We start from the raw sequence: 72,089 nt of genomic DNA on the forward strand, positions 1-72,089 counted from the left end.
AGAATGCCGTCGATGTAGTAGAGTATGAAGGCCAACCAACTGGGCATTGCTTCACTTTAAACACCACAGAGGCTGACCTATCCGCTATGCACACGGATACAAACAGAGACACGCAGGTACACACAGAGACGAATAAAGACACGGAAAGGCACACAGTAATGAATACAGATACACAGTCACACACACAGAAAAATTGATGCAGTCACACAGGTACTAATACAGACATACAGAGACACATACTGATACGCTGATGCACATGCACACACAGATACACTGTAATCAATACATACATACTATACACACACTGACACACTGATGTTTATACAGACATGGAGAATCTGCCAGTATTTTTTTTCGTGTGGTGACATTCTCAATATTTCATTTGCTCTGTGTGCTGTGTGTCAATATTTCTATTTCGCTGCAGGAAATCCTCTGCACCATCTCTATAGCTTCCACACCTTTTCTATGACAAAACGACCTGAACTAAACACAATGTTCCACGTGTAGTGTTACATCATGGTGATGAACCCTTCCACTAATTAAACCAAACAGCCAGGAAATCTCAAGTCGCCTCGTAAACTGTGAAAGTACGAGTGACAAATCCCAAATTTCACATTTTAAGGATAAATTATATCAATTTATTCCTTAACTTTAAAAGTGAACATTGAACAACTATTCACAACTCTAGGCCCCTCTTTCTCTGAACCGATTGGTATCTCCCTCCAATTTTATAACAACATCATGTTCCAACAAGAAAAGCCCATATTAAAATTGCATCTACTTAATTTCAAAACCACACAGCATCTGTCATCTCCACTGTTCTCCTTCTTTCAACTGAAGATCTTCCTGGGTTGTCTTCTGAATTTTAGTGCAAGGATGTTTCATACAAAAACAGTATCTTTGACAGAGAGAGTTTTGCATGGCAGTTTCTCGCTAGATGGCAGTTACTCTCAGCCTAACTCGCGAACTGCCTGTTTCTATTATGCCCCTCAATATTACATCATCTCTTTGGTTGGATGTTGGCAAAATAATAAATTCAAAATTGATGGAATTCAGTATACTGCGGCATAATTTAAACTGATTGGTTAAATTCGAATTGTTGTCAAAACAGGAACCACAACTCGAGGTATCTGTTCCACAGTCAAACATTGCATGTTTTATCTTTTCCAGTGTACTCTGGGACTGCTAGCTAGTCATAAAACAGGTGCTTGCAAGCTCTCAGTGGAGAACAACATTCACTCTCTCTTAAAAGGTACTACACACAGCTTCAACTTAATAAAAGTGGTTTAATCCGTGCTTTATAGAGCTGTAGCACAACCTCACAACTCTGAAACTCAGTTCCCTAGCTTGTGAAAGCCAAGACAATATACACTGAATGGGCCTACTGTGGGTACGTTTATCAAAAGTCTTGCTAAAATCCATATACACCACATCCATTGAACTACCTTCATAAATGTGCTTTGTCGTATCCTCAAATAATTCAAAAGGATTCGTGAGGCATGACCTGCCCCTCACAAAGTCATACTGACTATCTCAATCAAACGATTTTTTTTTCACGTAAGCATAAATCATGTCTCTCAGAATCCTCTCCAATTCTTTGCCCGCCACTGTCGTAAGACTGATTGGTCTATAATTCCCGAGATTATCCATATTCCATTTCTTGAACAAGGGAATAACATTTGCCAATCTCTTTTCATTTGGCCTAACTCCAGTGCATAGCGAGGATGCAAAGATCATTGCCAAATGCGCAGCAATCTCTTCTCTCATTTCCTGTAGCATCCTTGCTTATATTCTGTTTGGCCAAGAAGAATTACCTATCCTTGTGTTTCTCAAATTTTTCATGACATCCTCCTGTTCTAGCATATCAGCCTGTTTCACGCTCTCCCCATAAACTTCAGAACGTCTTCGCTTTTACCTTAATCCTACCCACCAAGGATTTTTCATGCCTGCTTCTTGCTTTCCTGAGTTCATTCTTCAGTTCCTTCCTGGCTAACTTATAACCCTCTGGAGTCCTGTCTGATCCTTGCCTCCTCAACCTTAAGTAAACTTCCTCCTTCCTTTTGACTTAGTTGTTCTACATCACTTTGCACAATGGAAGTATGAAGGTGTAAATGGATGGGAGCTGCATATCCTGTCACTTCCAGCATGGGCTGCAAGTTTCCCCACGCTGGGAAGTGATCTAACACAATGTTACTGAACAATGTACGAGGGTGATGGACACAGCTCTACATGCTGGGAGGGTAACTGTTCCAGGTTTACAGATCAATTCACTGGGGTGATGTACACAGCTCTACATGCTGGAAGGGTAACTGCTCCAGCTTTACAGAGCAATTCACTGTTATACACTGCACAGCGCCCCATGGACTGGTGTGGTCTGCACTGTCTGTGCAGAGTACTGGGTTGTATTGAGCAGTACACTAGCCTGGTCATCTCTGTGCTCCATGCTAAACAAATATCTCATCTGGATTATGGTGCTTGATTCTGTGCGGCAGATTAGACATCTCATATAACTGACCATTTGAGCTTATCGCTCAGCATATTTATTTTATGTTCTCATTCTTGTTACTGGACCCCGCCCCCAAAATCTGATATCTCCAGCTAGTCCTATTTCTCTGAGAAAAGCCACGCTTATTCGTTTTGTCAGTGAAGTAATCATCCAATTATAACATGAATATCCGTACTTCTGCACCTTAACCTAGCAGTTGATGATCATATCCCTGGATTCCCAAGGACATCATTATCAAGCTCAGAAACAATATGCAAGATGTATGCGTGAACTCTCCTGCATGTTCCGGCTGTTCCGGATCGCACTTGACTCGTTAGTGTATCGAGAGTTGGCATTGTGAAGCCGTGTTTGTTGAGAATGTTTCCTCCTATGGGGCATCTAGAACACCAGACACAATGCTTATGGTTACAAAAAGGCCCTGAACAAAATAGCCAATAAGTCCGTGCCTACATGTTTTAAAAAGGGCCGCCACGTCCTATCAAAAAGTTCAATTTTCTGGTGCCAGATAATTGTAAGGAAGACCAGGGGAATGTGCTCCATAACTAATTTACACCACCCCAAGAATCCTGGTGGATGTTCAGGCACCCACCTCATCAGAATGTTCTTCCTCGCACAAAATGAAAGGATACTAAACAATCTCTTCCCAAAGACAGGTGATTCGGCGAACCCAAGATCTATCTTGACCTCGGTTCCCAAGACGCCTTCCAAAACACTCTCTATAGCGCCCCAAAATCTACGATGTTTGTGCCGTGGCCACAAGCAATGAGTAAGAGTACCAACATCTGTTTTACATTTGGGCACATTGGGGACGTTCCTGTCTTAAATTTGGCAAGCCAGTCCGATGCCAAATAAATCCTGTGGAGTACCTTCAGTTGCGTCCTATTGCAAATCGAAATCTTCCAGACATTCTTCCAAATATTTGCTCACTCCTCTTGTGAAGATATCCACCCCCAGTTCCTGAACCCAAAATCCACACAGCTGTTCGATGTCCTTTGAGACCCTACCTCCTATCAAATGCCAGAATGTACTGATCGAGAGACTGCCCGTGGACTGAAGAACTCTCACCTCCATATTCGAATTATGGGGACTAACCATTAATGTAGTCCTTTTCTGTATAAAAACCCCTAATCTCCTCGATAGCTCATATTTCTGGCTCAGCGGCTGGAAAGATGTCATGCCCTCCCCGTCAAATAAGTCTCCCAAACAGGAAAATCCTCTGGACTCCCAAAGCCAAAAGCCAGCATCCAACAATCCTACAATTGGAGTAAAAGGGTAAGTTTTTCTTTGTAGATTGCCCTCACTTTGTTGCATCATTCTCCATGCTTTAACTGTGTTAAGAACAGTTGGATTTCTGCAATGGTCCATAACAGTCCTCATCTTGTCCATGAACAACAGATTAATGTGGGGACATTTTGCCTGGGAGGCGTCGATGTCCAACCACATTGACCACGGGTATTGGCAAGTCCAATCAGCCACATAGGCGAGGAAGGAACTCAATTGGTATTTCTTAAACTGTGTAAAATACACATCCCTCAGACCGGCGGAAGCTGAAATAGGGTGAGCTCCATAAGAGGCTGCCCATTATGCCAAATAAAAGATCAAAGCCGACTGTAAACCTCCGTGTAGGCTACCTGGCCATCATCAAAGGTGCATTTGCATGGGATATAATGAACGAGGAAGAACATTAATTTTGACCAGAGCAATTCTACCCAACTATGGTATCAAAAGATCCTCCCAACACTGGCGGTCCTGCCTGTATTCTCAAGCAACTGCAGGAAGTTAGCTTTACCTCATTGATTGAAGGCTGGGGTGATAAAAATGCCGAAATACAGGAAACCTCCCTCTGACCATCTGAAAGGGAATCGGATTCAACTTTCAAGATCAGGTACTCTAATATGATCCGAGACAGGTATGGCCTCTGATTTCATATAATTGATTTTATACCCCGGGAAAGATCCAAATAAATTAATCACTTGTATTAAATGGGGCATAGATATCATCGAGCTCGTTAGAAAGAGAAGAACGTCATCTGTGTAAAGGGTGATCTTATGTCATCCTGATCCTACCTCCAGCGCAATTATATTGTGGTCAGTCCGGACGGCCTCTGCCAACGGGTCAATCTCCAGTGTAAATCGTAAAAGTGTAACGGGAAACCGTTGACGGCTGCCTCAGCCATTGGTAAAATTCTCAGACCTTACACCATAAGTGAAATCCACTGCTTTAGGGTCCCAATATAACACTGCCACCTACCTGACAAAGACCCCTCCAAGGCCAAATCTTTCCAGGACACAAAAGAGGTACGGCCACTCCACTCATTCAAGTACTTTCTCTGCATCCACTACCATTCCTGGAATCGACTCTTGCTGGCACACCTGAACATGTTAGCACTCTCCGAATATTATTAGACGACTGTAACCACTAACAAAAATTGTTTGGTGTAATTTCACAATGAAGGGCAAGAAATTCTCCAGCTTCAACGTCAGCATTTTCACCAAAATATTATAGTCCACGTTTAAGAAGGATATAGGCCTACATGAAGTGCAATCCTCTGGAGAATAAGATAAATATTTCTTTCTCTCAGAGAGGATGGGAGGCAGTCCTGACTGTACGAATAATTGTACATATCCAACATTGGACCAGCCATCAAGTCTATGAACTCTTTTTAAATCTAACTCTAAAATACATCTGGGCCCAGTGTTTTACCACTCTGGAGCTGCCTCACCGCCTCCTGTATCTCCTGGATTGTCAGAGGGGCATTCAAACTAGTGCCTGCTCTGAAGTTACACCTGGGAGTTCCAGGTTCCAGACAAAGAGCTCCATCGTCGCCAATCTGTCCTCACAGCCCTCTGAATGGAACATCCCAGAAAATAACTTCCTGAATGCTGCATTAATCTTTCTGGGATCGCAGGTGATAGTAACAGAGCACTCACGAATGAATATGATAGACTGGGAACACTATTCTTTCTGGCCAAGTATGCCAGATATCTACCCGATAATCAAATAACCTCTGTTTCGCAAATGAAATCGCTCTCTTCGCTGTCTGGGTGAGGGCAGCGTTCAGAGCAGCCCGGAACATTGTAATCTGCTGCAACTTATTTACAGCCGGTCTTCAAAATATGCTCTGTCAGCTGCTGATGTCCCTTCCTTGTCGCCGAGTAAGAAATACTCAAACCACTTGCATAAGTCTTGGCCGTCTCCCAGAGCACAGTCGTATTGCTGGCTGTCCGAATTAATGTAGAAAAAGATTAAATCCCATGAAAAATATTCAATGCTCCAGCTATTGTTCAGGAGGAAAGTATCCATGCACCAGTGTAGCGAGCCTGTCCCGTCGCCACCATCCTTAACCTCCATGTAAACTGCCACATGATCAGAAATGGTTAGGTTCTCAATTCTACAAAGCAGCACTGAATTCAAAAAGGCCAATCGGGCAAAAACATGTCAATACTAGTTAGGCACTTATGTGGCTTAGATAAAAAGATGAAGTACCGACCCCTAGAGTGAACGATCTCCACACATCCACCAGGCACAATTCCCTGTTTAGATGATCCGTCCCATCCATACCCAAGGCAGTCCTGGTGAAAAGGAATGCAACCCTCCCCCCCAGCAAACGCTATTCCCATTCCGTACTAAGAGAGAGTAACAAAAAGAAAATTATAGAAACATCAAAGGTTAATGGGAGGGGAGGAAGTAAGGAGAAAAGAGAGAAAGAGAAATGAATGGGACCCCGCATATTAAAAAAAACAAACCCAGGTAAATGAGGCAAACGACAGAAGAAACAAAGAGAACATGATTGTCCATATTATTTGAGGCAGTCAATCTATTTAAAGGTGTCCTGGATGTCCTTTGTATTTTCTAGTGAGTGAAAATTCAACACGGACCCTCCGTGGTTGAAACTAATATTGTCGGGTATCTTACAGTATACTGAATATTCAATTCCCTCAGCCCCCTTTTTACCCTATCAAAGGCCTGCCTCTTGTGGACCATGGCCATAGAAAGGTCCTGGAAAAACATAATTCGTGATCCTTTGTATATAAGAACCTGTGGATCCTTCCCCAGTGCTGGAGACCCATTTGTTACTCTCCATAGTGCTGGATTGTACAAGGACGGGGCGGGGGTGCTGGTCTGACCCGGGCTTGTGCACTGCGACCTGGTGGGCCTGCACGACCTGCAACCAGCCCGCTTCGAATTCCAGCTTCAATAATTACCGGAGCCATTGCTCCAAAAACTGACGGGCTGATCTTCTTCTTCCCGTCCCTCCAGACAGAGATTCTTATGGTGTCCTCGATTTTCAAAGTCGACGTGCTCCTTTAGGCCCGTACCCGCTATCCCAAGGCCTGGACCCGACCGGATGAGGATTCCACTGCAGTTTTAGAGGACACAGTCCGCTGCTCCACCTCTATGGCATGTGTCTGAGACGCTGCATCTACTAGTCATGCTTCTGCAGCATGGCCGAGATCGGTTCCAGCCTGGTCTGGGTCTCCTCATCTCTGAATCAATCTTCTCTCGGAGCTTTACGTACTCCATGACCAAGCTCTGCTCTAATAGTAAGTCCCCTGGCGGGTTCGCAGAGGCAGACAGCATGGCCACGGGTGTGTCCGTGGCTCAGGGCAGTGCCTGCTAGTAGCGATCCACGTGATCCTTTACAGTTAGTCATTTTCCTTACTCATTTCAACTGACTTACAGCAATACAGGGGGTCAGTATTTTTACACAATGGGTCAGAAAGAGAAAGTGAATGCACCACCTTGTCTGGGTTCTGGTGTAGAGCTGAGTAGGACAAACCTACTGGGTCGCCAATATCTTGGATCTCCCCCGAAAATAAATCACCTTTAGTGCCTTTATTAAAAAAATTTTGAAGCTGTTTCTTGTAGACAGAGACAGTGGAAAACCAGTAGATGTGTTGTAGTTAGATATTCAGGTTTAAGAGCTCAGACAGTAAGTAGGAACTAATATTAAACCAAAGCGGTTCCGGAAAAGCAGTTCCATTTGGAAATGGAAAGGTAAAAGTGAAGTTGGCCTTCATTTAAAGGGAACGGGAACATAGAGTTAAGGACATTCTGCACAGGCTGCATGGAGTGCGGATGAGATTATACCTGTATTCTGTTCTGTTTCAAAGAATAAGACGTGATTTCAGGGAAACTTAGAAAATTCACACACAGGAGACTGACTAACACAGGCACTTGAAGAAGTGCAGCAGGCAAGGTTAGGAAAAATCCCAAGATATTCTACAAAAAAAAGTAGAACAGAATAACCAGGGAACAATCAAAGCCAATTAGAAATTAAGGGGTCAATCAGCATATGAAGCTGGAGAACATTGATGGATTATTTCATGAGAGCTTCGTATCTGTATTACCTGGGAGACGGAGGATGCAGTTACAGAATTCGAGAAGATGCATTGTGAGCTCTCAAATAAGATGCAAGTTGGGATGATGTAAAGTCAAGATGAGTTGTATCACTGGATAATGTTTCAGCCAAGAGACGAAATGATCTGACCCAAATGTTCATGACAAGGGAGGTTCCAGAGGACTGGAGAGCAGCTAATGTGGTCCCACATTGCAAAAAAAAAGTGGTGGAGATAGACCAGTGTCTTTTGGGAGTAGTGCAGTGTATCTTATTTTTTGTGGTATTCATAAATGATGTAGATTTGAATGTGGAGGGATGGTGAGAGGGGAGAATTGTTTAGTGTGATCGGTAAGTTTGTGTTTGACACAAAGGTTCGCCAGGTGGTTGGCAGTTAGGAGTAACGCCTTATTTTACAGGAAGATATCAGATGGAATGGTCAGATGTGAAGATCAATGGCAGATGGAAAATAACACTGATAAATATGAGGTGTGGCACTTTAGAAGAAGGAACCAGACAGGGTTCAATGGTGGAGTCAATGAATGGCAGCACACTGGGAAACTCAGAGGGTACGTCTTCACAGATCTCTGAATGTAATTGGACAGGGTAATAAGCTAGTTAAGAAAGCACATGGGACTGTAGGCATTTTGTTTATTCATCGAGGCGTACGTAATATGATCAAAACACACCATGAGTTAGGCCATAGATAGAATGCTGTGTGCAGTTCTGGGAGCGACATTACAGGAAGAATATGATTGCACTGGAGGGGGTACAGAGGAGATTCACCGGGATGTTCCCTGGGATGGAGCTTTATCAGGGATGAAGAGACATTGGATAAGCTCGGGTTGTTTACTTTGGAGCAGATAGGGCTGAGTGGGACGTGATTCAGAAGGATAAGATTACAAGGGACATGGACATGGTGGACAGACAGCAGCTGTTTGTTTATGTTAAAGGGCCAAGAACAAGGAATAAGACGTTTAAACTGCAGCCTTTGAGGTTTAGAGAGGATTGAAAACATGTTTTTCACCCAGAGTGTGTTGCGGTCTGGAATGTACTCTCTGAGAGGGGATTTGTCGTGGGTCACCTCACAACCGTTAAGAAGTATATTGACGAGCATCAAACTCTCATAACATTCCCGGCTACAGGCTACATGTAGGAAAGTGGGAATAGTGTAGATAGTGATGCATTTCTGATGGTGTAGAATATCTCCTTCTCTGATTGTATGATTGTGAAAACGTCGTTATTGAGCAGCCTAAGGCACAAATTGCAGGGTTTCTGAAAACACGTATTAATAAAGATTATGCGACTCAACTGCAATAGCTTCCAAAAGTATGCTATTGTGAAAGTAAACGAAAATTAGCAGCTTATTACAATCTGAAACCAGAGAATGGAGACTGGAAAACAGGGAAATGGCAGAACTGTGAAGCAAATACTTCAATTCTGTCTTCACAGAACAAAAAAAAATCAACAAAACAAAAAAAGACCAGGAAACCCAAGTCAGGTGAAAAAAAAGGAATAGAATGAAATTAGTAAATACATGGTTTTGTAGAAAATATTGGGACTGAAAGTAATTAACATCGACAACGTCAGCATAAATTTATGAATGGGAATCAAATTTGAGATACTGGTGGTAGATTAATTATGGTGAAGCAATGGATGTAATCTATTTGAATTTTTGGAATGTTTTTCGGTAAAGTCCCAAAACTAGTGTGCAGCATCACATCTTATGGAACTGGGGCTAACATATGGACATAGCCTGACCACGGCATAGCTGGCAGGAAACAATGAGTGGAATATTTTGATATAAATTTTGAGTTTACTCTCATGTGTATTTTACAGCATAAATACAAGAAATGTCTGCCTCAAACTGGCACCGTTATAAATAATTTGAATATTGCATCTTGAAAAAAAGGTGTCGCTGGAAGAAAGTTCATGGGTCCTGAGTCAGAACTTACTATCGGTGACACCTGCATCCCCCATCACTGGATGCCAGCTTCATCACCATCGACAGCAGAGGCCACCAACATCGAAGTTGCTGATCCTCAGGTGACATCTTTTCAGCTGGGCCAATACTCTTCCATCACGGCCTCGTCGCCCTCAGTGCCAGACCCACCAATGTCAGAGACATGTCTCTTACAGTTGTGCCCATCTCATCGATGATTCCATGATGCCTTTCCATCATCTACTTCAGCAGCACCAGCTCAGCACCCAACCAACAGCGAATTCCCGATCCTGCGGCATCACCTTTTGGTACTGGGCCTACCTCACACACATTGCCTCTGCTGATGTAGCAGTCGCCAATTCAAGGTCCAGCGCTTGCTCCGGAAAAGTAAGCAGGAACACACTCTCCTCTGCACTGTGCACAGCTCAAGGTTCTTACACTGCTCCGCTTGAGACCTCTCTAGGGCCATGCCCTGAGTCCACTCAAAGTCTGCATGTTTGGGCTCTAGTTACTGCTGATACTGTCCAAGTTACAAGGTCAGTAAGTTACAGAGAGAAAAGGGAGGGAGAGAAAATAAGGGGAACAAGTAAGTTAGAGTGTACAAGCTCCAGAAAAGGAGCCATTGGACCAGAAACACTGGAATAAAATGACTCTTATATTGTGGACGAAGGTTCATGGTGTATCACAGGGATCGGGGATTGGGCCCCAGCTATTCCAAACATACATCAAACATTTGGTTGAGGGAACCAAATGCAATATGTCACAACCTGCTGACAGCACTAAACCATGTTGGATTGTCAGTGGGTGAGGAGGCTGTAGAAAAGCTCTAAATTGATTGAGACAAGTGGAGTGAATAGGTAAGTATTTGGCAGATGCAGATCAATATGGGTAGATGTGATGTTGTGCACTTCATTGAATATATACAACAGCAGCCGGCCATTTGAAAAGGGATTTGTTCTAAAATGTTGATCTATAAAGGAATATATGCCCCTTTATTTGTTTCCTTCTGCGCAGCCGTCCGGGGTCCATGCAGGGCAGTGAGTTCTGACCCCAGAAGTCAATACTGGGAATGGTATTGACACACTGACCAGGGTATATAGACCGAGTAAGTGGGGAGTTGAAACATTGAAAAGGATCTGGATCTCTCTTTACACCAGTCACTGAAAGCAATATTGCAGGAACAGAAAGTAATTATTAAGATAAATAATATGTTGACCTTCATTTCAGGGGGATTTGAGTCCAGGAGTAAGGGTGTTTTACTGCAGCTGTACGGGACATTCGTGAGACCCCATCTCAAACATTGTGCAGTATTGTGTGCTGTTTTGGTCTCCTTACCTAATAAAAGACAAACCTAACATTGAGGGAGAGCAGTGAAGGATAGTCAGACAGATCTCTGGGATGACAGGCTTGTTGTGGGAGCAGAGTTTGAATCGAGTGGGCCTGTATTCCATGGTGTTTAGGAATGTGCCTGGAGATCTCAGTGAAATATATAAAACTCTGACAGGGTGAGACAGATTGGAAGCACAGATGATAATTACCCTGGCTGGGATGCCTAAAATCACGGGCTAGAGTGTTAGGTGCAGTCTGACCCTTCTGCATTGAGATAAGAATAAATGTCTGCACTCAGAAACTGGCGAACCGAGGGAATTCTCCCCCAGATCAGGCTGCGGAAACCAAGGCATAAAAGGGTTACAATAACAGACTTGTGGTGTGGAGATAAAGGACCAGCTGTCTTTGTAATGAATGGGGTAGAAAACTCTACGACTGCAATTCCTATTTTATATTTTTCCGATGGTTAATCACGTTACGGGATATGTATATTGTACGGGAAAACTGAATTGAGGCGATTTCCTCCATGAGCTAGAATGGGGAAAGGGTCAGTATGATGAATGGCCTATTCCTTTCCCGATGTTTCTGAGCAGTTTCTGGGAAAGCTCGGTAAATGTTGACAGAAGCTCTCAGATGTTAGTAAGGAGGCCTCTACAGGGTCATCAAGACTGTGGGTCCCATTCCCTTTTCTGATACTGACACTGGTGCCGGGTGTTGTGTCCAGCTTTATCGTTTAAGACCTCGGAGCAATTTGATGCTATTGAGCATCTTCCTTGGCCAATTTAGGGACCATTGAATAGTGTATCACATATCTATTTGTTGGGGTTACTTTTAGGTCAGATCAGGAAAGCAGGGGAGATTCACTTCTTCAAAGTACATTGGGGAAGGAAATTGGTGTTTACAAATTGGCTTCAAGGTCACTACTACTGACCAGATTTTACAACACGATATTATATTAATTGTCTTTAACTTCCACCAGCTGCCAGACCATTGGCCTGGTCTGGATTAGTAATCCAATGACATTGCCACAACAGCACCATCTCCACATGGGGACCGAACAGAAACCACACTGAGCAGGGTATGTCTGTGCTATTTGATAGCTCTGTCGGAAATGGCTCCTACTCGCATCGTGATGGGACAGTTGGGGTGGTAATTGGTCAGATTGCAATTATTCCCCTCTTAGGGGACTGGTCATACCTGAGTAATTTTATGCATTGCAAGGGAAATGTCATAATTAGAGCTGGAATGAAACAGCTTCCCCAGGGACATGGCTTGTTGTGCAGCACAAGTCTTCAGTCCTCTTGCAGGAATGGGGTCAGGGACCATTGCCTTTGTCGTAACTTCTGTGTTCAGCTGTTTCTTCATGTCACGCGAAGCGAATCGAATTGCTTGAAGACTGTCATCTGAGATTCTGAGGTCATCGTGGCGAGGATGAGGTGGATCATCAACTCTACACTTCTGGCTGCGGACGGTGTAGAAACTACATCCTTGTTTCTTTTTACACGGATGTACCGGGCTGTTCTGTTATTTAGGATAGAGGTATTTCAGGAGTCCTCTCCACCAGTAAGTTGTTTAATGTTCCATAGACCTTGATCCCTGGATGTAGCAGTACAGCAGATTTTAGATATGATCTGTTTGAATTGGGATCAATTCTCCCTCTCTATCAGATGTGAGTTCTGTTGTTAGGAGTGTAACCAGTGAAGTGCGGCAGCTTTAACGAGGTATCATCAAGTTTAGGTACACATAGTTCTGCCTTTGGCATGTTCACACACACTCATCATTTAACCATGGATTGTCTTGTTGGTAATAGTAGACTGAGGGATTATCCTCAGGAAAAGGTTTCAGACTATGATTGAGTAAAATTCTGCTTCTGCCGCTGCTGTTGTTTACAGCATCACGTGATAACCCAGTTATATCTGCAATATCTTTGATTTAATTCTCCCAGTCTGTCCAGCAATGTTTGCATTTTTAGGTCCAGTATCCATAATTATTTGTCTAATTGAACATTTGTGCTGTTCCTATTCATTTCTGGAGAAGTTCTGCTGGTTTGGCAGCATCTGCAGAGACATAAAAACAGAATTAGAATTTCAAGTCCAGTATGATGCTTCTTCTGAACTGAAAATGATTGGAAAATGGGCTTGTAATCCCTTGCCAGAGGTGGGGGATGGATGACAGTGAAGAGAGGATGTGGCAACAGATAAACGGACGTTTAGCAGTGGTGAAAGAGAAGATGATATAAAACGTGTTTAAATTAAGATATGAATGGGGGAAAGGGGTTCCTTCTCTTGAGTGCAAGAGAAGGAGACATAACCAGACAAGGTCATAGGGAGGTCAGGAGGGAGAATGTTAACTATGTGCTATTATGTAGATCTGGCCAGAAGTAAGTTTTCACTGTCAAGGTCATCACCCCCTTCGCAAAAAGGAATTCAGGTGTTTGACTACTTATTGACACGAGTAAAAGTTTCATGCTGCCTCAGTACTGTAACATAGAGAAAAGCAAATCACAATATGAAGTTTGGACTGTGTGTTGTTTACCAGTCACTTTTAGTATTTTTTTCAAATTTGCGATGTTTATTTTTAAATACTTGATCTTGAAGTTAGTATCAGATGGAGTGAAGGAGGTTGCTGGGTAACATTATAGAAATCAGAACATCATAGGAGGCATGGATAGGGTGAATAGCCATAGTCTTTTCAACTGGTTGGGGAGTTCAATCATAGAAAGCATAGGTTTAGGGTAAAAGGGGGAAGATTTAAAAGGGATGAAGGAACAATACTTTTAAACAGAGGGTGGTGTAGGTATGGAATGAGCTGCCAGAGGAAGAGTGGTAGATGCATGTACAACTGTAACATTTAAAAGACATTTAGACAAACATATGAATGGGAAACATTTAGAGGCATACGGGCCAAATGCAAGCAGATGGGATTAATTTATTTTGGAAAAACCTGACCAGCATGGACATTTAGAAAAGCTTCACTCAGATTCAGTGTCATTTTGTGAATTAGAAATTATATTTTGCCCTTTAATGTCATGCAATATATTTCTGGAAATCCCTGACAACGTAACAAGCGGACTTGATAAAGGGGAACTGGTGGACACGATGCTTTCCAGAGATTTTCCACAAGGTATCACAAAATAAAGTTTCTCACACAAGACGGAAGATGGATAACATATGAGCATGGGATGACGATTGGTTAACACATAGAAATCGGAGAATCAGGATTAATGGATGGTTATGATAAAAGTGCTGGAGTACCACAGATATCAGTCCGATGGCATCAGTTATTTACAATCTATACTAATAGTTAAAAAATGTGGTGCTGGAAAACACAGCAGGCCAGGCAACATCCGAGGAGCAGGAGAATCGACGTTTTGGGCATAAGCCCTTCTTCAGGCTTATGCCCGAAATGTCAATTCTCCTGCTCCTCGGATGCTGCCTGGCCTGCTATGTTTTTCCAGCATCACATTTTTCAACTCTGACACTCCAGCCTCTGCAGTCCTCACTTTCTCCTAGTTAATCTATACTGATAGCCTGAAGGAGAGCGCTGAGTGCAATATACATCCGAGATGGAGGATGACACTGAGAATCAAAAGGCAGGCTGCTATTCAATGGAGAGGACTTCCAGAAAAGGAACAGTACAAAGGGATTGGAGTGTTCCTGTATATGAAACATAACGTCAGCATGCTGATACAGCAAGTAACTAGGTTGGTACTTTAGGTGGGTTCTTGGGGTGAAAGGGTTGTGTTATTGAGAACCTCTAAAATGGGGAGGAAATTACTCATTGTGGTTGAAATGATTGAGGAGCAATACTGCTGAGGAATACAAGATACCGAGGGGACTTGACAAGTTAGATGTTGAGAACGTGTTTCCACTGCTGGGTGTGGTATTGTACTCAGGGATGTTGATACCGAATATGGAATCGCGATTTCAAACTGAGATGCAGAATAATGTCTTCACTCAGAAGGTAGTGAATGTCTGGAATTCTCAAACCCAGAGAGTTGTGCATGGGTGCAAGCAGTCGGTAAGAAAGCAGAGTTGAGCTGTGGAGTAGGTCAGCTATGTTCGTATTAAATGACAGGGCGTGTGCGGCTGAATGGCCTTCTCCTGTTCCTATTTCTTATGTTCTCATGTTATGCTTTTGGAAAGTTACTGGATATTTTGATGGAAGTCATGAAATACAATGTTGTATTCAGGAGGAGAAGAGGATTTGTTTGAGTTAGGCCTGGGTGAAGTAGGAGGCTTTCTTCACAGTGAATTTGGGTCTGTAACAAAACCCACATCTGCAGCAGACGTTACAGAGAGGGGAAGCCTGTGGGTCGCGTGTCACTTCCTGACCAATCCTGGATTTTCCAAGTACATTTCTAAAACTACACTTAACCATCGGAGTGACTTCGATATGCTCCTGTGTAACAGGTCTGATGGTCTGAATGGAACATCGGAACAGAGGGCTGAGGAACACGAGTGAGCCATTCGGCCCTTTGACTCTACTCCACCAGGAAATAAGATCTTGGCGCATCTTATTGTGGTCCGAACTGCACTTTTCCCTCCATGCACCATTATTCCTGATTGTCTATGGACAATCAGACAAAGTCAACCTCGATATAATATAAAGATTCAGCCATCCCAAACTTCTGGGAAAGAGAAGTACCACTGGAATAAAATCCCATTTTGTGATTTTCTCCTCATTCATGTTCTGACTGAGGTTGGAGGGTGTCACTGTTTGCTTTTCTAGTTCCACTCCTCCACTGCTCACAACAAATGTTAATATAAACAGGTTGGTGATATAGCCAATGATAAAGGTCTCAGATTGGGTCAGGTTCAGTGATAGGAACAAGTCAGACTGATTTCTTTAATGAGCCAAAAGTAACTAATAGAACTAACGGAGGAGCATGTTGAATCAGTGAGTACCACTGCTGCCTCACATCACCACAGAGCTGAGTTCAATACCAAACTCGGGCGACCCCCGATGTGTAGTTTGAATATTCTCTCCATGTCTGTGTTGCTTTCCTGTCAGAGCTCCAGTTTCACTCAAAGTCCTACAATGTGCTGCTGAGAGTGGGTTGGACATGCTCGGTTGCCTATAGTGCCCATATATGTGTGGGTTTGACCTGGGGAACGCAGGATTACATGCATAGGGTTGGGGACAGGGCTTTGTGGGATGCTGTTCGGTGGGTCAGTGTGGACCCGATGGGCAGAATGTTCTTCTTCCACTCTGGAGAGGTTCTATGACAATGACAAGTTTAGATTATACAAACACCCATTGTTTGTATAATACCTGATCTTGTATGTTTCAACAAGAACATCTCTCATTACACGAATAATCTGTAAAAGCCTCCATAATATACGCCTTTCATTCCTGGAATACATGGTGAAACATCTTTGAACTGTTTCCAAAGGAATTATATAATTTCTCAGGTAAGGAGCCAAAAATACCTCACAACTCTGATGAGAGTAATTTTTTTTTCTCGAATTGTTTTGAGTCTTTGGAACTCTCTTCTCCGCAGAGCATTGGAGGCAGAAATATTGAAATATTGAATGCTTTTGAAGCACAGACAGAAGATTTGTAAATACAACAGAGTCAAGGATTATCGTGAAATGGGCAGGAATGTGCAGTGTGGTGGAAATGCAGACATCGGTACAAATGAAATGGCAGCAGAACATCCAGGAATATAATGCAAAACGATATTATACCATAGATGACATTTTAATATGTTAACAGTAATAGATTACTGTTCCAGATGACCATGGGGCTGCTCTGTCATGAGAGAGAGACCGCTCGTGGTGGTTTGCCCTAAGGGTTACCACACCTCGGGTGATGGGTTGAGGGTGAGAGTGCGTCCCCTTCATGGTAACCTCTGTCGGGGGGTGGGGTGGGGACTTGAACCTGCGCTGTTGGCATCCCTCTGCATCACAATCCAGACGTCCAGACAACTGAGTGGAAGACTGTGTCACTTCAATAGACCGAAACAGTGACAGACAATGCGTAAGAAAAACTTTCATAACAAGGAAAGAAGACGCAATTCAGATATCGGTCAAGATAAAGGTTGAGGACAAAAATGTTCTCTGCCAGAAATTGTATTTTATAAGGAGACATAGAAACATAGAAACATACAGCGCAGTACAGGCCCTTTGGCCCTCGATGTTGCGCCGATACAATCCCACCTAACTTACACTAGCCCACTATCCTCCATATGCCTATCCAATGCCCGTTTAATTGCCCATGAAGAGGGAAAGTCCACCACTGCTACTGTCAGGGCATTCCATGAACTCACAACCCGCTGAGTAAAGAATCTACCCCGAACATCTGTCCTATACCTACCACCCCTTAATTTAAAGCTATGCCCCCTCGTAATATCTGAATCCATACGTGGAAAAAGGTTCTCATGGTCAACCCTATCTAAACCCCGAATCATCTTGTACACCTCTATCAAGTCACCACTAAACCTTCTTCTCTCCAATGAGAACAGCCCCAAGTGCCTCAGCCTTTCCTCATACGATCTTCCTACCATACCAGGCAACATCCTGGTAAACCTCCTCTGCACCAGTTCCAGGGCCTCCACATTCTTCCTATAGTGTGGCGACCAAAACTGCTCACAATACTCCAGATGCGGCCGCACCAGATGTATGCAGATGTTGCATACATCTGCAACATGACCTCAGGACTCCGGAACTCAATTCCTCTAACAATAAAAGCGTGTACGCCATATGCCTTCTTCATCGCACTATTTACCTGGGTGGCAACTTTCAGAGATCTGTGTACATGGACACCAAGATCCCTCTGCTTATCCACACCACCAAGTATCCGACTATTAGCCCAGTACCCCATCATTTTATTACTCTTACCAAATTGAATCACCTCACACTTACCTACATTGAACTCCATTTGCCACCTTTCTGCCCAGCTCTGCAGCTTATCTCTATCCCGCTGTAACCTGACACATCCTTCCTCACTGTCAACAACTCCACCGACTATCTTATCATCCCCAAACTTGCTCACCTAACCTTCTAGACCTTCCTCCAGGTCATTTATAAAATGACAAACAGCAATGGTCCCAAAACAGATCCTTGCAGAACACCGCTCGTAACTGCACTTAAAGATGAATCTTTACCCTCAACTACTACTCTCTGTCTTCTTCCAGCCAGCCAATTCCTAATCCAAACCTCCAACTCACCCACAATGTCATACCTCCGTATTTTGTGCAGTAGCCTACCATGGGGAACCTTATCAAACGCCTTACTAAAGTCCATATACACCACATCTACCACTTTACCCTCGTCTACCTCCTTAGTCACCTTCTCAAAGAATTCAATAAGGTTTGTGAGGCACGACCTGCCCTTCACAAAACCATGCTGACTATTCTTGATCACATTATTTCCCTCCAGATGTTCATAAATCCTATCCCTTACAATTCTCTCTAAGACTTTGCCCACAACAGAAGTGAGACTCACCGGCCTATAGTTACTAGGGTTATTCCTACTCCCCTTCTTGAACAAGGGAACCACATTTGCTATCCTCCAGTCTTCTGGCACTATTGCTGTAGACAACGAGGACATAAAAATCAAGGCCAGTGCCTCTGCAATCTCCTCCCTTTCTTCCCAGAGAATCCTAGGATAAATTCCATCAGGCCCAGGGGACTTAACTATTTTCACCCTTTCCAGACTTTCCAACACTTCTACCTCAAAGCAGTCGATTCTAATTAATTGTTATTCAGTATTCAAATCGTCAACAATGTCCTGTTCCTGAGTGAATACTGACGAAAAGTATTCATTCAGTGTCTCCCCAATCTCTTCAACCTCCACACGCAACTTCCCACTGCTATCCTTGACTGGACCTATTCCTACCCTAGTCATTCTTTTATTCCTGACATACCTATAGAAAGCCTTAAGGTTTTCCCTAATCGTACCAAATCAGGACTTTTCATGTCCCCTCCTTGCTGCTCTTAGCTCTCTCTTCAGATCATTCCTGGCTACCTTATAACTCTCAATCACCCCAATTGAACCTTCACGCCTCATCTTTACATTGGCCACCCTCTTCCATTTAACAAGGGATTCCAATTCCTTATTAAACCACGGCTCCCTCACACGACCCTTTACTCCCTGCCTGACAGGTACATACTTATCAAGGACACTCAATAGTTGTTCCTTGAACAAGCTCCACATGTCAATTGTGCCCGTGCCTTGAAGCCTACATTTCCAATCCACACATCCTAAGTCGTGCCTCACAGCATCATAATTTCCCTGCCCCGAGCTATTACTCTTGCACTGCAGTGCACACTTATCCCTCTCCATCACTAGAGTAAAAGTCACTGAATTGTGGTCACTGTCCCCAAAGTGCTCACCTACCTCCAATTCTAACACCTGACCTGGTTCGTTACCCAGAACAAAATCCAGTATGGCCTTACCTCTTGTTGGCCTGTCTACATATTATGTCAGGAAATCCTCCTGCACACATTGGACAAACACCGACCCATCTGATGAACTAAAGTTATAATTTTCCCAGTCAATATCTGGAAAGTTAAAGTCCTCCATAACAACCACCCTATTACTTTCACTCTTCTCCCGAATCATGCTCGCAATCCTTTCTTCTACGTCTCTAGGACTATTAGGAGTCCGTAGAAAACTCCTAACAGGGTGACCTCAACTTTCCGATTCCTAACCTCAGTCCAAACTACCTCAGATGGCGAGTCTTCACCCATCGTCCTTTCCACCGCTGTAATACTAAATGATTTAAAACTGTCTTTGGCTGAATATAATGCGGTGAGAGAAGTGAAGTAACCAGAGTGACTAATTGTGATTGGATATCAACAATAATTAAATAAGAACATATTTTTGATGGGTCTGTTTAAAATGTGCTTGCCATTATGGAGAAATATAGAGTTGATGGAATACATTGTTCGGAGAGTCTGTTCCCGTGGGAAAGGCCCTCGAACAGGCACTTGAAGAAAACCGGGGTAGAAGTGCCTGCGTGTCGTCTCGTTACTGACAGGAACCCAGAGGGTTGAATGGCTGAACGTTCCTGTAACATGGAGCTGAGAAAACTATCAAATCAGCCACGACCTTATTAAATGCAAGAGCACGTTTGAAGGGCTGAATAGTCTCATGATGGATTTGAATTATATGCGATTTGAAAAACGTACATTTCTAATCCTTCGCTTTATGCATTACATACAGGAACATCGACATTTTTTTCTGAAAATGGGAATTGTTTGGAACAGTATCTGAACATTCTATAATCAGCATGATCCAGAATATTCTACCACCTTGTGGGGGTGTTGCAAAGATGAGAAAGAGAGAGAGACAGACAGAGTGAGACAGACAGTGAAGAAGGGAAGGTGCTGCATGCAGTAGTGAGAGTGGTAGGTGCTATAACAGTGAGTGTGAGGGAACAAGAGAATACGACGATCCTTATCCTGACAGAGTGGGCAAGTTTATTAATGCTTGTCCTGTATTGCTGCGCATTTCTTCATACTGCAGATACTGCACTGATCTGGGTTGGTGAACTCAGACCATGTTTGGTGGATCTGCTGGTGTAGCCCAATATGGGAAGAGAATGGTCCCTGTCTGTAGTCGCCAATCACTCTGCCTCTGTCGACAAAACATGGTGAAATTGCCCCTTATCTGCTATGCAGGGCAGATCCAAACTGAGAAAGCTCAAACATGAGCTCGTTGGTCGTTAAAGATAGCAGCCGTACAAGGATCACAGAATATCCAGTGACATCCATGCGATGGCGAGTACCTCCAGCCATGATGGGTAGAAGAATCGGGCTGGTATTGAATGATACGGACGTCATGGAGTGGAGTGGGCAGTTAATGAAGTGAGTTCGATAAGATATCACCAGGAAACTAGCTCAGCCTCGCGCACACAATCCCTCTGTCACACTCAAAGAAAATGTCACTGAGACAAATTATTGCCAGATTCAGCCCAATAAGTCGAAGACTCTGCTGAGGCCACTCCAGTTATAAAGCTGCAAAACAAATGCTCATTAAAATCTCCAACATCAGAACTCACACTGATATTCCATTCACCCATCATTCCTGAGCATATTGGCTCATATTGCAGGATGTTGCCGAAATATCCTTATTTCAGCATTCTGAAACCTCTGATTTTCCATGAATTTGTCTCTCAATCTCGTTTTCTCTTTTTCCCAAAATCCTTTTGCTTATTGGTATTTAACGTTGTCTCCCCACAACCCTCCCCTACCATCTTTCTGTGGCAGTGATGCTTGTACCCACAGCACCGGTTGTCATGGCACAATGGAGATATGGAGCTGGAAATCTTCATATTGAAGGGACAGCTTGTGGACTGGTGAAACTTGCACAGTATTCCATCCTGGACAGTTTGCTGGTTTATACTGATTCTGGTCTGTAGGGTATTCCATAGTGGGCTTATACGTGTCTGGGCTAGGTCTGTGAGGTGGATTAAGTATCCGGTCCATTTCCTAGTAGAGCTAACACTCGTCCAGCAAGGCACATATTGCTATCAAACCCCATATTTCTGCAACATGTTGTCTATTAAGTAATTACCCATGTAAAACGTAAATATCTATCCCTCTTATTATGGACCCGAGCAGATCCCCTCAATGTACATGGAAAAGGTAGTCTCGACCTGAACACTTTCTTATTTTAAAGGTAAATGCGACGTGATTTATTTCAGATGCAATTCACTTGGTCGAAATATTCAACTTTAAGCAAAACACAATCTGTTCAAACACAGTCGATAAGATACAGCAACAACAAGAGGAACTTGGAATAACTATTGGAAAACCTAACAAAATAACAGTTTATTTAACTGCTAAACAGTTACTGTTCCAATATGGTAACATCCCATAAAGACACACTTGCCAAAAGCACATTCAGGAAACAGATTGTCTCACAAGCAGTTCTCCAATAGAGGAGGAAAGCAGATCAAAAGACAATTCTGAGAGAAATCTCAGAGAGAATGTGTCGCATCCTGCAGCGATTTATTACCTTCCAACCCTGCTGAGACCCCAGCAATAACTGGCGAAAGGTAAAACTTAGAATCCTGGCTCTGTGAGAGTTTGACCATCGCTCCACAGGACTCGGCCGCGGCTGCAAGGACCACAAGGAATAGATTGTATCTACACTGTCTATGGCACTGTAGGAGCCTCTCAAAAATGCCTAGCCTTGCCTAAGCCATTAAGTGATGGCCAGATAAATGTCGAAGTAAAACATAAATAAATGAAACGAAAGGATGCAGCAGTCCTCGTGATCAGACACAGACGGCCTCGGAGCCCAGCAATTCCAACTCTGCCAAAACACAGTAGAACCATCGAGCTTGTGAAGAGAAGGCATCGGCTCTCTGCCTCACCCCTAACTTTGCAATTGGAGATGTGCCATTCACCCAATCATCAGAGATGTCCACATCCCACCCAGACCAAGTATTATTGTGGCATATGAGGGTTATAGTGAATGGAGGTTAACTGGAGCTGTTTGTTCAGTGCCTGTGATTGATGTCAGTCTCCATGGAACCTAATTGCGTCACTGGAGGGTTTCCTCTTCTATTAATGCGGGGCGTCCCTCAACCTGTTATCCCATTGTATAAGCAATAGCGTCATCCTCAAGATGATTTGGATCTGCAGGACAAAAAGAGAGAGAGAAAGAGAATCTTACAACAATAGACTGGAATATTCCAACGATGGATCAGAATCTGAGAACATTAGACTGGAATGTTCTGATAATGGACAGGAGATTATCCTTGTGTCTTTACTATCTTGTTCGAGATTGGCCATGGTTAGAGTTGCTGATACAAGCCGTACTGATGATTATTCAGGTAGATTACTACCCCATCCAAACTGTTGTTGGTGATGCTGGTGAGCCTATACCTCTCAATTCTATAAGCAATGGTGAAAGTTATTCCTATTTCAGTTATTTATATTTAACAAATACATAAACAGTTATCCTTATTTTCAGTCACAAACACCATTTCATCAATTTCAGACTCCTCATTCATAAACATCTAAGAAGGAACAAGGCTATTCAGACACTTAAATCTTCCTTTACCCCTGAACTGTTATGTGCCTCTGTATTCTCTCAGACTCAGTGCTGTTGCTGAATTAGCTGTCACCTGTCCCCTTGTTAACTTCGAATTTTATGGCTCCAGTTCTTTTCTGATCAGTCTTCCAGATGCAAATATCTTGACAATAAGCTTGTACTTGTCTCTCCAGTTATTTCATAATAGGGACCCTATATCAGAGTAATGATGGCACCGGCTGGGTAATTCAGAGGCACAAGTTCTGGATTTAAAGACATTGTTTCAAATCCTACCAGAGCCAATGATAGAACTTAAATTCGTATGACAAACATTGGAATGAAACCTCATTTTACATACATCAGCAATAAGACATCAGTATTTCTTTTATTATTTCACTTATAGCCTTTGGTAAAGAATCTAAGTATGACTGCAGACATACAACAATATGTTTGGCTCTATATTGTCTTGACAAACGGCCTCACAGTCAAGAGCAATTATTGGTAGACAGCAAATGCTGCCCTTGTCAGTGATGCTTTTTAAATAATTATCTCTATGTCACCGAGACAGTGCAAATGATTTTCACCAGAGCAAGCCCTGGCATTATAGTACAATCAGGAGGTAGTGAAGTAACTATGTTTTTAACCTGTAGCACTATGAGAGAATAAGAAGTTGAAACTTGATGGGTATGGACAGACACTCATTATGATGTTTCAAACAGCCATTGAAAAGGTGAGAAATTCCAGATTTCCCATAGGATGCTCGATTCCCAATAGTTTACAAGCCTGTGCAGAACCCTCATTTCGGTTGACAGAGATGTATGGGGTCTGAATGCACTTTAATGCGCAGTTACTGTGTGAGCCAGCACTCAACGTGACATTGTTCACAATCCTGTCAGAAGTTATAATACCTTCAGTATGAAACAGTTAGCCATTCCTCACCCACTTGACTTTCAGAAAGAACATCACTCAGCTGTGGAAGATGGTTTTGAGTCGGGTTTAAAAAATGGCTTCATTCCCACTGCCAAACAACCACGCTAACACAACACGGATGTATTTTGGGTAATGGCGGGGAATAACATGGAACAGTCCCTCTGTGCAGTTCCTGCTCTACGTGGTTATGTGTTGACACCTTCCTGTTCCTGTGTTAGTGACTTGAGAAGCTGAGTGACCTCTTCCTGTTCCTTTCTAAGTGACTCCAAGCGTAAAATGGTCACGTTCAAATCCCGTGTAAGTGACGTGTGGGGCTGAGCAGAAACCTTGTCTTTCTGTGTAACCGCCGGGAGGGACTGAAAGGACTGACCCTCTTATTGCCCAGTTTTGATGGGCTGAATGGCTTTCCCTCATTCTTGTGAAGCCAGAATTAGTCTTATATCCTCTAAATCCTTCCTATTAATATGCACATCCAGATGGTTTTTAAATGTTGAAACTGGACCAGCCTCCATCACGTTCTCTGACAGCTCATCCATACACACACCACAATCTGCATGAAAATTTTGTCCATTTACGATCTCTCTCCTCTCACCTTAAACCTTTATCCTATAGTTTTGGAATCCCGGGTAAAATACCTTGCTATTCAGATTGTCCTTGTCACTAACCATTTTATAAACCTCTGTAATGTCACACCTCGGCCTCCGTTGCTCCAGAGTACACAAACCCTAGTCTGCCCACCCTTTCCCTGTAGCTCATTCCCTCCATGCTCGGCAATATCGTTGTAAAACTTTTCTGCACCCTCTCAAGATTAAAGGCATCCTTCCTACAGCAGACAGAACTGAATTAAACATAGTATTCTAAATCTGGCCTCACCAATATTATGCTCTGTCGAAATATGATCTCCCAACTCGCATACACAATGCACTGACCAGTAAAGGCAAGCATCCCAAACCCATTCTTCTCCACCCTGTCTACCTGCGACTCCATCTCCAAAGATTTATGAACCTGCACCCTTTTGCTGGACAACACGCCCCAGGGCTCCACCATTAAATATGTAATTTCTGCCCTGTTTTATCTTATTAAAAATGCAACAGCTCACATTTGTCTAAATTTAACTCCATTTGTTCCTCCTTGGCCCATCTGATCGAAGTCCATTAAACTCAGAGGTAAATCTTGCTGGCCACTGCACCTCCAATTTTGATGTCATCGATAAACATAATAAAAAGGCAAATATTCAGATCCAAATCATTTATATAAATGACAAATGCAGTTGTCATTGATATGACATTCAGCACCTTGTGTTACACCATGGGTCACAGTGCCCCAATCTGAAAAGATATCCCAGAGCACCCTCTGTCTCCTACCTTCACTCTAATTTTGTAGTCGATTGGTTAGCTCATCTTGGATCCATTTGTCATCTATCGTTACTAACTTGTCTGCCATATGGAATCCTGTCGAAAACCTTGCTGAGGACTGTATCGGTAGCATCTAGCAAACTGCCTTCATTTTTTCTTGCCACCTCTTGAAAAAACGCAATCAACATTGTTAGACACGATTTCCCATGCACAAAGTCATGTTGACTATCCCTAATCAGTAGTTGCATTCGCAAATGCATGTAAGTCCTGTCCCTCACAATCGCCTCCAACAACGTGCCCACGTCAGGCTCAGCATTCAATAGTTTAGGTCACTGTGCCCTTTCATCGTCCCATGCTTCCACTGATCTCTGTAAATGTTAATATAAATAACTTGGTGATATGACCAACAATATAGGTCTCATACTGAGTCCGAATTAGGAACAAGTCAGGTAGAATTCATTAATCTGCTACAATTGACAAGTGCATGACCGAAACAAAGTTACTCAAACTACGATCAAAAGATGAATGACGAACATTTTAGATAGTGCAAATCTGAATACCGCTGTTTCTCTCTCTAATAATACTGACAGATGCACACGTTTGATGACAAACTGAAAAATAAAATCTCTGCAGAGAGTTAACTTGAAAGAACTTTGACCAAATATTAATTGAAGTCATTATGATGGTTCCAAATACCATTCAGCTTATGGAGCTATTCTGCTCTTACAAGCTACTGGGAATGGGATCACTCCCTGGAACAGGTGCATTTAGCTGAATTCCCTTTACTTCAGGCAGTGGGGTGATTCCAGTGATTCCTCGAAAGGAATCCTCCATGAGTGGTAAAGATGACTGAGGAGTTTTCAGCTCACACACATTGCTGGAATAAGGAAGACGGAGAGAGAGGGAGCAACAGGCTGTACCTTCTCAGGAAGGTTATATTTCCCCACTCTCTGAGTTGAATCACATATTAACGTTATCCAGTCGCAAACTGGACCAGATGAGGTCTCTCTGAACAGTGTCTGACCTGTACAACTCCATCACGTTCCCTGATCCATGGAGGTACATCTTTGCTGCCGTCGGACACACAGCCATTTCTTTCATAACAAATCGTCCCATTCGATTTGAAGATGTGTTTCTATGTTCCCGTACACGTTTATATTATAACTTTTAATATCTTCATAACATCCGTACTTAAATGAATGCATTTTATTCTTAAATTATTTCCCCAGTCTTATTCCCCAGTCGAGAAGATAAAATATTAATCAGGTATTCACTCACTCAAAATCGGATATGGTCAATAAGAACATTACTCATTGTCAGGCCTAAACCTCTGATCGTTCAAAGCATAATGGGCGGCACGGTGGCACAGTGGTTAGCACTGCTGCCTCACAGTACCAGATACCTGGGTTCAATTCGGGACTCAGGTGACTGACTGCGTGGAGTTTGCATATTCTCCCCGTGTTTGTGTGGGTTTGCTCCGGTTTCCTCCCACAGTCCAAAGATGTGCAGGTTAGGTGAATTGGACATGCTAAATTTCCTGTAGTGTTAGGTAAAGGAGTAAGTGTAGGGGTATGTGTGTGTTGCGTTTCGGCGGGTCGGTGTGGACTTGTTAGGCCGAAGGACCTGCTTCCACACTGTAAGTAATCTAATCTTTAAAAAAAATCCAATAATGCCTTCATCGCAAGAACGAGTAAAGAGAACCAAGTTTGAAAAGCAGTTTGCTTTTTTTTTACTTCAGTGGGATTACAACCCCCACACTGTACATCAGATGCTGTCTCAGCAATTGCGTGTCCAGATGCTGTAAAACAACCTTAAGATCATACCCGATACCCTTTGCAAGATAAGGTATCATTCCATTTATTTTCCAAATCATGTGCTGTATCTATAGACGAACTTGTTGCGAAATATGTACCAGGACACACGAATCCCTTTGTACCACCGAATTCTGCATTCTGCCTCCAGTTATATAATTTACTGTTGTTTTATGTTCCTCCAAAACAAACTTCCCATCACTGACATTGTACAATTTTTTTCTGCGTAAAGTTTGCACACGCCCCTGCCCTGTCTGTATATCATTGCAGACTCTCTGCCTCCACTTCACATCTTATTGAATGTTTATCCTGGTGTATCAGCAAACTCCAATACATTCGGCCCCTTCATCCAAACCATTAATGTAGATTGTAAACTTTTCAGAAACTCACACTGATCCCTCAAGAGTTCCACTAGTTACAGCTTTCCAACCTGAAAACAAGTAATTATCTCGACTCCATATTTCCTGGTACTAACCAGGGCTCCCTTAGAACATTTTCATGGCCTCCTGCTATACTGTGAAGTTGGTTGTCGATTTGTTCCTGAGCTAAGTGGTCCTCCATTCGGGCCATCTGTTGTCATATGATCAGGTGGAGTTCGTACCATCAATGATCCAGGTCCCTGACAGTTTAAAAGATGAGCACTGAATATAGACTAACTTTTCATGGGATTGCTACCAGGTCAAAAATTTTGTCTTTTAGATTCAGTAATAGAACCATTCTGCAATATTAGACATGTGCTCAAATTTCACCAGACAGGCACTGAGGGGGAGCGGAGGTTTCCTATTAGCTTGATGAGTATTCATCCATTTAACAACACAAACAAGAATCTTCATCATTAATTTAATTTTTGGCTGTTTGTGCTACGTTGAAAAATTACTGCAGTCACTACACATTAAAATAAACTATTGTCTTTGAAAGGACCTTATAGAGGTTGATAAAATCTTGACCAGCATGGATAGTGGAAATAGGCAAAGTCTTTTCCCTGGGGTAAGGGAGTCCAAAACTAGAGACCATAGGTTTAAGGTTAGAGGGGAATGATATAAAAGAGAACTAAGGGGCAATTTGTTCACACAGAGTATTATGTGTGTATGGGATGAGCTGCCAGAGGAAGTGATGGAGGCTGGTGTGATTACAACATTAAAAACTAATCCAGATGGATATATGGAAAGGAATGATTCAGAGGGATATTGGGGAAATGGTGGAAAATGAGACTGAAATACTTTAGGACATCTGATTGGCAAGGATGAGTTGGACTAGAGAGTCTGTTTTCCTGATGCATATTTCTATTACACTATAACAACTCCTTCATTCTATTCCTGTGTATCTAATTAGAGGGGCAGAATGATCTCCTCCTGCCCCATTGCAGAGATACTGACTGGCTTAATTGGGTCTCCCTCTTCCATTCTAACAGCCTGAATGGGTGCAGTGAGAGAACATGGGATAGGCACTCTCGCCGGCTGCTCTGTTTATAAAGATCCTGGATGGTCTGTTTGCGAGTGAAAAGCCCTTTCCTGTCTATTGTCAATAAACACAGACTTCCCTGTCCAACAAAGGCCAGTCAAGGTCAGACTTGAATAACTTCAATGACCGAGTCTTCACTGTTCACGGGGGATGAGAATACCACAGACAGCACAATCATAAGGAAATAGGAACAGCCGTTTCTCAATTTTAAACGGTGGAACCTCTAAATTTAAATGTATACGAATCTCAGAGCAAGTCACCTTCACTTTTATTTTAGTAATGAGGACACAACCAATTGGAAAGATGTAGACCATCCAGCCCCTCAAACCTATCCCACGTTCCCATTGATTCTGTTCATTAAAGTATTTATCAAACTCAGCCTCCACTGCTCTCTTGGGTCAACATTTCGATAGTGTCAACCATGAACTGGACTGTTTGGAACATCGAGTCTGATCAGCTGTTCGATCATTCGATGTGCTTCTCAACAAAATGTTCCTACCTTCTCATTGTAACCCTTGATCCCCTTATTAATCAACACGGATCTACCTCTGACTGAAAAAAGAAACAGAACTCTGTCTGTGTCTCTGCATGTCTGTATGCGCGCGAGTGCTTCTGCTTATTGACAGTAGACAGAGGCTGGTGGAGGAATGTTGTCTTTTGGACTGGAGACCTGTGACCAGCAGCGTTCCGCAGGGTGTAGTGCTGGATCCACTTTTGGTTTTCATTTATATCAATGATTTAGATGAGTATTATAGAAGGCATGGTTAGCATGTTTACGGATTACACCAAAATTAGTTATATGGTGGAAGGTGAAGAAGGTTACAAGCACATCATAATTAATTAGATCAATGAATCATAAAGACGTGCAGCTCAGAAACAGAACCTTTGGTTGAACTCATTCGTGCCAACCAGATCTTGTAAGTTAACTTAGTTTTATTTTCTAGCATTTCTTCTATATCAATCTAAACGCTTCCAATTCATGTCCCCACCCAGATTCCTTGTAAATGTTGGAATTGTACCAGCCTCCACCACCTTTTCTGGCAGTTCATTGCATATATGCACCAGCCTCTGCGTGAGAATGGTCCCCTTAGGTCCCATTTAAATCTTGTCCATCTCACCTTAATTCTATGTCCTCTAGTTGTGGACTTCCCTACCCTGCAGTAAAGACCCTGACTATTCATACTATCCATGGTCTTCATGATGTTACAAACCTCTAGAAGGTGCAAATGTGACTCCAACCAATACGAATGGCTGTGTTTTCCGTCATCCCAGGCCTAAATTCTGAAATTCAATTCTGACACCTCTTCCTTCTCCACCGCATCTCAATTCTAAAATCATTTTAATCAACTTGTTCAGTCACATTATAAAACACCTCTGTGGGATTTGAATCTAGACGTTTGGGCTTACACTATCACCACTTGGCAATAGTCCCAGAACTGCAACATTATTCTCCTGTGTGTTTGTCCATCAGCCTGGTTTGAAATACTGTGACATAACTCCGTGACTTGAATCTAAACCTTCTTGTCCAGAGTGAGAGGCACTTCCACGCAAGTTCAGGTATTGGAATCTAACCCAGAGCTCTGGCTCAGAGGCGTTACCCGCTACACAAGTCTTAAACCATGCCCAGATTTTGGGTCACATTTTAAATATCAGCTTTCAGCTCGTTGTGGATTCGTTAAAATTTGGTTCACTTTTACTGAATTACACAGTTAAAAGAATTACATTGTTTAACAGATGAAAGGTACTCACTTCAAATAAAGGATGTTAAGTTTATGTGCTCTGCCTTCGAGACAAGCTATGAAGCTCTTTAATTGTTTGGCTATGAATTCCACCTTAAGTGGCTATTATCTGACATTTCCAATATGAGAGAAAGAAATCCTGCAGACACACTCTGCACTATAAAGGATCTGGAATAGATACTTATCACTGAACACAAGAGATGTAGAAAGAGCATACTTTTTGGATCAAAAACACCAATCACTCTTTCCCGCCTGTAGGGTGCAACGGCCCTCTTCTGAAAACCACGAAATGATCCAAGGCAGCGAATTACTTGCCAGCCTTTCTACCCCAATACTATCACTCACTGGGTTGACGAGTAGCAGATGGAGTTTAGTTTCGATAATTACAAGCTCTCAGAATTTGGTAAAACAAACTACGAGAAGATATATACAATTCAATGTCAGGCCATTGGTAGTGTTACAGAACAGAGAGATCTAGTGGTTCTGGTATATTCCTTTGAAGTTTGCATCATGTGTAGGCAGGCTGGGTATGAAGCCGTTTGACTTGCTGGCCTTCATTGCTCAGACCTTTGAGTACAGGAACTGGAACATTATCTTCAGGTTGTGCTGGACATTCATGAGGTCCCTCCTGGAGTACTGTGTGCAGTTCTGGTCACCCAGTCACATTGGATATTATTAAACTGAAGACGGTTCAGAAAAAAAATTAACAGGATGTTACTGGGAATGGAGTGTTTAAGTAATGAGGAGAGCCTCGATAGACTGGGACCTTTTCCACTGCAGCGTAGAAGGTTGAGACCTTATCAATCTTATAGAGGTTTATAAAACAATGAGGGGTATCGATAATGTTGAATGGCAGATGGCATTTCTGTAGGTTGGCGGATTTCAAGACTGGGGGTAATTTTAAAATGACAGGAGAAAGTTTAACAGAAGACATAGTGTCATAGAGCTGTCCAGCATGGAAACCGATCTTTCTATCCAACTCGTCCCTACTGATCAGATGTCCTTTATTAATGTAGTTCCATTTGCTAGCATTTGGCCCATATTCACAAAACGTTTCCTTTTCATGTGCTCATACAGATGCCTTTTAAATGTTGTAATTGTACCAGCCCACAACTTCCTCTGGCAGTTCCTTACATACACTGCACCCTCTAATTGAGACGGTTGCTCCTTAGATACGTTTTAAGTCTTTCCCCTCTCACCTTCAACCTATGCCCTCTAGCTTTGGAACGTGCTACCTTGGGGAAAGGATCTTGGCTATTCACGCTATGCATTCCACTTGTGACTTTGGAACCTCTGAGATGACCTCTGAATCGCTGGTGCTCCGGGTAAAATAATCCCGGCCTACTCAGCCTCTCCATAAATCTCAGAACCCGCAATCCTGGCAGTATCTTTGTAAATCTTTTCTGAATCCTTTCAGGTTTCACCCATCCTTCCTCTATGATCGAAACCGTAATTGCACGAAGTATTTAAAAGTGGCCTAACCAATGTTCTGTCCAGCCGCAATTTGACTTCCCAACTCTTATATTCAGTGCAATGACCAAAAACGGCAAGCATACCAAAACCTTCTTCACTATCCGATATACCTGTGATTACATTTTCCAAATACTATGAACCTGTACCCCAAGATCTCATTGTTGAGCAATACTCCCCAGGAACTTAACTCTAAATGTAGAAAACAAGCCGTGATTTTCATTTCAAAAACGCAGTGTTTCACATTTATGTAAATTCAATTTCATCTGTCCCTCCTCAGCCCATTGGTTCATCTGATTAAGATCCGGTCTCCTCTGAGATAACCTTGTTTCTCTGTCCACTGCACATCCAACTTTTTTGTAATCTATAAACGTCCTAATCATGCCTCCTATGTTCATATCCAAATCATTTATATGAATGACAAATAGCAAAAGAACCAGCACTGAACTTTGTGGCACTCCACTGGTCACAGGCCTCCGGTATGAAAAGCAACCCACCAGCATTACCCTCTGTCTTGTACCTTTGAGCCAGTTCTGTATACAAATGGCTAGTTCTCCCTGTATTCCATGAGCTCTAACATTGCTAACCAGTATTCCATGAGGAAATTTGTCGAACGCCTTACTGAAGTCCACATAGATCACGTGCAGTGCACTGCCCTCATCAATCCTTTTCATTACTTCTTCAAGCTAAAATAATCGTGTTTGTGAGACATGATTTCCCATGCACAAAGACATGTTGTCTATCCCTAATCGGTCCTTGCCTTTCCAAATAAATGTACATACTGTCGCTCAGGATTCCCTCCAACAACTTGCCCACCACCGATGTCAGGATCATTGATCTATATTCTTAGGCTTTTCCTTCCCAGTTTGTTTAATGATGGCACCACGTTAGTCAGCCTCATGTCTTCCAGTACCTCACCTTTGGATATTGATGATAAGAACATGCCATTAAGATTCCCAGAACCAATTTCCCGACCTTGTCACTGAGTTCTCATGTATACCTGATCAGGACCCATGAAGTGCATTTTCATTACACATCATTTGGTTCGTGTATGGATGAACAACCTGAGAAGTGATGGAAGTGGGTAACGTTACAACGTTTAAAAGACATTTGATAAGAGAAGGTTTGGGAAAATATGGTCCAAGCACATGCATGTGGCACTGGTTTAGTTTGAGATTATCATCAGCATGGACTGTATGAGCCAATAGGTGTGTTTCCAAACACCCAGGTTAACTCTATGACTCCATGTGTGTTTGTATGTCCAAGTATGTATCTGCATATTTCCTTCCGCGCTTGTCTATTTTTGTGTGTCTATATGTGTCTCTGTGTGCCCCCTGAGTGTATCTATCTCTCTGTTATGTTCTGTTTCTGTGTGTGTGTGTATGTGTGTGTTGATGGTGCAGTGAGCTGCTGCCTTCCCTCGATCCGTCCCAAAGAGAATCCCTGATGATTTTTACCCTCCACTCCCACCTGTACAGTGGTGTGGAGAGGGAAGCAGAGACTGACAGCAAGTCCGACAGCATCTGTGAATAGAAATGAGAGTTAAAGTTTCGGGTAGAGTGGCCCTTCCTCAGAACTCGTGTCAGGGGGATATTACCTCACTAAGCACCATAGAGACTGCCAGACTCGCCCTACACTGATACACACTGTTACATATTGATATACACAACATTAACACAGAGACATAGAGACACTCACTATTACGTGGACACAGACATGGACTGTCAGTCAGTAATTCTCTTGCTCCATGTTTTTCTTGTCAATATTTCACTTACACTGTCTGGTGTGTGTCAGTATTTAATTCTGTCCTCAGGGAGTTCGTTAGTATTGCACTTGCTCACCATAAAGAGTGAGTCAGCATTTCTGTGTGGCCTGTGACTGTAGGACAATTTCAATGTTTGCAGAAACCAAACCTGGAAGAATTATAAAATTTGTGATGGACAGTGTGGAAATCCAACAGGACAATCACACGTTGGTGTAGATTTCAGGTTTATGGCAGACGAGGTTCAATGCAGAGCAGTATGAGGTGATGCACTTCGGTAGGAAGAACATTGAAATACAATATAAAACATGCTTTACGGTTATAAAAGGGTTGCAGGAACAGAAGGGCCTGGGTGTACATGAGCACAGATTATTGAAGATATCAGGACAAGTGGGGAGAGAATTAACTATCACAGATTAGTTTCAGTATCTGAGCTGTTTACAGGAGGAGGTGGAGTAGGGAGTCTCCATGCTGTCTTCCTGGGAAATCGTGGCGATTATGTGTTGTTAGTCCACCCTCCTACATAGCGAGACTTGAGGATTCCATTTATAGCAGCTCGACACAAAATGGAGATGGCATCAGGGCCATGGCTTCTAAGTTGTGACGGGTGTGGAGGAGAACGGAACTGCCAATGGGTTTAAATTGAGGATTGCCCTTCATAGAACATTGCTCCTTACTCAGTTGGTGCGACGTGGATGTTTCAGAATCTCCATATGATGCGTCCCGGTCCTCTCCAAAACGTACCAGGGTTCTCTCCACATGGCGGGGGGAGGTGGTTAAGGGAACTGATATCGGGCACTCCACCAACCAGCTTGGCCCCTTCTGTCCTATTTTCAGGCTGTTTCTCCTGGAATGGGAGGGAGGGAGGGAGGATGGGAGTGGGTGGCCTTGCTCGTAATGCTGGTGCAGGTGGAGAGGGTGGGCATCGTGAGGTGCCCGGAGGGAGTCAGTCCACAGTGATGTATCATGCAATGTTGTTAGTGTAGCGTGTGCAATGGAGGGAGGGAGAGAGAGAGAGAGACAGAGTGACAGAGAAACAGAGAGAGAGAGAGAGAGAGAGAGAGAGAGAGAGAGAGAGAGAGAGAGAGAGAGAGAGAGAGAGGGGGGGGGAACAGAGAAGGTGATGCAGTGAGAGTGGTGAAACATGAGCCTTGTTCGGGAGTTGCTACTATAACAGATATACAGTGAGTGTGAGGGAGCAGAGAGAATACAGTGACCCTTATCCTGACAGAGGGGTGAAGGTTACTGATGCTTGTCCGGTATTGCTGGACATTTCTTCAGACCACAGATACTGCACTGAGCTGGGTGTGAGCTCAGATTATGCTCGGTGGGTCTGGTGGTGTGTCCCCCTCTGGGAAGAGAATGGTCCCCCTCTGTACTAGCCCAACAACCAGGTCCCCCTTACCCCTGTCAACAACAGTCGTATATTTGCCCCTTAGCTGCCATTCTCAGGGTAAACTGTGCAGGACAGCTCTGAACTGAGAAAGCGGAACCGTGTGCCCTTTGGCCTTTTGAAGGTGGCATTAGTGCCAGGGATCATATATTATGCAGGGACATCCGGGCGATGCTGAGTATCACCAGCCATGATGGGTGGGAGAATCGGGCTGGCATTGAATGAGAGGGACACCAGCGGCTGGCGTGAGGAGTTAATGAGGTGAGTTCAATAAGAGCACCAGGAAACTAACACGATCCCGCGCAGACAATCCCTCTGTCACACTCAAGGAAAATGTCACTGAGACAAGTTATTGATAGATTCAGCCCAATGAATCGAAGTCTGTGCTGACCCTTCTACAAGTTACAAAGCTGCAGAACAATTGCTCATCAAAAATTCTTCATCATCTGACCTCACACCAATATCCCGTTCACCCATCATTCCTGGAAACACTGGCTTATGTTGCAGTACGCTGTTGAAAAGTTTAGATTTCAACATTCTGGAACCTGGGAACACATCCATCCATGGCATTGTCTCTCACTTTCGCCCACTCTGTCTTAACCCAAACTCCTCCCATGTGTTGATATTTAAACTGATTCCCAGACGATCGCTCTCTGGCAGTCATGTTCATTCCCAGAGTACCCCTTATAATAACATAGTGTAGATATTGAGTTGTAAATGGATGGGAGATGCACATTCTGTCGCTCACAGCATGGGCTGCAAATTTCCCCACGCTGGGCAGTGATCTAACACAGTGTTTCTCAGCAATGTACTGGGGTGGTGAACGCAGTTCCATACCCTGGTCACATGTCTTACCTGTGTTAATAGATCAGTGAACTGCTGTGGTCTGCATACATTTCCACTCTGGGTAGATTATGGCTTTCATTGCACAGTACATCAGCCCGGTCTGCACAGTGCTCCATGTTGAAAACATTTCTGATCTGGGTTTATAGGTCCATGCACTGCTATGGTCTGCCCAGTGTTCCTTCTGGAACAATTGCAGGGTTGTGTTCAGCAGTACACGAGCCTGGTCTGCACAGTTCTTCATGCTTAACAAATATCTCCTCCGGATCTATGGTGTCAGGGCTGCTTCTTTGAAGTGGATTGAGAATGTGATATAACTAATCATCTCAGTCGAAAAAGCCATGCCTTTATTTTTGTTCTCATTCTTCTGATTGGATCCTCCAAATTCTGAATCCTCCGGCCAGTCCCATTCTTCAGTCTACTTGCATATTTTGGCAACTTGTCCCATGAGTAATTGACTAGTTATAATGTGAATAACTATCCTGTCTATTTCCCTGGTCTTTGACATTGTTCACCCTGGAGCATCAGGATTCACCGTGATAAATCTCAGTAAGGTCACTCCTCAGACTCCACGCTCAAGGGAACATAGCACCAGCTCTCCATGTAGCTCAACATCGCTCGCTACCTCAACATCAGCAACCGACTTGCAAATCTTTACTGCACCCTTTCAAGTTGAACAACATCTTTTCTATACCAGGGAGAACAAAATTCAAGACAGTATTACAGAAGTGGCTGAACCTAGTAAGTAGGTGAAAGTGAGTACTGCAGGCGCTGGAGATTAGAGTCGAGAGTGTTGTCTGGAAAAGCACATCATAGAACATAGAACATAGAACATAGAACATAGAACATAGAACAATACAGCACAGAACAGGCCCTTCGGCCCACGATGTTGTGCCGAACTTCTATCCTAGATTAAGCACCCATCCATGTACCTATCCAAATGCCGCTTAAAGGTCGCCAATGAATCTGACTCTACCACTCCCTCGGGCAGCGCATTCCATGCCCCCACCACTCTCTGGGTAAAGAACCCACCCCTGACATCTCCCCTATACCTTCCACCCTTCACCTTAAATTTATGTCCCCTTGTAACACTCTGTTGTACCCGGGGAAAAAGTTTCGGACTGTCTACTCTATCTATTCCTCTGATCATCTTATAAACCTCGATCAAGTCACCCCTCATCCTTCGCCGATCCAACGAGAAAAGGCCGAGAACTCTCAACCTATCCTCGTACGACCTACTCTCCATTCCAGGCAACATCCTGGTAAATCTTCTCTGCACCCTCTCCAAAGCTTCCACATCTTTCCTAAAGTGAGGCGACCAGAACTGCACACAGTACTCCAAATGTGGCCTAACCAAAGTCCTGTACAGCTGCAACATCACCTCACGACTCTTGAATTCAATCCCTCTGCTAATGAACGATAATACTCCATAGGCCTTCATACAAACTCTATCCACCTGAGTGGCAACCTTCAAAGATCTATGTACATAGACCCCAAGATCCCTCTGTTCCTCCACCTGACCAAGAATCCTACCATTAACCCTGTATTCCACATTCTGATTTGTTCTTCCAAAATGGACAACCTCACACTTGGCAGGGTTGAACTCCATCTGCCACTCCTCAGCCCAGCTCTGCATCTTATCTAAGTCCCTCTGCAGCCGACAACAGCCCTCCTCACTGTCCACAACTCCACCTATCTTTGTATCATCTGCAAATTTACTGACCCACCCTTCGACTCCCTCCTATAAGTCATTAATAAAAATTACAAACAGCAGAGGACTCAGAACTGATCCCTGCGGAACTCCACTTGTAACTGGACTCCATGCTGAATATTTACCATCTACCACCACTCTCTGACTTCGACCGGTTAGCCAGTTTTCTATCCAATTGGCCAAATTTCCCTCTATCCCATGCCTCCTGACTTTCCGCATAAGCCTACCATGGGGAACCTTATCAAATGCCTTACTAAAATCCATGTACACTACATCCACTGCTCTACCCTCATCCACATGCTTGGTCACCTCCTCGAAGAATTCAATAAGACTTGTAAGGCAAGACGTACCCTTCACAAATCCGTGCTGGCTGTCCCTAATCAAGCAGTGTCTTTCCAGATAGTCGTAAATCCTATCCCTCAGTACCCTTTCCATTACTTTGCCTACCACAGAAGTAAGACTAACTGGCCTGTAATTCCCGGGGTTATCCCTATTCCCTTTTTTGAACAGGGGCACAACATTCGCTACTCTCCAGTCCCCTGGTACCACCCCAGTTGCCAGTGAAGACGAGAAGATCATTGCCAACGGTACTGCAATTTCCTCTCTTGCTTCCCACATAATCCTAGGATATATCCCGTCAGGCCCGGGGGACTTGTCTATCCTCAAGTTGTTCAAAATTTCCAACACATCTTCCTTCCTAACAGGTATCTCTTCTAGCTTATCAGTCCGTTTCACACTCTCCTCTTCAACAATACGGTCCCTCTCGTTCGTAAATACTGAAGAGAAGTACTTGTTCAAGACCTCTCCTATCTCTTCCGACTCAATACACAGTCTCCCACCACTGTCCTTGATCGGACCTACCCTCGTTCTCGTCATTCTCAGGTTTCTCACATACGCATAGAATGCCTTGGGGTTATCCTTGATCTTATCCGCCAGGGATTTTTCATGCCCTCTCTTAGCTCTCCTAATCCCTTTCTTCAGGTCCCTTCTGGCTATCCTGTATCCCTCCACTGCTCTGTCTGAACCTTGTTTCCTCAACCTTATGTAAGCCTCCTTCTTCCTCTTTACTAGACATTCAACCTCCCTCGTCAACCAAGGCTCCCTCACAACACCATTTCTTTCCTGCCTGATCGGTACATACATATCAAGGACACGTCGTATCTGCTCCTTGAAAAATCCCACATTTCCACCACATCCTTCCCTGACAGCCTATGCTCCCAACGTATGCTCCTCAAATCCTGTCTTACAGCATCGTAATTTCCCTTCCCCCAATTGTAAAATCTACCTTGCTGTGCGCACCTATCTCTCTCCATAACCAAGGTGAAAGTCACAGAATTGTGGTCGTCATCACCAAAATGTTCACCCACTAACAAGCCCACCACTTGTCCCGGTTCATTACCGAGTACCAAATCCAATATGGCCTCCCCTCTGGTTGGACAATCTACATACTGCGTTAGAAAAGCTTCCTGGACACACTGCACAAACACCGCCCCATCCAATCTACTTGATCTAAAGAGCTTCCAATCAATATTTGGGAAGTTGAAGTCGCCCATGACTACGACCCTGTGGCTTCTGCACCTTTCCAAAATCTGTTTCCCAATCTGTTTCTCCACATCTCTGCTGCTATTGGGGGGCCTATAATAAAGAACCAACAAGGTGACTGCACCTTTCCTATTTCTGACTTCAGCCCATACTACCTCCAGAGGCAGATCCCCCTCAAACTTCCTTTCTGCAGCCGTTATACCATTTCTAATTAGCAATGCCACCCCCCCTCCTTTTTTACCACCCTCCCTAATCTTACTGAAACATCTGTAACCAGGAACCTCCAACAGCCATTCCTGTCCCTCATCTATCCATGTTTCCGTGATGGCCACAACATCGTAGTCCCAGGTACCGATCCACGCCTTAAGTTCACCCACCTTATTTCTGATACTCCTTGCATTGAAGTATACGCACTTGAGCCCATCTCCGTGTCCGCAAGTAGTCCCTGTCAGTGCTACCTTCTCCACAGCCTCCCTACAGTCTTGAACATCCTGACACACAGCTAGCTTCCTTGCTGGACTCCAAGTCCGGATCCCATCCCCCTGCCAAATTAGTTTAAACCCCCCCGAAGAGTGCTAGCAAACCTACCCCCCAGGATATTGGTGCCCTTCTGGTTCAGGTGCAACCCGTCCTGTTTATACAGGTCCCACCTTCCCCAGAATGCAGTCCAATTGTCCAAATATCTGAAGCCCTCCCTCCTACACCATCCTTGCAGCCACGTGTTCAACTGCACTCTCTCCCTATTCTTTGCCTCTCTGTCACGTGGCACCGGCAACAATCCAGAGATGACGACTCTGTCTGTCCTAGCTTTTAGCTTCCAGCCTAACTCCTTGAGCTCTTGAATGACCTCCCCACCCCTCTTCCTACCTATGTCGTTGGTGCCAATGTGTACCACGACTTCTGGCTGCACACCCTCCCCCTTAAGGATTCTGAAGACACGGTCCGAGACGTCTCGGACCCTAGCACCTGGGAGGCAACAAACCATCCGAGAGTCTCGCCCATGTCCACAGAACCGCCTGTCCGTCCCTCTAACTAGAGAGTCCCCTATAACTAGCGCTCTCCTCTTCTCCCCCTTTCCCTTCTGAATCTCAGAGCCACAGACCCCTTTACTGTAGCTTACACCTGCAAGGCTGTTCCCCCCCCAACAGTTTCCAAAGCTGCATACTTATTTTTTAGGGGAACGACCACAGGGGAACCCTGCACTGCCTGTTTGTTCCCCTTCCCACCTCTAACTGTTGCCCAGCTACCTCTGTTCTCTGGCGTAACTATGTCCCTGTAGCTTCTATCGATCACCCTCTCAGCCTCTCGAATAATCCTCAGCTCATCCAGCTCCAGTTCCAGTTCCCTAACTCGTTCGGTGAGGATCAGGATCTGACTGCATTTCCTGCACACGAAGTCGGCAGGAGTATCGGTGGTCACCCCTTCCTCAAACATCCTGCAGGAGGAACATTCCACCGCCTGCGCTGCCATGACTGTACACTGTCTCCAAAAACAAGAACACTGAGTCAATAACCTGTGGACTTTAAAGTTAGCTTAGAGGAGGAGGGTGGGAGGGAGGCCCTACGGAAGTAGGACCTGGGGTCTAGAACACACCCACTCAAATACTAATCACTTGCCTTCCCGCCCAGCTATGCGCTCCAACCTCACTTCCGCTGCCCGCTACAGGTAAGTAATTTTGAAACAAACTGTCTTACCTTAGCTGTCGTCTCCCGGGTTCGTTTTTCCTCGGCCGCTGCTCCCACTCAAATGACCGTTGGTGATTAAAGAGGGAGTATTTATACTCACCGTTCTCCTTCCCGGCTGCCCCTCTGTTTACCGTCACTTCATGTCAGGAAGCATCCAATGAGCAGGAAAGTCAATGTTTTGGGCAAAAGCCCAGTTCCTTTTGAAGGGCTTTTGCTCAAATCATCGATTTTCCTGCCCTTCGGATGCTGTCTGATCTTGCCTGCTTTTTTAGCCCCACACTGATCCCAGTGTATATCTCACATGACCTCCTTCTTCAAAAATCGCAATTTCCCCTCCCACATGGTCGATGAAGCCCTGCAGCATATCTTATCCACTTCCCACACCTCTGCCTTCGAATCTCACCCCTCTAAATGCAACAGGAAAATAGCATCCTTGTTCCTCACCTTCCACTCCACCAAATCTCCAGACACAATGCATTTTCCTCCTCCATTTGTGCCACCTACCAACAGACCCCACCAGCAGAGATATACTTCCCTCCTCACCCATATTCTCATTCAATAAAGATAATTCTCTCCGTGACTACCTCATCAGGTCAATACCGCCCACCAAAGCACTCTCCCCTCGCAGCTCCTTCCCCTGCCACCGCAGGAATTGCAAAACCTGCGTCCTCAACTCCGCCCTCATCTCTGCACAAGGCATCAAAAGGTATTTCCACATCCATCGGAGTTTTACCTGCACTTCCATACACACCACCTACTGTGTCTGTTGCACCCGATGTTGTCTCCTCCCCTTTGAGAGACAGGACGCTAACCTGCGGCACACTTCAGAGAACATCTACAGGATACCCGCACCAACCAACCCCACTGCCCCATGGACAAATATTTCAGCACACCCTCCCACTCCGCCAAGGTCATGGGCCTCCTCTAACACCACCCTCTAATCACCTGATGCCTGGAGGGAGAAAGAATGATCTTCCACCTTGGGACCCTGTAACCACACGGGATCACTAGTTTCCTCATTTTCCTTTCCCACTCGTTAACCTTCCAACTCAGCATCGCCCCCATGACCTGTCCTATCTGCCCATCTTCGTTCGCACCTTTCTGTTCCACCCTCCTTTCCGACATATCACTTCCAGTCCCAGCTTTATCTACCTATGACATTCTCAGCTACCTTCCCCCATTCTCATCCCCTCCCCATTTATCATTCAGCACCATTGGGCGACAACGCTCATTCCTGATGAAGGGCTGACACATGAAATGTGGATTATTCTGCTCTTCGGATGCTGCCTGAAGGGCTGTGCTTTCCAATTCTGTTTGGTATCTTTCTACATATTATGATTGGTTGTCGTTATCATGGCGGATCTATTGTGCTCTTCACATTATTCAATATATTTATTATCCACTCCTGTCTATTGTTGGTATCCCTGGTAAATATTATGGTCCAGATATTTTTACTATAAATCAGTTATGACTGCATTTCTGTTCTTTCATGTAGTCGACGCTTCTTCCCACCAATACTGTCCCTGGTGATATTTGAATCCAGCTCAATTCATGTCTCCCTCCTTGCTGCTGACAGTATTACTCATGAGTCTCTACGTTGAACCACTCTATGGTAGATGTGAACCATTGCCTCTCTGCCATTGTTATTTAAATGTTCGGGGCGTGGAAGTCATTGTCATCTATTATGTTTATAAACTCCATTTCCTTCCTGGGACACCATCCAATCCCTGGCCAATATATTTTGTTTTCATTAATTTGTGGGACTTGGGTGTTGCTGGCGAGCCAGCATTGATAGACCATCACTATTTGCCCTTGAGAAGGTGAGGGTGAGCTGCCTTCTTGAATCGTGCAGTCCACTTGCTGTTGGTTCACCCACAATGCCAGTAGGGAGGGAATACCAGGATTTTGACCCTACGACTGTGAAGGAACAGCAGAATATTTCCAAATCAGGGTGGTGAGTGGCTTGGCGCGGGGGGATGCGGGGGTGAGGTGGGAGGTGATACATACAGGTATTGTTTGAAACAGACGAATCACAACTTTGATGATCGTTTTGGACATGAGCTGATTCCTGACACCAGGCCCTGACCATTATTAACTTTAACTACTCACTGCTCCAGAATATATTTCATTGGCTTAACCCATCTGCTGTTTGAACCTTGAGCTGTGAAATGCAGACTTAATGATGACAACAATCTGCTGCTGACACTCTCGGGTTGAAACCTGCAGAAACAAACCTGATTCAAACTCAGACCAAACTCCCATCCATCTGGCATTCCTGTGCACGCTGATCTATATCGCTATTGTGTCTGGCAATGCCTTTTTTTTTAATATCCTTGAGCACGTTAACTCATCTGTCCATGAAACTTCACTCAATCTCTTTGTGTCGATTATCCAAATCCCCATCAGTTAACCTGGTTTCCTACAAGTACATTTTCTCTCAAGCAATGACTTTCACACTCAACCACCCAGATGCACACATCCCCACCACCACACACAAACACACCTCAGATAATCCAGGTTACTGAGCAATGCACTAGCATAGTCTGCACAACTCTCCATGTTGGTCTGTCATCTTGTCCCTGTTTATGCGACTTGAAGTGTTCTGTGGAGCCGATTCAGAATTTGATGAAACAAACCATTTCAGCTCATCTGAAAATACCTTTACTGAATGTTCTCATGCTTGTAAATTTGCTCTCTAAAGGTTCAATCCAACAGTTAGTCCCACTACCCAGTCATTTTCTATATATTTCCACAACACGATCTCAGTTAATTAACTGTCTGTTTTTTTCTGTCTTTAATGTGAATCTTTCTATCCCTCTGCATCTTTCCCTGGCCTTGGTGTTTGGTTCCCGACTATAACGAGTGCTGGCATTGTGAAGCTTAGAAACAGTGAAATGATGTGTGTTGGGCTGTTGTTCAATTCCCAGTGTGTCCCATGTGGTGCTCCATGTCTGGGGTGGGAGTGTGTGTCAGTCTGTTGTTCACTTTGCAGTGTGATTCATGTGGTGTTCCATGTTCAGGGGAGTGTGTGTCGGGCTGTTGTTCAATTCCCAGTGTGTCCCATATGGTGCTCCATGTTCGAGACTGGGTGGGTGTGACAGGCTATTGTTCACTTCCCGGTGTGTCCCATGTGGTGCTCCATGTCGGGGGTGGGAGTGTGTGTCAGTCTGTTCTTCACTTTGTGGTGTGATTCATGTGGTGTTCCATATTCAGGGGAGTGTGTGTCGTGCTGTTGTTCAATTCCCGGCGTGTCCTCTGTGGTGTTCCATATTGGATAGGGGTTTCAGCAGCTTTGACTCACTTCTTGTAAGCTTGATCTGTGCCTATTCACTTAACGCCTGACCTCTGTGTTTGTCCCTTTTAGCTGATCATGTGGCCAGTAACACAAGGAAGCCCCTTGAGTATTATTGTAAAGGACAAGGTACCTAACATCTCTGACAATGGTGTCATTATAAAAAAGGTTATTTGCTCCTTTTCTTTAAAGAGAGATCTTAACGGCTGAACTACCTACTGCAAACGGCTGAAGTAAATAACATAGGGGCTGTTAGGTTTTTTTAAAAATTAATAGTGATAACAATGGTCAGTTTGCACAGACCAGACTTTCTAGTTTTTCTGAGCTGTAACAATCACCAGGTTCCTGGGATCGGGGTTGGATGCTTCATTAAATGATCCCAAGCTGCTATTCTCTATGAAATCTGTCTTGATGCTGTTTCCTCCTGGAATGGAAAACTGCATGCATAATTGACTGGCCTTGGGTGTGTCTTTTTGCTAAGCGACGATGATCGTACATTGGAATACTTCATTAGTGGAAGGTACTACGTCCATTATTCTATTAAGGTTTCCAGTAGTTAAGTAGTTAAGTTATGCTACATTCCTCTTCTTTTTGTATGTACTTTTATTAGAGTGTTAAAATAAATTGTGTTTTGGTTTACGTTGAGTTGTTTGACCAGCTGCATCACATCTGGAACACCCATTTCACATCTATCTTCACTGTAATACAAAGTTGGCATCCAGGCTGCCATCTTAAAGTATTCTAAGGCCGTCTGCTCTGGTCCATAGCAAAGAGGGGACTCTTTTCTGTTTCGAATTCGATAATTCCAAATTGGGTTCAGGTTCAGAATCCCTACTGTGTGGAAACAGGCCATTTGGCCCAACAAGTCCACACCAATCCATCGAAGAGTAACCCACCCAGACCCATTCCCCTATCCTATTATTCCATATTTACCCCTCACTAATGCACCTAATCTACACATCACTGAACAGTATGGACAATTTACCATGTGCAATTCACCTAACCTGCACATTTTTAGGCAGTGGGAGGAAAACTGAGGTATATGGTGGATGAGGTGAACGCAATGTTTTCTCCCTCAGCAGGGATCTGGCGAGTTTATCCTTGATTTCCCAGTAATATTCCCAATGATGTACTTGGCTCTGCGGATCCCCGTGTCATTGAGGTCATGGAGGGGAACTGCAGGAAGTCTCACTCCATTAATGTTGCAGTGCGCCCATGCATAATGTTGGTGAATACTCACTGTCCTCGCAGCAGCCACAGCCTCTTCGTTCAGAAGCAGTCAGACCATCCCTTCATCATCGGTCTCCATGTAGAAAGGAATGAATGTATGATAAAGGTCGTCCCCTTACTATGCGTTTCAAAATACTGTCCCCATTGCCAACAAACAACATCCATATATCCGGAATGTACTGAGAGCAACTGGGCCCCTGGGAATGTCATGGAGCAGACCATCAGAGAGCTGGAGCAAAACTTCCCATGTCTGAATGGGTCTGAGTGAACTCCCCAATGCACAGTATTACTATGCCATTTCATCGCGCTCCATTTCAGTAACATACTCCCTTCCATTCTTCCTGTAAATAAAATGACAAGTTATATCATGTTATATTCCACTGCCTCACTTGATAATTTACTGTCTTATTTATCACAGAGTCATAACCAAATGTAATTACAGTACATCTGTTCCATACTCCTGATCATAGATATAGATTGCAAATAGTTGAGGACCAAGCACTGGTCATTGTGTGACTCCACTGGTGACGTTTTGTCAAACTGATATATCCGGAGTGTCTGCTTCCTGTTTGATAACCAGTCCTTCCCCATTCCTGTGTAACATATTCAAAGAGCTAAATAAGAACAAGGAACATCAGTCAGTAATTCAGCCGCTCCAGCCTGCTGCACCACTGAATACAATCATGGCTGATGTCATCGCGGCCTCTTTTCCACATTCCTGCCATCTCTCCATCATGAAGCTCTGGTCTCTTGCTGTAGATTGCTGCACATGACCAAATATCTACTCCACATCTACACTGTCAATAACTTTTAGCATTTTACAGACCTCAATGACATCTCCTTTCATTATAATAAACTTCAGACTATAGACCTGAACTGCTCAAACCCTCTTCATTAGACAAACCCCTCATCTCTGGAATCAATCTAATGAACCCCTTCTGAATTGCCTCCAATGCAAATGCATCCTTCCACAAGTCAGGGCACCCAAACTCTACTCCATTTGCAGTGTCACTAATGTTTGCGTGGCTACATCAACACTCCCTATCTTTCTACTCTATCCGTTTACAAATAAAAAACAGAACCTACACTTGACTTTCCCATTATTAGCTGTACCTGCATGCAGGTTTTCTGTGAATTGCACATGAACACATAGACCCCTCTGCACTTGAACACTTTGAAGTTTCTCTCCATTTAGATAATAATTTACCTTTCTATTTCGCTGACCAAATTGAATAATCTCACAGTTATACACTTTAATTTTCATTGCCAAATATTAGACCATTCACCCAAACTATGCATATTCATTTTTAAACCTCTTACATCTTCATTCCGAAGTAATTTCCCACCGATGTTAGTGTCATCTGAAAAATTGGCTATAGTATTTTTTATCCTGTCAACCGAGTAATAATATTGATGAAAAATAATTAAGACATGAATACTGAAATCTGTGGCACGCCGCAAGGTATATTTGCCAGAAGAAAATGACACATTTATTCTATCAAATTGCATTTAGTTGGTTCACTAATCCTCCATCCAAGTTAATAAAATACTCCTAAACCCATGTTGTCTGAGCGACATATCCAATGCTTTCAGGAAGACCAGATATATTCCATCTCCAAGGTTCCCACAATCCACCTTGTTTGTGACATCTTTAAGTAACTCAAACAAACAATTCAAACACGTAAAACCATGTTGACTCTGACTGATTGTGGTTTAACTTTGCAAATGTGCTGAACAATGGACCCTAACAATTTGCATTAAATTACAATAGTTTATTGTTACATTTTAGTCCCGAATGCATACCATTATTAGAAGTTATTCCCTTTCAAAAATATTTACGTTTTCTTTTAGTTCCTTTTTAATGGACACACGTTTTAAGATATCTGTTCCAATTGCTGTGTAAGAGGCATGTGTGGCTAAATGGACTCATCATCTTGCTCGTGTACAAAATCGATGGGCTGACATCTTTTTGGTGATCCGATGTTGTCATCTCCAAGGACAGAATGACCTCCTCCTGTTGATGTGTTAGAGGGTTGGGGATTATGGAATCTTCCTGTTGCTGTGTAACAGCTCGAGGGGCTGATGGGCCTTCTCATAATCCTGCATCATAGGCTGGAAATACTGAACGGTCTCCTCATGCATCCCTGAGATGGGAACGAGGGAGTGATGTTCCCTTATAACAGACACGTGTCTGAATTACCTCCTCCTTTCTCATGAAAAAAGGCTCAGATAGTTTATATCCTTATCCAATTCTCTTCCAATGTGCTCAGTGGAAGTGAATGGCCTCCTGTTATCCCAACATAAAAATCTCCAGTCACTGTGTGCCCTCTTCCAATTCCTGAGTAACAGACTTGACGGGGCTGAATGGACTGATAATGTTGCTGTGTAATAGGATACTGGTCCGTTATGGCCTACTCTGGGTCCAGGGTTATAGGCTTGAGGGCTTGATTGGCCGCTCTCTGTAACTATATGTGAGGACCCAGGGGCTGAACAGCCTGGTCCTGTTCTGGTGTAACAGTATTGAAAGCCTGAGTATCCTTCTGTTGTGTCTGTGTAACAGGCTGGAGAATGACATGATTTCTCCATTATGTGTGTAAATGGCTTCTGTGGCTGACTCCTTCTGGTCATCTATGTTGAAATAAGATCATATTTCATTCTTGTAAAGTCCGATGTGTATTGGATCAACCTGACAATTCTTTCCTTATAAACTAACACCTTCATTACACGAATCAGTTGAGAGAACCGTCTCTGAGCTGCTTCCAATGTAACAATTTCCTTTCCTCAGTGAGGAGATTAAATCTGTTCACACTACTCCAGATGTGATCTCACAAAGATACTGTACAGAAGAAGCAATGCTTCACCAACCTCCTGTAAGGTTCCCACCGAGGTTTCAGCAGGCTCAGCTGTCGCTGGGATACACAGGACAAAAGTGAGGACTGCAGATGCTAGAATCTAGAGTTTAGATCAGAGTGGTGCTGGAAAAGCACAGCAGGTCTGGCAGCATCAGAAAAGCAGGAAAGTCGATGTTTCGGGAAAAAGCCGTTTATCAAGAATTGATGATGAAAGGCTTTTGTCCGAAACATCGATTTTACTGCCCCTCGGATGCTGCCTGATCTGCTGTCCTTTTCAAGCACAACTCTGATCAAAACGCAAGGAATACACAGCATTGTTAAAAGCTCGTTGTCTTTCTCTACTCCATCAGCATAACGGCAGATCTAGAGAAAATCTCACAATAAAGCTGGAGAAGAGCATAAGTGATGTGGTGAGATGATTTCTACTATTAATCTCCCGAAAACCGACCTCACTGAGATTTAACTGAATCATATAAGGTGGAGCTCAGAAACAGCAAGGAGGAGCAAATATTGATGGGAGTTATATACCAAAGTGAAAGCTGCAATACATATGTTGGGCATGTTATAAAAGAGGAAATGGGATATTTACGTATCTATGTACTGCAGTAATAATGTACTGTTTAAATTATATCTAAGCTGTGCTAACCCAACTGAATGCCAAAGCTGGGAAAAATGGATTTCATGAGCACGTGTGAGATGGCTTGCATTAACATTATTTCGAGCACCGAGTTCGAGATCACGTTATTTAGGAATTGGTGTTGGATGATCAGAAGAGCTAATTGAAAACTTTGCTGTAAAGGACCTTTTGGAAACAGTGACTGAAACTTTTTATTTGAGATTCGATTCCCACAGTATGGAAACAGGCCCGTCGGACCATAAAGTCCACATCTACCCACCAAAGAGTTACCCACCCAGATCCATTTCCCTCTGATTAATGCACCTACCGCTATGGGCAGTTTAATATGGCCAATTCACCTGGCCTTCACATCTTTGGAATGTGGGAGGAAACAGGAGCGCTCAGAGGAAACCCATGCAGACGCGGGCAGAATGTGAAATCTCCACATAGACAGTCGCCCGTGGCTGGAGTCAAACAGGGGTCCCAGTTGTTGTGATGGCAGCAGTGCTAGACAAAGAGCCACAGTGCTGCCTCTATTGGTTTTCCTTTATGCTGTTTGAGTACACGACAGTTTTGTTTTATTGAAGTAACGGTTATGAACCTGAGTCATGCAAGCCATGAAGATGTGAGGAGAAAGTGGGGATTGCAGATGTTGGACATCAGAGACGAAGAATATGGTGCTGGAAAAGCACAGCGGTCAGCCAGCATGTTATTAACATGAGAATCGACGGTTTGGGCTGGAGCCCTTCACTGGGAATGAGGCTTGTGGTCCAAGGGAGCTGAGGGATTAATGGGTGGGAGGTGTGGTGGGGGGACGTAGCCAGGAATGTGACAGGTAGATGAAGGAGGGGTTGAAAGTAATAGGGATGAAGGGAGATAGAACGCCTCATCTACTTCATCCATTCAACCCGATGTGGTCTCCTCAACATCGGCGAGAAAGGAGGTCAACTTCTTGATCGTTTCAGAGACCATCTCTGGTACAGCCACACTGACCAACTTAACCACCTTGTGGCTGAACACGTTAACTCCCCCTACCACTCCACAAAGGACATGCAGGTCCTGGGCCTCCTCCATCGCCAAACCCTCACCACCTGACACATGGAGTAAGTACCCCTCATCTTCCTCCATGTGACCCTCCAACCATAGGTAATCAATGTGGATTTCACCAGTTTTCCCCATTTCCCCTCCTCCCACCTTATCCCAATCCAATCTTCCAACTCGGCATCGCGCTCTTAAATGTTCCTATGTGTGTCCGTCTTACTTTCCCACTATCCACTCGACGTTCCTCTCCGACCTATCACTTTCACAACCCCCCTCCACCGCTATCTACCTATTAGATCTAAGGAAGCAGCTTAGAAAAATGCCAAGTATTGTAGTAAGCCAATGGATTCAGACAACTGTAGGACCCAGCAAAGGAGGACAAAGAAACAGAGAAAAAAAATCAAAAAGAGAAAAAGCATGCAAACAAAAACCAACGTAAAAACTGCTAAAAAGCTTCAATGGAACAATAATAAAAACAAGGTCAAATGTGGAACAGTGAGTTTACAGACAGGATAATGTATTGTAGAGAACAGAGACATTACAGGGAAAAGAAAGAGTTTATTTATGCCTGTCTTCATGGAAGAATATCCAGAAATTCTCCCAAAAATACCAAGTGACCATGGGACTTGTGTGAGTAAAGTCTAAGATCATTCATATCTGTGATGAGGTAATATTTGAATAGACAGCTGGATTTAGGGGTGATAATTCTGACAGACCAGATTTAATTCATACAAAAATTTCAGTGGAAGCAGAAATAGTCATATTGGTTGCATTACGGATTTTCACATTATTTTGCGACATATTCACGAAAGGCATGTAGCCAATCGGGATAAGGAACAGTTATAAATATTATACGCCAGTTTAAGTAAGGATGAAGATGGAGAGTGGTGAACTACAGACCAGTAACTTATCATCCGCAGTCGGGTGTCTGTTGGACTCGATTACAAAGATCATGCTACAAGATATATTGAAGGTAATGGGAAAACTGGAAGAGTATGATAATGCATTGATGAAAGGAAAACCATAAGTAGCAAACAATTTTTGGGAATGAGGAGGCAATGGATAACGTAAAGTTGGATACTCAGGAGGATTGTTTTAAGAACACACACACACTAATACCATAAGAAAAGTTAAAAGTGAAAGGAATTGGGAAGAACATACGTAAATGGGATAGTTAAAATTAGGTTTACATTCATGTGAATGTAATTGAATATAGATGATGTCATGCACCAGTTGCATCGAGTATTGGTGGGACTAAAGTTGAAGTATTATGTACTGTTTTGGAGTCCCCATCTAAGGAAGAATATACTGAATATAGAGTAACTGCAAAAGGCAATCTCCAGATTAATCCCGAAAATGGCATGATTGTCTGATGGGGAAACTCAGCCTGTGATCTCGAGTTTCAAATAATAAGAGGTGATCGTAGTGAATCTTAGAAACTTAGAAACATAGAGGGTATTGAATAAGAGAGGGACATAGAGAAGTGCAAGCAGGCGAGATTAGGGGGAGTCCCACGATATTCTACACGGACAAGTAGAACAGAATAATCAGCGAACACAGTGTCCATTAGAAAACGAGGGGGCAATCTGTGTGTGAACCTGGAGAACATTGAGAGATTGTGAGATGAGAGCTTCACATCTGTTTTACTTGGGGGAAGGAGGGGACTCATACACAATTCGAGAAGATGGATGGGGAAGCTCTTGAACAGATTGATGTAAAATGCGAGCAGGGATTTGAGGCTTTGTCTGGTATAAAATTTAACTGATTGCCAGGTTTGAATGAGTTGTACCACAGGCGGCGGTTGGAGGCAATGGAGGAAAGAACCTGACTGAAAAAAATAATTATATTATGACCATAGGGTAGGTGCCAGAGGACTGGAGAACAGCTAATGTGATTCCACTTTATAGTAAGGATGGTAGAGATAGACCGAAAACTAAAGACAAGCAAGTATTACATCACTGTTAGGGAAACTACTGCAGAAAATAGGGAAGGAGAACATTGAGCTCCGATCAGAATGGCAAGGCTTAATCGGAGATAATCATCATGACTTTATCAGAGGAACGTCATACCTACCGAATGTGAATTAGTTTGAGGAGCTCACTCAATTAGTTTTGCAGCAAGGCCTTTGACAAAGTTCCACATGTGAAAGTGAAAAATGAAGTAAAATCTCATGGAACCAAGGAGATTTGACAACTTACAACGAAAATTGTCTTATTATCAGGAGACAGAGGGTGGTGGGAGAAGGCTGCTTGTGTAACTGGAGACCAGTGTCCCCTGGTGCACCACAGGGATCAGTGCTTCTCCCTTATGATTTGTGGTATTCATAAATGGTGCAGAGGTGAATGGAGGGGGGTAGGTGAAGAGGGTGGGGGTTGTGATGAGTAAGTTTGTGATTATCTGGTTGGTTGGCAGTGAGGAGGAAGGTCTTATGCTACAGAAAGATGCAGGTGGAATGGTCAGTTGGGCAGATCAATGGCAGACGGAATGTAAACCTGATAAATATCATGCGATGCGCTTTGGAAGAAGGAACCAGACAGGGGAGTACTCGATGAATGGCAGCAGACCAGGAAGCTCAGAGGCTGCTTCTCCACACATCCTTGGATGGGACTGGACAGGTTAATAGGTTAGTTAAGAAGTGTACCTTAAGTGTAGCATTTATTAATCGGGGCGTAGATTAAAAGAGCTATACAGGGCTTTGGTTAGTCCATGATGGAATACTGTGTGGAGTTCTGGGAGCCACATTACAGGAATGATGTGATTGTCCTGAAGGGTGTGCAGAGGAGATCCACCAGGATGTTCCCTGAGATGGAGCATATCAGCTGTGGAGAGAGGCTGGATAAGCTCGGGTTGTTTAATTTGGAGCAGAAAAGATTGAGGGGGATGTGATTCGGAAGGAATAAGATGATGAGGGACATGGACAGGGTGGACAGACAGCAGTTGTTCCTTTTAGACAGAGTGTCAAACACAAGGGTTTGAGGTTTAGTGAGGATTTAAAGATAGTATTTCTTTCACCCAGAGGATGTTGGTATCAGGAATTTACTTCCCGAGAGGGGAATTGTCACGAGTATCCTCACAACCATTAAAAAGTGCCTTGACGAACATGTGGAAGTATCATAACTTTCCCGGCTATAAGACTGGTGTAGATCATGCTGCGTTTCTGATAGTGCAGAAACTATGCTCCTGTGAGTGTATGGTTGTGCAAGGTCAATCATTGAGCAGCCTAAGGAAGGATTGATGGGTTTCTGAAGAGTATATTCACAAGGGTAATAAGAGTGAACTGTAATAGCTTGTCAAATTATGTCAAAGTGAAAAGTATGAGAAAACAAGTGCAGCTTCCTTACAATCTGAAACCAGAGAATCGATAATGGGGAACAGGGAAATGGCAGAACTATGAAGTCGTTATTTCAGTTCTGTCTTCACAGAATATTCAAACAATATTAGGTAAACCAAGTCTGGTGTGGAAAAAGGATATAGTACATAGAACTTAGAACATAGTAAGTAAATGGTTTCGGAGAAATTATTGGGACTGAATGTAATGGTCATAGACAACACTAACATGGATTTACGAATTATGTTTGAGAAACAGACTGGGAGACAAATGAAAGAGAAGCAATGGATGTAAAACATGTGGACTTTCAGAAAATATTTTGGTAAAGCTCCCAAGTCTAGTTTGCAAAATCAAATCTGAGTGGATTGGGGCGAATATATGGCCATGTTTCGAGAATGGGACAGCTGGCAGGAAACAGTGAATAAAAGTAAACAGACTCATCAAGCAACAGCCTGACATTGTCTGTAAGGTATGATTCTGTCAGCATGACTATGTCCCAGACACCCTATCACCTTCCCCAGATATCTCCTGTCTCATCAGCAGGACGGACACAGCAGACGTGGAGGCACAGTGGGATACATTTGTAGGGGAATTGCTCTGCGGATCCTCAACAGTGACTCCATATCCCAGGAAGTCTCATGGCGTTAGTTTGCACATGGGAAAGGAAACCTCCTGCTGATTACCACGTGCCAGCCTCCCTCATCTGATGAATTAGTAATTCTCCATGCTGACCAACACTTGGAGGAAGCTCTAAGGTTGGCAAGGGCGCAACATGTAGTCTGGGTGGGGCATTTTAATGTCCACCACTGAGAGTGACTCTGCAGCAGCATTACTGATCAAGCTGCTCGGGTCCTAAAGGAATTAACTGCTATACTGGGTCTACGGCAGGTGGTGAAGGAACCAACAAGAGGAAAATACATACTTGACCACATCCTTACTAATCTGTCTGTTGCAGAAGTATCTGTCCATGGCAGTATCGGTAAGAGTGACTACCGTATAGTCATTGTGGAAACAAAGCCACACCATCACATTGAGAATAACCTCCATCATTTGGGTGGTACTATCACCGTGCTAAGTAAGACAGACTTCGAACAGATCTAGCAGCTCAAATCTGGGTTTACATAAGGTGCTGTGGGTCATCAATAGCAGCAGAATTGTACTCCAGTGCAACCTCATGCCAGGGTATATTCCCCTCATAACAATTAACATCAAGCCAGAGAATTAACCTTGGTTCAATGGAGTGTGCAGGACGGCAGAAGCAGCACCAGGCATACCGGAAAATGAGGTGTCAGCCTGGTGAAGCCACCAGATAGGAATACTCGCGTTCCAATTGGCATAAGAAATAAGTGATAGACAGAGCTAAGTGATCCCACAAGCAACGGTTCAGATCTAAGCTCTGCAGAACTTTCACTTCTAATTGAGAATAGTTATGGGCAATTAGACATTGGAGAAGGAGATTCCACAAGTATCCCCATCCGTAATGATGGAAGAGTCCAGCACATCAGTGCAAAAGATAAGGTTGATGCATTTGTAACAACCGGCAGTCGGAAGTGCTGAGTGGATGATCCACCTCAGCCTCCTCCAGTCGTCCTCAGCAATTCGGTTATCAGTCATCAGCCAATTTGATTCAGCCCATGCAATATCCAGATTCAGTTGGAAACACTAGATTCCCCAGAGGGTACATACCCTGACAACACTCTGGCAATAGTACTAAAAATGTGTACTGCAGAACTTGTCATTGTCTTAACTAAGCTGTTCCAATATCGTTACATCAACGACATTTCTTGATTACGTGGAAAATTACGCAAGTATCTCCTATACAGAAAAAGCAGAACAAATCCAAACCGGGCAATTACCAACCCATCAGTAAAGTGTCGCTCAGTTTGGGCTCCACCAGGGTCACTCAGCTCCTGATCTCATTAGCTTGGTTCAATCATGGATAAAAGAGCTGAATTCCAGTGGTGGGGTGAGAGTGATAGCCCTTTAAATCAAGGCTGTCTTCGACCAAGTGTGGTATCAAGGGGTCTTAGCAACACTGGAATCAATGGGTATCGGGGCAAACTCCCCGCTGGGGAGAATCAAACCTGACACTTAGGAAGATGGTCATCTTTGATAAACATTAGTAAACTCAGCTCCATGACAAGTCTGTAGGAGTCCCTCGGGCAGTGGCCTTGGCCCAAACATCTTCAGGGCTGCTTCATCAATGACCTATCTCAATTTTAAGTGGGGATGAACGCCAATGATGGCACGATGTTCAGCAACATTTGTGGCTCCTCAAATACTGAAGCGGTCCATGTCCAAATGCAACAAAATCTGGACAGTATCCAGGCTGACAAGTGGCAAGTAATATTCAGGCCTCACAAATGCCAGACCGTGACCATCACCACTAAAATGCAATCTAACCACTGCCCCTTGGCATTTAATGATATTGCCATCACTGAATCCACAGTGGACTGCAGCGGTTCAACAAGGCAGCTCACCACCACCTTCTCAAGAGGCAACCAGGGACAGGCAATAAATGCTGGCCCAGCTAGTCACATCCAGATTCACGACATAAATGAATTGAAAAACAGCATTTCATTTAAAGGGGGGAGGTTGCTGAGGTATCATAGGGCTCGGTGCTCAGGTCCCAGCTGTTCAAATTACCAATAAAACATTTGGTTGCGGGAAACAAATACAACATATCCCAACCTGCTGACAGAACTAAATAATGTTGAATTTTGAGTGAGTGAGGACGTTGTAAAAAAGCTCCAAGGTGACAGACAAGTGGAGTGAATGGGCATATATGTGGCAGATGGAGAGCAAGGTGGGTAGAGATGACGTTGTGCCCTTTGGTGGGAACAAGAGATTCGCAGCCTATCGTTTGAAAAGGGATTGTTTGAAACATGTTGATGTACAAAGGGAGATAATTCCCCAGGCTGTGGTGTCTAAAACAAGACGTCACAGTATTAGATACAGGCGGGCCACTCTGCATTGACATGAGAATAAATGACTGCACTCAGAGACTGGTGAACCTGGAGAATGCACATGAACCTGGAAACCAAGACACTGAATATAAATAAGGATTTAGATACAGTAAAGGGATGGTGGGAGAGCAGGACTGCGGTGTGGAAATAAAGGGCGAGCCATCATTGTATTGAATTGGGTAGCAAACTCGAGGGAACAAAGGAACTACAGCACTTCCTATTTTATATCTTCCCAAGGTTAATCATACTAACGGATATATTCATTATTTGGGATAAGTGCATTGTGGAGATGTTTGAAAATGACACGCAATGAGGAAATCTCAATGTGTCCTTTACGGATGTTTCTGTGCAGTCTGTGGGAAAGTCTGTCAATGTTGTCACAAGCTCTCAGATGTTAGAAAGGAGGTCTGTGCAGGGTCAACAGGACTGTGTTTCCTGTTCCCTTTTCCGATACCGGCTGGGGCTGGGAGTTCTGTCCAGGTATATCCTTTAAGACCTCGAAGCAGTTTGATACAATAGAGTGTCTTGCTTGGCCGATTCAGAGACCATTGAAGAGTTTATCACATGTCTGTGTGTCTGGGGTCACGTTTAGCCAGACCAGGAAAACACGGGAGACTCACTTCCTGAAAGTATATTGGGGAAGGATATTCGTGTTTACAATCGACATTGCCTTTAAGGTCACTGTTACTGGCGCCAGATTGTGCATCTTAATATTTTATCAATTGTTTTTAACTTCCACCAGCTGCCAGAGCATTATCCTCGTCTGGGTTAGTACTCCAGTGACATTTCCAGCACCATCTCCAAATGAGGACCTATCGGAAACCACACTGAGCAGGATCTGTCTGTGCTGCTTGACAGCTCTGTCTAAAAGAACTCCTACCAATGTGACTATTGTGATTGGACTGAGTGGATGGTAATTGGTCAGATTGTGATTATTCTCCTCTATGTGGACTGAACATAGTTGAGATAATTTTCCCTCTTGCCAGGGAGATGGAGCTGGAACGAAACAGCTTCCCCAGGGACACGGCTTGTTGTGCAGCACAAGTCTTCAGTCCTATTGCAGGAATAGTGTCAGGGCCCATTTCCTTCATCATACCTACGGTATTCAGCTGTTTATTCATGTCACGGGCAGAAAATCAAATAGGTTGAAGGCTGGCATCTGTAATTCTGTGGGCATCATGACGACAGTGACGTGGATCATCAACTCAACACTTCTGGCTGAGAATGGTGCAGATACTACGTCCTTGTGTTTTACACTGGTATACAGGGCATTTCTGTTATGCAGTATGGGATATTTATGGAATCCTGTCCTCCAGTCATTTGTTTAATCGGCCATCACCATTTGTGATTGAATATGGCAGCACTGCAGAGCTTCGATCAGACCTGTTGGTAGCTTTAATGTGTTAGCATCACGTTTAGGTTCACATGGTTCTGACCCTGACACGTTCACCCACAATCATTACTGAAACATAGGTTGATGGTAATGGCTGACTGAGGAGATTATGCCTGGGCACAAATGTTACAAATTGTGGTTTAATGATGTTATGCTTCTTCTTCTGCTGTGGTCTACAGTATAAATACGCAGTTTTGAGCTGACATATCTGCAATGCAATTCTGCTGTCTGTCCCTTAGTTCACATCGCGACCCATTCACTCATCAGCCCTCTCCTTTGTGACCTACTCTGGTTTCTGATGTGGTAACACTTCCATTTTCATATTCTCATTCTGCTGAGGGTCTCTCCGCGGGTCATGTTTCCAATCTGACACATTCTGCAAAACCAATTAACTAATTTTAATTCAACAGTTTAATTAATCTGAAACTTATTTTCCTTTGAGTAATACCATCTTCTGTGTTTAAAATGAATGTCTTTCCCTCTGTTTCTCTCCCTGACCGTGATTAAGAACTCTGTAGTGTCAGTGATGCCAGCCTTTTGTAGTTTCAGAGCCAATGAATTCTCTGGATTCTCAATCATCTTCACCACATTGTATGTTTTCTCTTTTGGTTTGATGCCTTATCACTCATGGCTGACTTGTCCTCCCATGAGTATGGTTCATCTCCTTTGGGATGAATATCTGATATCCTCCGAATTATCCCCAGACACCCCTGCCACTGCTGCTCCATGGTCTTTCCTGCTCGGCTCCCCTAACAATTAACTCTGGCCAGCTCCTCCCACATGTCATTGCAGTTACATTACTCAATTATAATCACATTACATCAAGAAGAGAGCAATAGATATTAACCAAAAGAAGGAGTTTTGAGAGAAGGGACGTGAAGAATAATTGGTAAATTTCTTAACTAGATACAAATAGAGAACGAGAGAGACGATATAGTTGAGGAAATGTGTAAAATGAGAAAATTTGATTATTGAAAGATTTGATGTACATCCATCAATGCTTTGGCAAAGCCTATGTGCTGTGGTCCTTTGTATAGTGCATGTACAACAGAGCAATGTGTTCAAATGCTGAGTCTGATGCCAGAATTTTAATCTCCAATAATATGACAGACACTAACTTTGGAAAGAACCCAGCAGGCCAATATACTGAAGTCCCGGTAGACAGGGATTAACTGAAATAAGTTGGGATACCAGAAGCAAGAATTTATAACACACATCTTGATAAGAATGAAAGATTAGAGGAGAGAATTCCAGAAAAAGAGGGAACATTGTGAGAAGTGGAACATATCACTTTAGATGAGGATCAAATAATGTTTTAATGTTTTATAAATTTTATTCATCATGTGCATCATTTTTCGTTAACTCTGACTCCGTTGTTCATTTTGAAAGTGTTATGCACATATAAAAAATGTTACTTATCTGCACACACACACATTGATTAAACAGTGTATATGACATTCTTTTTGCGCCATTGAAATGGTCCTGTTGTCGTGTTACCAGGATACATGAACATCAACTGGCCACCAAAAGACATGACCCACTATCATTATGTTCCATACATACTGACAAAGAAAGACACCACTTTGATTGGGACAGCACACATACATACAAAGACACAAAGGACATTCTTAGAGGAATGGCATTCTGACTAGACGCCCATCAATAAACATATTAATTTAGATCCTATCTACCTTCACTTGTAAAACAAAAGAATTGGAAATGACCCACCCACCTTAAGAAAACCAAGACCTATAAATAGAAGCGGGACATGCCACCAACGCTTCAGCGGAGATGATGTTACCTAGTCATGGTGTTGAAACATCTGAAAAGGATCCTTCAAGCGCAACGAGCTAACTTGCATACATATAAACTGTTATTTTACTTTTATTAGTGGAATTTAGGAGTTCTCATGTTTTAACAGATTATGAATGGAGGTGGGCTTTTCTGGGTGTGTGGTTTTAATCAAAAGAGGGGTTCGACATTGATGTCATAACAGTTTGGGGCCTTGCCATATGGGATTTGGACACATTTGAACAGATTTGCGGTGCAAAAGGTCCCAGCAGATTTCAACACTTGGCCATTATTGACCTAGATCTTCAAATAAAACCGGTGGGAAAATTCATTTAATTTCGTTTACCTGAGCTATGTTAAATTACAAGTGAGAGAAAAGTCTTTTAACCTTAATAATAAGGTTCCCAAATTTGCCAAGGAAGTTTAGAAAGACAGAAGGACATTTTTTTTTAGAATTAGCAAATAGGTTGGAATTGGGTTTAACCAGAGACAAAAGAAAAGCTGAAATTGTAACGGAGTTTGTCAAGCACTTTGGTGTGACAGAGAAACAGACAAGTGCAGTAGAGTTAGAAAAAACTTAAATTGCAAACATGGCAACTGAAGTTAGAAAATAAAGAAAGAGGCGGAAACAGAGAGAAGATAGAGAGAGGATAAAGAAAGAGAGAGAGAACTTGAAATTCAGAAGTTGGGAATTAAACAAGAAAGTTAAATTAACAGGATCGGGTACGTAGGGATGTATACAACTATGTTAATACCTTACAATATTTCGGTGAAAAAATATCAAAACGTCTTTTATTTTGTTTGACAAAATGGCTCAGTAGATGGCGTGTTCAGTGAACTTGTGGGTAATGCTAGTTTCGACTAAACTGGTGGGCACAGTGAATGAGGTATGTGCAGCGCTGTCAGATGACGGCTCAAGAGATTATGCAAATGTAAATCTAACTATTTTGAGTGGTTATGCATTGGGACTAGAAAAATATAGACAGAGGGTCAGAAAAATGGAGAGACAACCAAGTGAGGCTTATTTTGAGTTTGAAAGAATTAAGCACAGTCATTTTGATAGATGGGTGGGGGCCATAAAAATGGATCATGCCTGTGAGGCTCGAAGGGAGATTATTCTGCTGGAGGAGTTCAAAGACTCACTTCACAAATGGTAAGTGTTCATGTGAATGAACAGAAAGTTCAAGAAGTTAGAAGCGTGGCAGAAATGGCAGGTAAATATGTATTGGTGCATGAGATGAAATTTAGCTTCTGGGAGGATTTTCATCCTGTGAGGGATAAAATTGGGAGAAGGGGAGATCCTACACTGCAAGACGTAGAGTAAAGCACACTGACAATAGTTTACTACAGGTGAAAAATAAGCTCAAGCGGGTTGAAAAGTGGTGAAAGGCCTCATGTGTTCTCGCGAGAAGGGAGTGGAAAACATAGAATTATAGTGCCGATGGTTTCAGAAGGGCACTGGGTAAAGGTGTTTTCACTGCAGTAAGCTGGGACTCACATTGCTGGGCATTGAAGGAAGGCACTTTGGGGAAATATGTGGTAAAAGAGGTTAAGCCAGTGGCATTAGTGAATCTGGTAAAGAAGACCCCAAGTCTCAAAGGAGCTGCAGGAGAGTGCACAGCCGAGGTATAGAGTCAGTGCCTGGTCTCTATAAAGAATTCACCTCTGTGAATAAAGTTTACTCAGAAGGTGGGGGTGGGGGTAGGACAATAAGTGATAATTTTATGAGATACGGGATCTGCTCAGTCTCTAATAGTTGAGAAGTGATGTGCCAGAAAAGCACAATAGATCAGGCAGAATCCTAAGAGCAGGACGGTCGAAATATCAGGTATAAATCCATCATCATGAATGTGGCGGAGGAAAAGGGGGTTGTAAGATAAATAGGAGGCTTGGAGCTGGGCTGGTGGGAGGGTCACTGAGAGGGTGATAAGAAGATGTAGTTGGGAGTGAGAGTGACATGTCGGAGGGGAGGGTGGAGTGGATAGGTGGGAAGCAAGATGGACAATTAAGAAAGATCAAGAGGGCAGTGCTAAGTTGAATGGTTTGATCTGTGATGAGGTTTGGGGAAGGGAGATTTGGAAATTGAAGAAGCTGATGTTGATGCTGTATAGTTTGAGGGTTCCAGCTATCCTACCACCTATCCACTTAACCCTCCTCTCTGATCTATCACCATCACACCCCACCTGCGTCTACTTATCGCCTTCCAAGCTCCCGTCCATCAAGCTCCAGCCCCACCCTCCAATTTATTTTCAGCCCCCTTGCCCCTCCATTACCCCCCACTTTCCTGATGAACGACTTATGCCTGAAATGTCAACTCTCCTACCTCTCGGATGCTGGCAGACTTATTGTGTTTTTCCAGCCCCACACTTTTCAACTCTGATCTGCAGCATCTGAAGTCCTCATTTTCTCTCGGCCTCCAATAGTAAGAGATGGAAGTATTTTCACTCTTTCTGACATGTTACCGAAGAGCATGATAATTTGTGGAATGGGGACAGAAATTAAGCATTCCCTTGAGTAACATCAAGTTGGAGTGCCAAATAAAGTTTGGGGAAGTAACAGTGAGAGTGAGCGACAGATTGTCAGGAATACAGTTTGTTCTTGTAGTTGGGATCCAAGTTGGGAGAGGTACACCTTGTGGTGGAGAAGACAAAGGAAGACCAGGGAACTGGGGAGTTAAAAGTAAAAATACCCAGGATTTTTTCCAGACAGTGTAGTAAGAAGATCCCACTGTGATAAATTGCAGGAGGAAGGAAAAACGAAAAAAAGAGACAAAGGAGTTGATGTTCAGTGACCTGACACCCTGTTTGTTGTAATGGTGCAGGAAGCAAAACCTGAACAGGCAGAGGGTCAGGAAGAGGTGTTTAGTCCCAAAACGCTAATGGACTTAGAACACACACACACACACACACACACACACACACACACACACACACACACACACACACGGAATTTAAATATATTGTCGAACGTTCTTAATTTAAAGATAGAATCCTAAAATTAAAATGGAGCCCACGACAGGTTAGTGCAGAAGGGAAGTGGGCTGAGGTGCACCAGATTGAGTTACCGGTAACAGACAGTGTTATGGGTAGCACATGAACGAACTGCAGGTGGTCACCGAGGTGCACAGAAGACACAGGCTAAGATACAGAATCATTTCTAGTAGCCTGGAATGCACAAGGACATGGTTAATTTTTGTTGTACATGTCAAACATGCCACATGGTAGGGACGTCACAGGCAATAATAATACCAGCACCTTTGTAACCAATTCCTGCATTCGAAGAACCTTTCACGTGGGTTATGATTAATTGTGGAGCTCCCCTTTCTAAAGTAAAAGTGGAAACCAATATTTGCTGACCATAATGGATGTGTCTACCAGATTTCCAGAGGCAATTCCATTACAGAGTGTTAAGGCAAGAATGGGGTGGAGGGGTTGGTAGCTTTCTTTACTCGCTGTGGGCTAAGCAATGAGATTCAGTCAGACCAAGGGTCTCATTTTACCGCTCAATTGTTAGGTATTCAGCATTTAAAATCAAATGCTTCCCAACCTGAATCCCAGGGAGCCTTGGAAAGTTAGCATCAGACGCTGAAGGCCATGTTAACAGTGTACTGTCAGGATTACCCGAATGATTGGGATAAAGGTGTCCCATTAAATTGTTTGCCATCGGAGATGTCCCAAATAAATCAACTCAGTTTACTTCCTTTGAATTAGTATTCGTGCATGAATTGAGAGGTCATTTAAAATTAATTAAATATAAAGTGACAAGACTGAAGTCGGTGATCTCACACTTGGATTATGTATGTGAGGTGAGGGAGAGATTAGACCGAGTAGGTGAGTTAGCTAAACAGCACCTGAAGAGGGCACATCCTAGAGTGAAGCAGGTAGCAGATAAAACTCTGAAACTTTGACGATTTCCCGTGGGGATGATGTATTAGTAATGCCAAAAGTGGAAGAAAATCTCTTCACAGCAAGATTTAGTGGCCCCTTTCAAATAAAAAAAATGCTGTGTGAGTTAAACTATCTGGTAAAGATACCTGACATGACAAAAACGTAGTGGAGCATGTTTTGTGAATGAATGATGCACCATCCACATTTAGCACTCAAAAACAGTTGTATCCAGATGAACAAATTGTGTAGTTTATCTGTATGATGTAGTGATCTTGAACAAGTGATTGAAAGCTCACATGTTACAGTTGGCAGAGCATGTTGAATGATTACAAGAAGCAAACTTGGTAATAATCTAAAACAAACATAATTCGCGAAGGCAGAGGTGACGTTCTTGGGACATTACATTGGACATGGAAGGTTGACCCCATGGAACACAAAGACTTTGAGAAATTTCCACGACCATCTTCGAAGAAAGAGGTGCATCAATTTTTGGAACTGAGTGGATTCCATCGGAAGCTTGTTGCAAACTTCAGCAGTGTATTAGCACGGCTGCTGGATTTATTAAAGAAGATCACAGAATTGTGGTGGACAGAACAATGCCAGGAGGCATTTGAGAATTTTAAAGCAGGATTAATCACTACACCAGTTTTAGCTACACCAAATATTTTGAAACCCTTTGAAAATTGTGTTTGATGCTCGGGATATAGGGCTTGGAGCTGTATTGATGCAGAAATATGATAATGGAATTGAATGACCAATTAGCAACTTGTCGAAAAAAACTCAATATCCACAAAAATAATGCAAAATCTCTATTGTTGAAAAAGAATGATTGAGTTTCGTATTGGCCTGACAATATTTTAATGTTTATATAAAAACCAAAATTGTCGGAGATGGTTGTGGACAACGACAAACTTCTCGTATAGTTTGGAATATTTAAAGACCAGAATATGAGACTATTTCTTTGGGATCTTATGTTACGACTTTAAACTTACAAAATGTACATGCTGTGGGTCCTAAAATTTGATAGCAGATGTGTTATCGCGGATTTAAAGGAAAATGTTTCAATAGGATTTGACTTTTTCCAGTGCTATATAGGTGTGCAAAATTAATATGAATGGTATAACTGAGATTAATACTTTTGTATTTCATAATAATGGGTTTAATAATTAGAGGAAAAGGAATGATGCCATCTTTTCATTCTGATGGTTCATTTTCTTTCCGGAAGGGGAGAGGTGTTATAAAGCCGAAAGCATTTCTGCTCACTTTAAGACAGAACGAGTCTTGCTGAATAGAAAGTACAGCCACAGATGCCAGCTAAAGGTCAGGCTGTTTCACATGTCACCATTAGCTGGGAAATGGATACCTGGGTATTGGTTGCTGTTTTGAAAGCATTTCAAATGCAACCAAAGAGTTTAAATAACGGTCATGATACCAGAAGCTAACGGGATTTGAATATTATTGTCTGCACTCTTGGAAAGCAATCCATTTATGAGAAATATTGTATCATGGGGAGTATATAAACCCAGGATTTTGAACACTAGAGGGAGAGCAACTGCCATCCAGCAGCAAAGTAAGTGCTGTAGAGCAGAATTGCTAACTGGCCATCTCAAACACTCTCTATCAAGGGTAAATGTTCATGTCAAACCTACTTGCAGTAAACAAAGCATGACCCAGGGAGATCATCAGCTGGAATAGTGAACACAGCCGGAAAGATGGAGACTGTGTGGTCTTGAGATTGTAATGTTTAATATGTGGGTTGTTGGAACAGCATATTTTACAGAGTTGGAGTGAGATAGTAAGTAGGTAAGAAAAGAGGAGATTGTATTTGTGAATAGTTATTGTTTAGTGTTCACTATTAAAGATAAGAAACTAACTTGTTAAATTTTGTTTAAATAGTCGAATGTAGGAAATCTGTGTCATACATATTTGAACAGATTACGAGGTGATGCGAGCTTTTCTGGGTGTTTGGTTTTAATTAACAGAGGGGTTTCACTCCACCTTGTAAATATCCATCCACACTAACCCCATTTCCCTGCAGTTGGCCCATATCCTTCCAGTCCTTTCCTATCCACATATTTATTCAATTGCATTTGAAATGTTGTTAATGTACCCCCCTCAATCACATCTGCCGGAAGCTCATCCACGTACCAGCCCTTTGTCTAAAGAAGTGGCCCCTAAGGTTCCGCTTAATTCCTTCCCTTCGAAACTTAAACTGATCCGCTCTAATCCTCAAATCTCTAAATCTTGGAAAAAGACTCGGAACATTAACCCTATCAATACCCCTCGTTTACTTACACAGCTCTATAAGGTCTCCCCGCCCCCCCCACCCCCGCCCACAGTCTTCTACACTCTAAAGAAAAGGTCCTAACTTGTCCAACCTCTCCCTATAACGCAGACCGTTGAGTCCTGGCAACGTCCTTTTCAATTTCTCTGCACTCTTTCTAATTTCATAATACCCTCCCCATACCAAGATGACAAAAACTGAACACAATACTCCAGATGAGGCCTTACCAAAGTCCTGTGTTACTGCAACATAACTTCCCAACTTCTATACTCAACATCCTGCCTGATGAAGGCCTGTGTGCCAAAAGCCTTCTTCACTGTCCTGTCCACCTGTGACTCCTCTCTCAGAGAACCATGCACCTGAACGCTAGGGTCTTTCTGCCCACCACACCCCTTAAGATCCTCCCATATATCGTGAAACTCCTATCTTGATTTAAGTTTCCAAAATGCAAGACCTCACACGTTTATATTAAACTCCATTTGCCATTTATCAACCTACATCCCCACCTGAAAAAGGTACTGCTGCAATTTATAATAAACATCCTCACTGATCACGATACCACTTATTTTAGTGTCATCTGCAAACTTACTAATCATGCCTTGTACATTTTCAACCCAATCATGGATAACAAACAGCAATGGACCCAACCTCCAGTCTGACAAGCATCCTTCCACTAAACCCTCTGCTTTCTACCATCAAGCCAACTGTGTATCCAATTGGCCTCTTCCCCCAGCATTCCACGTGATGGAACCTTACAGTGCAGCCTGCCATGTGGCACCTTATCAAAGGCCTTACTGAAATCCATACAGACTATGTCTTACGCTCGGCCCTCAAAAACCTTCTTGGTCACTTTATCAAAGAACGCTAACAAATTTGGGAAGCATGATCTTGGACTGACAAGTCTATGCTAACTGCTCCGAATCAAACCCTATGTAAGTAATGGGTGCAGTCAGTGATATGCTGTCCTTCATTGTAAGATGATTCGAGTACACAAGTTAAGCCATTTTTCTGATGTCGTAGAGCCTTGCTGAGAGAGCCTTTGGGCACTCTGTACAGATTTGATCTCCTTTGTAAGGAATGATCTCCTTACCCCAGACATAGGTGATGGTAACATGAGGATAGAGTGAAGAAGCTGAGTGTTTAATCTGTAGACCTGTGAGTGACGAAGAAATGGTGATGCTGAAACACGAGGAGTGGCAGTGATCACTTACTTCCAAAAGAGACATTGACAGGGAGAGAAATTCCATACTTTACCCAGGATTGATGGGTTTGATTTGTTGTCATGTGTACCTCAGTACAGTGAAAAACTTTATTTATGAGCAGTGGAGGAAGATAATAGTAAGCATGGCCAGACAGATCAAAGTGTGGAAATAGACTTGTGCAGAGGAAGGCACACAGGTTACACTGAACAGGACGTGCACCAGACAAGATCAATATGAACAAGATCACCATTATTTGAACTTAGAGAGTCCATTCATCAGTCTAACGTGACTTTCCTAATAGTTTATATCCTTAAATTAACTCTCCCCATGTTCTTGTGCAGTCGGTTCAGTGAACCCGCACTGAACGCTATGTTACACACAATCCCCAACAGCAGGCACAATCTCTTCCATCTGAAACAGGTAGCCATTCCCACCAGCTTCCGCCCTACACAGAGCACACCAGGCTGTCTTCATGGAGATGGAAGGTGTCTTCTTGAGACTTCACACAAGACATACGGCTTCCCTGCTCACCGCTAGAAAACCACAATAAAGTCCCACGTGTGTATCATGAGCAACAGAGCCACGAGGAACAAGGTGGAGCAGTATGTCTGTGTACCCTCTGCTCCACTTGTTCATCACGTTAGAACATCAATTAGGAGACAGTGAGGACTGCCGATGGTGGAGATTGTAGTAGAGAGTGGATTGCTGGAAAAACACAGCAGGCCAGATAGCATTCGAGGAGCAGGAGAATCCACGTTTTGGGCATCAGCCATTCGACAGGAATCAGCATCAATTGCCTTTATTCTGGCCCTTTGTAAGTGCGTAGAGGGGGGAAATGGCCTCCTCCTGTACTGTATAAGAGACTGAAGGGGCTGAATGGCCTCATCCTATTGCTGTTGAAGTGATTTAAGGGGCTGAATGGCCTACTCCTGTTCCTGTGTAATACACTCAAGGGGCTGAATGGCCAAATCCTGTTCCTGTGTAAGAGACTCAAGGGACTGAATGGCCTCCTCCTGTTCTTGTGTAAGAGTCTCAAGGGGCTGAATGGCCTCCTCCTGTTCCTGTATAAGTGACTCAAGGGACTGAATGGCTTCTTCCTCGTCCGATTGGACGGGGTTAAAGGTTTGACTGGGTTACCCATGGTTCCTGTTTGACAGCTCGATGTGCTGACAAGTGTGATGATGCTGCAGCTTTAAGAGGTTATTTTGTCCTGTGTTCTTTTCAGAGAGAGATTGAACGGTTGTTACCAAGTTGGTTAGTTAAGGACACTGAGTAAACAGCGAGTGAGGTCTTGGGTTTATATTAACGCAGCCTGAACGGATGTGGGCAGCTCTCACAGATTAGGATCTCTGGGTTTTGCTTTCTCAGTATTGGGGTATCCACAGAGTTGGAAGCTTCACTGGATGTATCCTGGCTCCTACTCTGTCTGAATTTTCTTTTGATGCTGTTTTTAATTCCTGGATTGGAGAAATGTTTGTAACATTCTGTGTCTGAATATTCCTTTTTGCCAAGGGCTGTGTTTATAGAATTTTCCTATATTGGAACAGTTCATTGGAAATAGTTGCTAGATCTATTATTATCTTAACTTGTCCAATCGAATTACGTTATTCTAAATTCTTCGTTCTTTGGTTTCATTTTATCTTTTGTGTTTAAATAGATGGTGTTTTGCTTCACACCGAGTAGTTTGACCAGTCACATTGCACCTGGAACAGACACTTTATATTTCCATTAAAATAATAAAACATTAGAATCTAGGCTACCACCTTCAAATATTTTCGAGGGGCTCTCGTGTGGTCCATCACACTGGACTCCTTCTGTTCCTGAGTAATAGGCTGGAGGCATTGAAATGGCTGACAATGTTTTTTTCCAGTTGTGTCAATGGGCTGAACGACTTCCTTATATTCTTTTGAAACCAGTGTTAGGTACTGAATGAACTTTTGTTTTACTGTGACAATGTGCAGTGCCAGGCAGTGCTGTTACATGAATGTTAAGGACCTTTAACAGCACACGCCTCAATGGAGTCTGGGTCTTACTGCGCATGGACACAGACCAGTTCAGGAGCTGACGAGAGACAAAATGTTCTCAACATTGTGGAATCTTCAGTGACCATCCCCACATTCTGATATTATGGTGGGGAGGGTGGGAGCAGGGAGACATTGATGAAGCAGCTGAAGATGTTTGTGAAGAGGAAGCCAATCTGAGGATCTCCTACAGAGATGTCCCAGGACTGAGACGATGAATAGCTTGTTTGACTCCAACACTGGAGAGTTTACTCTGATTCCCATTAAGTCCAGTTTTGTTAAGCTCCTTGATGTCAACAGAAGTTATCCATTGCCTTGATATCAGGGCCAGTCATTTTTACCTGAACCCTTGTGTTCAAATCTTTTGTTCAAATCATTGGCCATGATATATCGGAGCAGCAAGTGTTTCCTTCAAACAGGAGGCAGTGAATGTCAGGATTTCTCTTCCAATCTAGCTACATCTAAGGGTAGCTAGATGTCTGAACGTATTTGGAAAGGAGGTAGATGGATATTGACCTGTTAGAGGCACAGGCTGCAGGGAGGGGAAGTTCTGTAATGAGAGATAAGGGGCGTCTTTCATACCGAGCCGGGGTTTTCCAATTACATTTCCCAAATCTCCTCAAAGCGTGTGTGTCAGTCTTGAGGGGCTGAATGGTCTACTCTGTTTCTGTGCACCAGTTTACAGCAGTAAGTCACCTCCAACTGCTCCTGCCAGCAGGTTTGAGGGGCTGAATGGAACACAGAAACATGGGACTGACGAGCAGGACTTGGTCATTGGACACTTTGAGCCTTCTTCACCAGGCACTAAGATTGTGGCTGATCATGTTTTCATTAGCCTCACTTTCCTGTCTGCGTCCCATTATCCGTGATTCAATTCCCTGACAAATATTTAACGAAAACAGCTTTCAATCAATGTGAACATAGAGGCACGATAAACTTCCAGTGAAGAGAATTCCCACATGAAAGGTCCTTTCAGAATTTTTTGTCATCCCTCTTATAGAATCAGTCATTCAGAACGGAAACAGACCAGTTAGTCCAATCTGTTCACTCCAATCTGATCCAGTCCCATTTGCTAGCATTTGGCCAATATCCGTCCTCTTTCAAATACTTTTTAAATGTGGGATTGTAACCGCCTTCACCACTTCCTCTGACAGCACTTTCTGTATACACACCACTCTGTGTGTGAAACATTTACCTTCAGGTCCCTTCTAAATCATTCGCCCTCGCCCATTCAACCTATGTCCTCTTGTTCTGGACTCCCATATCCTGGGGAGCAGAACGTGGCTGTTCAGAATATCCATGCCCCTGATGGTTTTATAAAACTCTATAATGTCACACCTTTGCCTTTGCCACTCCAGGGCGGAAGCACCACAACCTAATCAACCAGTCCCTAAAACTCAAACCTCCAGTCCTGGAACATTTGTGTAAGTCATTTCTGCAGAAAACCGAATTGAATGCAGTATTCTTAAAGTGGTCTCACCACATCCTGCACGGATGCAACATGCCACCCCAACTCCTATACTCAATGCACCGACTGATTGAGGCAAATGTGCCAAATGTGTTCTGTCCCACACTGTCTACCTGAGACTCCACTTTCAAGGAACAATATACCTGCAGCCCCAGGTCCCTTTGTTCCACAACACTCCCCAGGATCTTACCGTCAAGTGTATATTTTCTCCACTATTTGACTTCCGAAAATGAAAAACCTCAAATTTATCTAAATTAAACTTCAACTGTCACTCCTTGCCTCTTTGCCCGAGATAATTGTGGTCTTGTTGTACTCTGAGATAATCTACTACATCACCTTTCTGATGCAATCTATGAACTTATTCACTCTGCTTTAAAATGTGTTGCTGGAAAAGCGCAGCAGGTCAGGCAGCATCAAAGGAGCAGGAGAATCGACGTTTCGGGCATAAGTCCTGAAGAAGGTCTTATGCCCGAAACGTCGATTCTCCTGCTCCTTTGATGCTGCCGAACCTGCTGCGCTTTTCCAGCAACACATTTTTAAGCACTGATCTCCAGCATCTGCAGTCCCCACTTTCTCCTACTTACTAACTATGGTCCTGATATTCACATCTAAATCCTTCACATAAATGATGAAATGCAGTGAACACAGTACAGATTCATACAGCACACTGCTGCTCACAAGCCTCCAGTCTGAAAAGTACCCCTCTTCCTTCAAGCCAATTGTGACTAGCTTCCTCTGTATCCCATGTCACCGAAACTTACTAATCTATGCACCAATCGGAATGTCATGAACACCTTGCTGAAGTCCATATGGACAATGCAGACCAAACTACCTTCATCAATCTTCTTTGTCACCTCTTCATAAAACTCAATCAAATAAATGAGACGTGATTTCCCATGCAGGAAGCCATGCTGACAAGCCCGATCAGCCCTTGCCTTCTCAAATTTATGTAAATGCTGTCCCTCAGAATCCCCTCCAACAACTTAACCACCACTGACATCAGGCTCACCGGTCTATAGTTCCCTGGCTTTTTGGGTCACTGTTACCTTTTCTATTCTCACTTCTTCACAGCTCACAACAAATGTTAACTGTAACCAGGTTGGTGATGTGGCCGATGAAAACTGTGTCAGACTGGGCCAGGGTCAGTTTTAGGAACAAGTCAGGGTAGTTTGTTTAAACTGCTAAAATATCACCTTTATGAACCAGAGCAATGTTACTCAAACAATGTTGGAAAGATGATTGGCAAACTGTTTGGATTTTCCAAAAATAGAATCGAAATTTCCATTTCTAAAAACACTGACACACACACACACACACACACACACACACACACACAGACACACGCACACAGACACACACATAGACATACATACACATATACACACACATACACACACACAAATACACACAGTCACACACACAGCCACACACAGACACAGACACACACAGACACAGACACACACACAGACACACAAATACACACAGTCACACACACAGACACACAAATACACATAGTCACACACACAGACACACACAGACACAGGCACACACGCACAGACACACACACAGAACGATAAAGAAAATCTCTGCAATTTCAAGTTGAAAGAATGTGGTCAGGATATTCGTGTAACTCATGACAAAAAGAAAAATTGAGAGATTGTCCAAAATGTGATTCTGCTTCTGAAGATATTCTACTCACACAAGCTGCTAGCAATGGGATTCCATCCTGGAACAGTTAGAGTTGGCTGAATTCCCTTTGCATTAGAAAGTGAGGAGATTCCAAAGAATTCTGTTGAATCCTCCAATAGTTAGCACAGTTGCTCGTTGGGTAGCAGTGCTGCCTCACAGTACCAGGGACTTGGGTTTAATTTCAGCCTCCACACTATCTGTGTGGAGTTTGCACATTCTTCC

Source organism: Chiloscyllium punctatum, chromosome 33, assembly GCF_047496795.1.
Source record: "Chiloscyllium punctatum isolate Juve2018m chromosome 33, sChiPun1.3, whole genome shotgun sequence".
NCBI lineage: Eukaryota > Metazoa > Chordata > Chondrichthyes > Orectolobiformes > Hemiscylliidae > Chiloscyllium > Chiloscyllium punctatum.